A 72,089-nucleotide genomic window follows, 5' to 3' on the forward strand; every position below is an offset into this window, starting at 1 on the left:
GCTACAAGTGTTAAAGACTGCGATGGAGCTCCGTATGCCACGGCAAACTGGCTGACACTGACGGCGGCGGTGCACAAATGCTGCGCAGCTAGCGCCATTCGACGGCCAACACCGCGGTTCCTGGTGTGTCCGCTGTGCCGTGCGTGTGATCATTGCTTGTACAGCCCTCTCGCAGTGTCCGGAGCAAGTATGGTGGGTCTGACACACCGGTGTCAATGTGTTCTTTTTTCCATTTCCAGGAGTGTAGTTTATATCGCCAGGTACAATAAAAGCTGTTCACAATCGTAAGTTGTAAAAATATAGACACCGCTACCACATACCGAATCTGATCTCACTACTAGATTCCTGAGACCTTTTCAAGTCTCAAACTTCTATGGTGTATAAATGCATACTGAAGTGACGAATGAAAATTTGTACGATGGCTGGGATTCAAAACCTGATCTGCTGCACAGTAGCCAGATGTTCTGACCTTTACACCAACCTGGCGTATTGAACAACTGTTCAGACAACCATAAGACGCCTCCCTCCTCAGTCCAAATTCCTATTCACACCTCAACTCAGTTGGAACTCTCCCTAAAGTGGAACAGCATTTCAATGGCTCTCAATCTATAGTGGAATAGCTCCTCAGCGTGGAACGAAATGAGAGATCGTGCCCTTGTCTGGCATAGGCATTTCGTTCGTTGTTGAGGTGTTGTTCCAATACAGTTTGAGAGCCTCTGCAATGCTGTTCAAGTTTGCGGGGAATGCCATGTGAGCTGAGGTGTGGATGAGAATTTGGATTCAGGAGAGGAATGTGCTAGGATAGTCCGTGCAGGTGTGTTAAGTCATTGTGCCAGGGTGGATAGTGGTCAACACATCTGCCAAAAGAGCAGGAGACCCGGGTTCTAACACCAACCCTGGTACATATTCTCATTCGTCCCTTCAGTCTGCATATATACTTTTTCTCTGAATCGAAGACCATACGTGGCCCGGCGATATGCCGTCAGCTAGGTAGTGATGTGAATAGGAAACAGGAGAGCATGTAAGCAATCTACGGAGCCACATGGTTGTGTGATTATATAGTTTGTGTTTGTAACGGCGATCGAAGTGAGTTTAAATAAGCAATATCGGTAGGGATAACAGTGTACTGCAAAGAACAGGAGAAGATGTCACAGAGACGTGCAAAATAAACCGTCGGCGGAATGAGATCTGGTAAAGAAGCAGTTGCTAAGGAACGTCACGTCTACTACTTCTGCCCGCGTATCCAGAAACGGATGAGGCTGAAGCATGTTGACCCAATGCGTGGAATGGTTCATTTTCTCATCGGCCATGGCGCATTCCTTGCACATCTACACCGTTTTACACGCGCGGAAGCGGGCACGCGACCGAGGACTGTGTATGGACAAATAATACGACAATCAGGTAATTGTGTACTGGACTACGTATATATTCGACGAAGTGTCACGAACCTTGTAGGAGGCTTGCAGACAGGAACGACTATACAGAAAAATTAGAGTGGACAACCAAAAAGCACGACAGCACAGCACATGGGATGGCGCAGGCACAAACATAAACACGGACTGAGATGCCAAAGAAGGCACAGACAACAACATAAGAGTACCTACGCTGATATAGACATAAATGACATTAAGAGTCAGAGATTTAGAACAATCGTTATTATATCTGTATAGCAACCGCATGTATAACCGCTGTAATCTAATAACGTTTATGATAAAAGATGCAACCAGTTTCGTTCAACATACAATTGAAACGGCCCATACAAACAACGTATAGACCTAAGTTTCGTTATAGCAACAAGAACATTGTAAAGGCTGCCTCAAAACTTTTAATAAATAGTAATAGTTCATACATAAGAGAAACACATATATGCTTTAGCGAACATTATTTTACGCTGTTGAACATAAAATGTACCTAACGTACATACTGGACTGCAGCACCATATGATGGCGAGAGACTCAGGGTGTTGTTGAGGTCCTCGCCCTCGGATGAGGGCAGTTGTCCTAGGTAGGGCGGAGGCTGCACAGGAGCGACAGGTTCAGTGTCTTTCAGGGGCCCTCCCTCCTGGACAGCATCGGTGGTGGCGTGCTGCCAGAAGAAACTCTTTCCTAGCTTCCTATTTCCTCTCTTCTTGATACGCGGATTGTTCAGTTTAAGTATTTCTGTTTCCTAATTCAGTTTATTTTCTCAAGTTTTTAAAGCAGCGACATTGTAAAAATTTTTTAGAATAATAAGAATTTCGTATTATTTACATGCAAATTTAGCATTCTAAAAACACGGCCAGTTTCAGTGAATAGGTGGTTGCTTATTTGTAAATGGCAGCAAATAAAAAAAATTATTTTGTTAAGTCACATGACAGTGTGAATATTGTGTATGTTCATCTAGCTAAGCACGTTCTTAGATCGGCGTAGGTAACACTTTTATGGAAAGATGTAATGAATTCAGCATTACTTATAAACTGTTTCATTACAATTGCTGTAGCATGTGTAGTAAGGAACTTATGTTGAAGAGAGAAGTCTCAGTTTGAGAGGACACGTATGACATAGGCATACGTTAGGAAAATTTATTATAGTGGTGGAAGCTCTATAGAAACTACACATGTGTGATTCGGGACTTTAATAGGTTCAGTCGTACAACACGATACCCCTTTTGTTCTTTCAGTATTTTGTGACAGTGGTAATGAATATTTTGTTTGTTTGCGAATTCATTTATACATTTCAATGTTTGGGGTCCCATAATTTCTATGTAATTTTTATTTATCTTATTTTACTATAAAATACGGTTATTATTATTATACGTAGAGTATGCAATTATGTATTGCCTCTGTTTAAAAACCGATACGTGTTATGCTCTACAAGTTATCGATGTATAGGTTATTTATCTTTGGATCATTTTTACTCTGACTGATAGCAGTAGTCAAGCTATGGTAGAGAGAAATCGAATTGTAACTCGTTTTTGATGTACCATTGTAGGATATACATATTGTAGGATACACATACTGTTAATGTTTCAGAAAACATGAAACTGTTGATTTGTAGTTACTTAAATGTAAATAATATGTAATAAGTGATTAAAATTGGTGTTTCACTTTACAGAAGTTATATTGGTGTTTCACTTTACAGAAATTATATTTTACGTAGTTTTGAGTACAAGGCAGAAATGCATTACTGAAGGGAGAAATTTCTCCACATTACTGATAGCGGTCAGACGACTAACACGTTGTTTGTAAACACTGTCAAGATTCAGGAAACCTGTCACAGAAATCTTAACCTCTTTAATTTTGATAACAATGAGTATCAGCAACAAGCACAGCTGCCACAACTATTGCGTCACTTAAAAAAATTGAATATTGTTCTTAAGTAATGACTTTCCTGTCTTCCATTGTTAATAGAAACTAGTTCTACGCTTCTTTCCTTGCAATTAACTTTAATCAGTTCTGTGTCTGATATGCACAGACAGGATTGGGACTGTGTTTTATTACGATCGTTAGCTGATAGTATTTCGACTGTAGGCTGGACAGGGTTATATTAGACTGTACCGCAGATGTAAGTCTCTTTTGGTAAATCTTAAGGGGAGGTTTACTATCTTTTGGTTCAAAAAATTGATTTTTTTAAAATTGCATTTTTGGATCCATAAAAGTATTTAGAATCCACCCCTGAAACGGTTTTTCCGAATACGGAACGGAAATGTTTGTTATTCGCGCCTGAACAAAACAATCCACCTACCTGAAATGGGCTTTCTTCAGGCACCATTTTTTTTTCTTTTGGAGGACGAGTTATTGTACTAGTGCTTGGGAGGAAACACACAAAATTCAAATGAAAGTGTGAACGCGTGTGTTTAGAAATAACCCCCCCCTCCCAAGCATTTGCATTCTGGTGCGAAGACTGTGGAGATTGCGACTTTCCTGACAGTGAGCAGCTTCAACGAAGGGTATTCAGCAATTCTGAAGACCATGGCAACGATAGATGTCACCCTATTCGACGCATTTCGCCAAGCATTCGCACGAACACCGGATTCAAGCGGCCGAAAATCGCTTGTCATCGGCCGTACGAACGGCTATCGAACAGCGCAGGATGGCCCAGATCGAGCAGAACGCCCACTATGAGGAAGAGGAAGGACTAGTTTATGGACACGGAATAGCAGACTGAACGTAAGTTGCATTATATTGCATTTATATGTAGTCAAAACTTCAAACGCCTTTTTCTCGAAATGAGTTTTTTTATCGCGCGTTATGGTAACTTCAAATCTACTGATCCGATTGACAAGATTCTTTGTTTCCAACGAACCTAACTAAATTGTCTATCAGTTGTACCACTCCGATCCGTCAACTATAAATATTTTTATTTGTCCGACGAATTCGAAAAATCAATGAAAAAACCTCATTTTTTTTAAAATGGCCGCCATTTTGTTTCCTATGGTCCAAATAACTTAAGCGAGGAACAGCTCCTAAAGAATCTTATATACTTCGCTAACGTCAACTCAATTTTGATTTCAGACGAGCCGGCTGACCTGTGACATACCGCGCGTGGAGGTCTACATCGAAATTTTGTTTTGTTCCGACGGCACTTCCGCCTTTGCTCTTCGACATTTCCAGTCGAAAGAATTCCATTTTGTAGAGAAAATACCAATAAAAATTTTGACTACATTTGACATTGATATCTATAACACATCCCGAGGTTTTTTTTTTTTTTTTTTTTTTTTTTTTTTTCAAAGACAATGATCTTTACGGGCACAAGATAATAAACCTTCCCTTAAGGTAAACGGATGTTGAAACAGAACAAGAGAAAACCATAGGTCAACCCAAATTACAGTAAAACTGAATCGTCAGGAGAACCAGATGTCTTACACAAATGGTTCAAATCGCTCTCAACACTATGGGACTTAACATCTGAGGTTATGAGTCCCCTAGACCTTTGAACTTCTTAAACCTAAGTAACCTAAGGACATCACACACATTCATGGCCGAGGCATGATTCGAACCTGTGACCGTAGCGGTCGCGTGGTACCAGACCGAAGCGCCTAGAACCGCTCGGCCACAACGGCCGGCTACCTTACATAGTACAGTCTGGGAGGATCATGGATTAGAAGGTCCTCGCGTAGGTGCTAGCCAGTGGGACAAACAGTTTTGACGCTGCTGCTACGGTCGCAGGTTCGAATCCTGACTCGGGCATGGATGTGTGTGTTGCCCTTAGGTTAGTTAGGTTTAAGTAGTTCTGAAACGTCCCCTTTGAAAATTTATACAAGACTGTGCTTAAACTGACACACAATATTTTTTAGCGCAACGCAATCTGACTTCCAAAAATCCTTACGAAAGAATGGCCCTGACTAACATTAACCTATACGTTTTACAAATCACTTACCTCACAAAAATCTTCGTTACTCAAGCTACTGCAATACAGCGAGCGCCACTACTGCCAGCTAAATAAAAGATTCAAACTACTGAAGGCACTAACTACTGATAGGCATAGTTAGCAAATGAAAGATTTTAATAGAGAACAAACAGTGTACGTACCTTAATAGTCAAAATATATATGATAGTTCATGACATCCAGTCTTACAAATTACAAAACTCCGCCATCTCTCTCCCCACGTCCACCACCGCTGGCGGCTCACCTCCAACTGCGCAACGCTACGCGCTGTTAGCATCCAGCTGCCGCTGCTCGACACTACAATGGCAGACAACAATGCAAACTAAACACAGACTGCGCACAGCACAGCCAGTGATTTTTCATACCGAGCGCTAAGCGGCGTTACCAATAAGAAAACCTAAACAGCCTACTTACATAGCCCCCAAGCTCCCCACAAAAAAATTTTACAAATTGTTTTGGGCAGTGGCCAATAATGATTTGATAAAATTTTTCATAATTACTATAACAAAGATATCAAATGCACACACTTATTGATACAATGTTGGTCAGAAGCTAAAATTTTCTCACAGTCCATAAAGATAGTCCTGATCGTTCATCACAGTAAAATTGCAGTGTTTTTCTCAAAGTCTGAGTAGTAAAAGAAAATGCACACGGAAGTAGTGGATTTCCATGCAGTCTTGAAGAAGTAGCGTTGTCCTTCCAACGGAAAGACAGTGCTGACTCTTGACATGCAGACAGATAATGGGCCACAACAGGGTCAGTCAATGTTGAAGACTATCGGTAGGTAGGTCATCACAGAGCAGACCCACTGTAGTCCTGGTAGAGATTACTATTGGTGGGCCACCAGAGATGCAGACCCACTGTAGACCTTGTAGAAATAATGGTATTGGTGGGTCATCAAAGGTGCAGACCCACTGTAGTCCTTGTAGAGACGGCCAGCAGCCATCTGTTGCAACTGTGCAGGTGCACAATCACCATTGAAGAGGCTTGCAGAGAATACAGCAAGTCCATAAACCACCACTTGTCCACTCACAAAAAATTGTTTTTGAAATGTCCTTAGAACCAGAAATGCTGTTATCCAGTCCCTTACTGAATTATTAACCACGTGCAAACACTATCAGTCCCTACTTCTCACATAATGTCCATATACTATGACCAACAGAAATGTGTGCGGTGAATTGTAACTTACAAGTTACTTAATTTGATGAACACGTGTCAATTACAATTTCATAACATGAGAATACAATAACAAAGGTACAAAATATATCATTAAAGAACATAATAGTACAGATAACATTTGCAGTAATACAGGCTTTACAAAAGAATAGAAATAGCAAATACATCAGTGTTACAAAAATTATAAGTACATACATAAAAGATCAGAATAACTGTTGAAACATCAACTTCACACATGAGCATTAAAACAAAACACAATAAATAATGTCTGAACATATTTACAAAGAAAATAACATAGTATTTGAAAAATTCTACAACATAAATCTTATTAGCTAAACACATAAAGACAGGAAAAAGACAAATACACAAGGGTACATAAACACATAGAGGGATAATACGAAAGGAAAGGACAGGGTTTGTTTTACTGCAGTATTTTGCATACAGATCTCCATTAGTACATCATTATTCCCAAAACTCCTATCTAAACCTGCTTTCTGTATTCTGTTCACATCCTCTTTCAAAAATAGTTTTTCTCCACTGTACACTACTTTTTTTGGCCAAACCATTTCCTTATAGCTTCTCAATGCTTTTCTTATAATTCATCATAGTTAGTTTCTTATATAGTCTACCCCCTCTTAAGCTAACTTAAATCTACTGAGCTCAGATACTAAACTAAGGGACGAGGCAATGCAGCAGCACAAAACAATTAACACAAACAGCAATGGTAAAAAAAATGGAAATTGACAAAAAAAGGCAGCAATATCACAACTAATATAAGGCAATGTGCAGCAAACAAGAAAAAATAAATCAGTAGTAAAACTGGTTTAACAGCGTAACGCAAAGTGAAATTTAGTAGGACTATGCCTAGCAAACAGCAGCAGAAAATGCAATAACTTATATCTAAACATGACATAGCTCAAGCAGAAAAAATATTATACTAAAGACAACAATGCAGATAAGGGAAATGTATATTCACATCTTAATTTCTATATAATTAAAGTGGCGCACTACAAAAACTAATTGTAAAAAAAACTACCAAGTACTGGAAAAGAAAATTATATATGCAGTTACTGTTACTAGTCCCTTCTTATTGTTCTTTCCTTTCCAAGTGCTCCTTTTTTTGAAGAATGTGGATCATTATTTAACATATCTTAATAGTCAAAATATATATGGTAGTTCATGACATCCAGTCTTACAAATTTCAAAACTCCGCCATCTCTCTCCCCACGTCCACCACCGCTGGCGGCTCACCTCCAACTGCGCAACGCTACGCGCTGTTAGCATCCAGCTGCCGCTGCTCGACACTACAATGGCAGACAACAATGCAAACTAAACACAGACTGCGCACAGCACACCCAGTGATTTTTCATACCGAGCGCTAAGCGTCGTTACCAAGAAGAAAACCTAAACAGCCTACTTAGAGTTCTAAGTCCTAGGGACTGATGACCATAGATGTTAAGTCCCATAGTGCTCAGAGCCATTTGAAACTTTTTTTGAACCATCTTACATCTACATCTACATGAATACTCTGCAATTCACATTTAAGTGCTTGGCAGAGGGTTCATCGAACAACAATTATACTATCTCCCTACCATTCCACTCCCGAACAGCGCACGGGAAAAACGAACACCTAAACCTTTCTGTTCGAGCTCTGATTTCTCTTATTTTATTGGCTCTGAGCTCTATGGAACTTAACAGCTTTGGTCATCAGTCCCCTAGAACTTTCAACTACTTAAACCTAACTAACCTATGGACAACACACAACACCCAGTCATCTCGATGCAGAAAAAAATCCCTAACCGCGCTGGGAATCGAACCCGGGAACCCGTGCGTTGGAGGCGAGAACGCTACCGCATGACCATGAGCTGCGGGTGTCTTATTTTACTTTGATGATCATTCCTACCTTTGTAGGTTGGGCTTAACAAAATATTTTTGCATTCGGAAGAGAAAGTTGGTGACTGAAATTTCGTAAATAGATCTCGCCGCGAAGAAAAATGTCTTTGCTTTAATGATTTCCACCCCAACTCGCGTATCATATCTGCCACACTCTCTCCCCTACTGCATCTTACACAGTACATGAATTGTCATTCCTAGGGGATTGATGCCCTCAGTTAAGTCCCATAGTGGTCGAATCCATTTGAACCATTTTGCGGCTACACTCAGGCGTTGCCGTAGAGATGTTAATAATACTGTGTAACGTGAATGGTCCTGATACACTTGACAAGCACTCGCTCATAATTCACAGTGACTGCCACGGATCAGAAATGGCAGTATTCGCTGAAAAACATGTACCCGGTTATATCATTATTTTGCAGGGCCAGTTTAAACTAAACGAACCACACAATAACCGGTTTCTGAAATAAGTAATTTTCGTTCTTTTTCCGGTTATTTCCTGTCGTAAACGTAGGAGTCGACCAAACTTTGACTCCCTCAGTTTCGAGATGAATAGAATCAAAATATTAAATTAAATAGGCAAATAAAAGAAAACTTAGTTAGTCCACAGTTCGCTGCTTTTCTCTACGAGTGATAAGAGTATGAACGCTACAAATATTCATGAGCATCCTCTTATCGATTCTAATTTATTGAAATTGCTCAAAAATCATGTTGTAATCAAAGATCATACAAGGTATTACAAGCAGTCAGGCTAAAGGGTGAAAACTAAGGTTGAAGAACTCTATTTTTAATGTGAACATGTCCGTTTTCAAGGGATACAAACATATATAGGCATGTTTGTAGAGACTTGCAGGAGATCAAATGGTTCAAATGTCTCTGAGCACTATGGGACTTAAGATATGAGGTCATCAGTCTCCTAGAACTTAGAACTACTTAAACCTAACTAACCTAAGGAGATCACACACATCCATGGCCGAGGCAGGATTCGAACTTGCGACCGTAGCAGAAACTCGGTTCCGGACTGAAGCGCCTATAACCACTCGGCCAACGCGGCCGGCTACAGCAGGTCAGCTTCTTTCTGTTTTTATGATAAACTATGAATGAATGGTTAATTTGAAGTTTTCTCCTTATATAATGTCCCAAGTTGGTTGTGGCGTTTCCCGTTTCTAATCTTTTAATGCAGATGGAGCACTGTGCTCCACTGGCAGCTCACTTCGTAAAATACTTCCAGACTAGGGATGCTGCCATTCTGTAATAGAACTGATGTCCGGCGACGACATGAGAGACTACCAAAGGGCCCAGGTGGAGCAAGTCTTGCACGCTACATGTATACGAGCACATTCTAATAAGCCGCGCCACAAAGCAACAGGTACATTTTTTTCTCAGCAGCGCTGCACCAACTCTTATACCATGTGTCTGTTGCTCGTTTCTGCCGACTTTGTTATTAAAATATCGCTGATTCAATTTCCCATTTTGTAGTATAATGCAGTATTTCGAACCAAAGAGAATTTCACGAATAAAAACTACTCGTTTAGAAAAAATTAGAAACTTAATTTTAGCACTGTTTCTATGTCTAACTCATACTTCGTATTTTTTTCTTTTCGTCCCCAGTTATTAGTAAAATATAAAAAGGGTGTAAGATGTCCATGAGTAAGGAATTTATTGCTAGCGCACTCGAGGAGGTGTAATTTCGATGGACTGCTCACGCGGTGCCTGCGGTATGTAAGCTGTAATAGAATCACAGACCAGAGAGCAGTAGTAGTTGTAGCTCCGGCAGTAGGAGTAAGCAGTAGCTAGTAGTCGGGTGTATGGAGTTGACGGAGCCGGTCGTGGGAAGCGATGGCGGAGCCTGAGCGATGTAGTATAAGGTAAAAGCAGCCGCGGCCTTATGTAGATTGTTACAACAAAATTTGTTCTGTTGTTAGTCCCATTTAAATGTTTTAAAAGGTATTTTAATAAAATCATTTTTATAAAAGTAACCTTTTGACAATCATTCATCTGAATTTAAAGAATTTACTAATTTCTGCAATCCATGATCATCCCGATTATCGTAAAGAAATATCAGTTGCTTGTTTCTAAACATGACAAATCTAGCGGCCCACATTGCACTGGGCTGTGTCAAAAAAATTTCTTATAGGAACAGATATACACGCGTTATCCGGTTATCATTGAGCTAAGAATTTTCAGTTTATTCAGAATGACCTTTCAGGGCTATGACGCAGCAATGCTGACGTTACAATTTAGATTCACAGTCCGTTAATTATTGAAAGCTTATACAGGGTGTTACAAAAAGGTACTGCCAAACTTTCAGGAAACATTCCTCACACACAAATAAAGAAAAGATGTTATGTGGACATGTGTCCGGAAACGCTTCATTTCCATGTTAGAGCTCATTTTATGTTGTTCTTCGACCTACGCTCAATGGAGCACGTTATCATGATTTCATACGGGATACTCTACCTGTACTGCTAGAACATATGCCTTTACAAGTACGACATAACATGTGGTTCATGCGCGATTGGGCTCCCGCACATTTCAGCGAAGTGTTCGTACGGTTCTCAACGACAGATTCGGTGACCGGTGGATTGGTAGAGGAGAACCAATTCCATGGCCTCCACGCTCTCCTGACCTCAACCCTCTTGACTGTAATTTATGGGGGCATCTGAAAGCTCCTGTCTACGTAACCCTGGTACCAAATGTAGAGACTCTTCGTGCTCGTATCGTGGACGGCTGTGATACAATACGCCATTCTCCAGGACTGCATCAGCGCATCAGAGATTCCATGCGACGGTGGGTGGATGCATGTATCCTCGCTAACGGAGGACATTTTGACCATTTCCTGTAACAAAGTGTGTGACGTCATGATGGTACGTTCTGTTGCTGTGTGTTTCCATTCCATGATTAATGTGATTTGAAGAGATGTAATAAAATGAGCTCTAACAGGGAAAGTAAGCGTTTCCGCACACCTGTCCACATAACATATTTTCTTTCTTTGTGTGTGAGGAATGTTTCCTGAAAGTTTGGCCGTACCATTTTGTAACAGCCTGTATATGAGTCACATTTTATTGGGAGGTTTGTCCGATCTTTATTCCGACGTTACGGAAGTAAACTGCTGGAAGGTTACACTACATGTGAATGATATAATTAAATTTTTCTTTTGAAAGGTTACAAGGGCCTGTTGTAACCGATTGTTCACAACTAAAATACCGGTATCGGTTTTAGCTAGTCGGTTTATCCAAACCATATCACGGTCCTTCCCTTGCCTTACGGTCTATAGCCCAGGCGCAAATGCACGTCCACATCTACATCTACATCTACATCCATACTCCGCAAGCCACCTGACGGTGTGTGGCGGAGGGTACCCTGAGTACCTCTATCGGTTCTCCCTTCTACTCCAGTCTCGTATTGTACGTGGAAAGAAGGACTGTCGGTATGCTTCTGTGTGGGCTCTAATCTCTCTGATTTTATCCTCATGGTCTCTTCGCGAGATATACGTAGGAGGGAGCAATATACTGCTTGACTCTTCGGTGAAGGTATGTTCTCGGAGCTTTAACAAAAGCCCGTACCGAGCTACTGAGCGTCTCTCCTGCAGAGTCTTCTACTGGAGTTTATCTATCATCTCCGTAACGCTTTCGCGATTACTAAATGATCCTGTAACGAAGCGCGATGCTCTCCGTTGGATCTTCTCTATCTCTTCTATCAACCCTATCTGGTGCCGATCCCACACTGCTGAGCAGTATTCAAGCAGTGGGCGAACAAGCGTACTGTAACCTACTTCCTTTGTTGTCGGATTGCATTTCCTTAGGATTCTTCCAATGAATCTCAGTCTGGCATCTGCTTTACCGACGATCAACTTTATATGATCATTCCATTTTAAATCACTCCTAATGCCTACTCCCAGATAATTTATGGAATTAACTGCTTCCAGTTGCTGACCTGCTATTTTGTAGCTAAATGATAAGGGACCTATCTTTCTATGTATTCGCATCACATTACACTTGTCTACATTGAGATTCAATTGCCATTTCGTGCACCATGCGTCAATTCGCTGCACATCGTCCTGCATTTCAGTACAATTTTCCATTGTTGCAACCTCTCGATACACCACAGCATCATCTGCAAAAAGCCTCAGTGAACTTCCGATGTCATCCACCAGGTCATTTATGTATATTGTGAATAGCAACGGTCCTATGACACTCCCCTGCGGCACACCTGAAATCACTCTTACTTCGGAAGACTTCTCTCCATTGAGAATGACATGCTGCGTTCTGTTATCTAGGAACTCATCAATCCAATCACACAGTTGGTCTGATAGTCCATATGCTCTTACTTTGTTCATTAAACGACTGTGGGGAACTGTATCGAACGCCTTGCGGAAGTCGAGAAACACGACCTCTACCTGTGAACCCGTGTCTATGGCCCTCTGAGTCTCGTGGACGAATAGCGCGAGCTGGGATTCACACGACCGTCTTTTTCGAAACCCATGCTGACTCCTACAGACTAGATTTCTAGTCTCCAGAAAAGTCATTATACTCGAACATAATACGTGTTCCAAAATTCTAGAACTGATCGACGTTAGAGATATAGGTCTATAGTTCTGCACATCGGTTCGACGTCCCTTCTTGAAAACTGAGATGGCCTGTGCCCTTTTCCAATCCTTTGGAACGCTTCGCTCTTCTAGAGACCTACGATACACCGCTGCAAGAAGGAGGGCAAGTTCCTTCGCGTACTCTGTGTAAAAACCGAACTGGTATCCCATCAGGACCAGCGGCCTTACGTCTTTTGAGCGATTTTATTTGTTTCTCTATCCCTCTGTCGTCATCCCTGACACGCGAGGATGTTCTCGTTTCATCACACTGGGGTGGCAGTTGTTTCGTCTGTTGCAGACACTGCATCTCCTCCGCCACGTGTGCCGGTGAGTTTAGGCTGCAGGAACGGGGTGGGAGACTCGCAGGACGCGTCTCTCATTAAGACGCCGCCTCGGCCGGGCACTCTGCCGCGGCGAGAGCTGAGTGTCGGCGCGATGCGGCGGGCGCCAGCACTTGCTCCGGAGAGCGGCGCCTCATAAATAAAACACGGGCGGCACGCCGTCAGGCGGCGCCAAATTTTCCGGCACATCTCGCACGCGGATCGGCTGGGCGGCGGGGCTACGGCGCCGCTTTGATAAATGACGCCCCGGGGGTTCCGAGTCCTCAGCTAGGGGGTCCAGGGAGCACTGCGCGGCGGACAGCCCGCGGGGCTGTGACACCGCGCTCCAGGGGAAAAGAGTCAAAACGAATTTCGTGAATAATTTGTCCGGTGGAACGCCGCCTGGGGAAAAAAGAGGAGGAGGTAAAAATTTGTCGTCTATCATTCCATATGGAACACTGGATGCCACTGAGATCCTACGACGGCCAGATGGCGGCGAGAGTAACTGTTACTCTTCGCGATAATGTTTTCTGGTCTCAGAGCAGCTGCCAAAAACCTGCTGTGACTTAAACCATGAATGAAGGACGTATAACTATTTTATGTCGTACAAGTGATTTCAGAATGAGATACACTGCAATTTTCTTAAGTTTAATAATTCAATAAAAGTAGAACTGATTAATGTTTTTAATGACTAAAGCCCTAAGACTATTCGGTATTTAGACGATATGTTTAAACTAAATGATATCCCATTATTCGTAGCCTACATTTCTTGAAATGTTACCTGGACCGTAGAGATACGCTTGCTTCTTGTCGTCCATCTTTTAGTTATTTATTCACTCTCTATCGAGTACTCCCGTAATATTATCTCTGTATTTCTGGCTTACGACACCCTACACAGATTTACATCTCTGTTTACAGATAACATGCAATAAATCCTTGCAAACTGCAAATACTTTGTGAAATTCAGTCTACTAAATCGAATATAGGTGACTGATGACCTCAGATGTGACGTCCCATAGTGCTCAGAGCCATTAGCCAAAACGAAACTGCTATAGGCTGCAGAAGATTAGCCAAGATCGCACTTATACGTGAGTCGTAACAACGATATACTTGGTACGCTTCTATCTACAAGCTTGACACAAAATGTTAAGAAGATTTCATCCTATGTTAAATCAATTAACGGATCGAAGCTATCTGTTCAAAACCTCTGCGGCCATAAAAAAAAACTCGATACGGAAGCTGACGGAGAGAATGCGGAGACACTAAATACATTCCTCCGAAAATTTTTGACTGAGGAAGACTGCACAAAACTTCCTCTTTAAAATCACCACACGAACATCAAAATGATAGTTATGGAAATGGGTGACCACAGGATAGAAAAAAACAAGTGAAATTAGACATCAGAGGAAAAACGATTCGATCTGATGGGATACTATTATGATGCCACATGAAGTATGCGAAAGAACTTGCTCCTCTTCGACCAGTTATGAACCGTAGGTCTTTGGAGGAGCGAAGAAAGTGGTAGAAAAATATCGTAGGTCATTCCCGTTTTCAAGAAGGGTCGTCGAACAAAGACTAAACCAAAGACCTCTGTCTCTTACGTCGGTCTTTTGCAGAATTCTTGAACATGTGTTATGCTGCCTAGTATAACATGTCAAGGAGCAGGCGTAAATTGGAACAATCACATAATACTTGTGGCAGGTAAGGCAGATGCCAGAAAGGAGATTAATTTGAAGAATCCTCACGAAGAGCCGCCACAAAACACGTACGTTACGAAACACTCGTTCGACCCGTACTTGACTGATCCGTACCAGATTTCACTGATGGTGAAATCCAGATCCAATGAGAAGCAGCACGTTTCGTTACAGGCCTCATTTGGTAAGCCCGAAAGCATCACAGGGATGCGCACCCACCTCCCGTGGTTGAAGCTACAAGAGAGTCGTTCTGTATTAATGTGCGGATTACCGTGAAAGTTTGGAGAGCGTACGTTCCTAGATGAGTCAGCAACATGAGGATTGCTCTGCCATAAAGACGATGAAGATAAAATGAAATAGGAGTTTACACGGAAGGTTACCAACAATCGTCTCTTCCGTGAACCATTGACGAATGGAAAAGGTATAAGGGGAAGTGTCAGTTGTGCACAAAGTGATGAGGATGATGGTGTTTGGTTTGTGGGGCGCTCAACTCACCAGCCATCCGCGCCCTTACGAAGCACCAATCTTTACACAGTCCAGTTTATCCACTTTCACGAATGATTATGCTGATGAAATGACAACAGAAACACCAAGTCTCCGGGCAGAAAAAAATCCCCAACTTGGCCGGGAATCGAGCTCGGGACCCCGTGATCCAGAGGCACCAACGCTAGCCATTTTTTCTCTCTTTTTTTCGGTACAGTTAGTTGCTTTTGGTCTGGGCTGACGTCACAAGATATTCGTTCAAGTTGATCGTTGACTCCGTGACTCAGTTTTTTTCTTACAGAGAGCACGCAGCCCTCTGACCGAACACGCTGAGTTACCGTGCCGGCTGTGAGCAACAGACTGGTCCGCACAGTACACTCCACATAAACTGTAAGGTGACTTGCGAAGTATAGATGTAGATGTGAATGTAGCCAAAGTCTGCTGGCGGCAAAACAAGTTACGTGACTGAAAAGTAGATGTGAATGTAGCCAAAGGCAGCAGGAGGAAAAACGAATTACGTGGCTGAAAATAAATGTCGGCTATGCAGCTTTGGTAACAACGATTCGATGCCATAGAGTAGTATACAGAACAACGCTACGTGTATACTCGTGTAGACGAGTATGCACTTAGACTTTCAATTATTGGCATCACGGAGCTTATAAGAGCACAATTATTAAAAACTGCTTCGGTAGGAGCTTTATCCAGCCATGAATTTTTTTTAAACTAATAACAATAATGACTTGTACATAGTTCATCTTCTGACTTAAGGACACTGTCGTTTCATCGTAACTACTAGCTTCTGAGGACCCGGTACTTCATCAACTATAGCTAACAGGACGATAATGATTACAATAAAGTCTTTATATATAAATAAGTATATTTTTGAAATATAAAGACTTTCTTATAATCATTATCCTCCTGTTAGCTACAGTTGATGAAGTACTGATTTCTCAGAAGCTAGTAGTTACTATCGAAGCGACAATTTCCTAAAGTATTTTTGCACGTCAGTCCCCATGTCCGCGATTGCTGGACGCTACTCCAAGTACAATGCCGAGAAATCATTTTACAACCTTACGTCGCCACACTTGATTTGTTGAGCATGCAAAATGGAATTCTTGTCTTGACAGTATCCTAATAATAATGGGGCACGTTATGTATCCGAGGAAAGATTAAGCGTTTCTCATTCGTAACTGGCATATTAATTTTAGTTGTTTTGCGGGCTGTAGCTGCGTGTGATGGCCGCGCGGTTAGAGGCGAAGTCACATTGCGCTGCCCGTTCCACCGGAGGTTTGAGTCCTCCTCAGACATGTTTGTGTGTGCTGTTCTTAGCACAAGTTAGTTTAAGTGGTGGTAAGTCTAGGGACCGATGACCCCAGCACTTTGGTCCATTAGGAATTCACCACATATGAACATTTTTTTCGGGTTGGTCGTGTAGCTTGAGTCACTAGAAAGGTTTCTGTTCAGCAAACAAGTATCCACATGGACAGTACAACGACAATGCATCAGCACCAATTGTCAGCAAGGCGACAACTGTTGCCGTCTCCTGAAACGCGGCCGTATAGAGAGACATGATCATAGTGGTGGGGCCAACGATAACACTGATGATTTCGAGATCGATGTACAGCAGCACGATCGGAATATGAGTCTTTAGAGGCTACAAGGAGGACCAATGTTTCCAAAATGCATTCGCCGGCGTCGTACAGGTCTAAAGGTATTTGGTACATATCGCGTTAATCTCTGGTTCCCACAGTAAGTGGAAATATCATGACGTTAGGAATTATTATTCCGAGATCATAAATATATTTTACTATTACGAAAAATTATGTCTGGTGTGGATATTAATATCTTTCTTTCTAGCTCTAAATAAATGAAAATTATCTTAATTATGAAATATTACTTCGTCAGGCTCAAGAGTCCGCAGCTGTGGTCTCGCTTCCCGAGCACGGGGTCCTGGGTTCGATTCCCGGCGTGGTCAGGGATTTTTCACCTGCCTCGAGATGACTTGGTGTTTGTGTTGTCCTCATCACTTCATCATCAGTCACGAGAGTGGCGAGACTGGACTGAGCAAACGTTGGGAATTTATACGGGCACTGATAACTGCGCAGTTGAGCGCCCCACAAACCAAACATCATCAACGTCAGGCTGAAGCCGAAGTTAATGCAAGCTTCTGCTAGTGTGGTTTTACGTAAAGATAAGTTTACAACAATCAGAGATAACCGTGCTGTGTTACCTCAAAATCAGACCTCGTAAATAACATTAACTTGCAGGCCTTGTTGAAAGCAGAGCGCGAGAAATGAAAGAAAACTAATTTTAAGCTACTTTCGGGATTAAGATTTAAATACCACACGAGTTTCCGCCTGTACAAAGCACTGGCCACATTTACGATAACGTCAGGAGAGGAAAAGCTTTCCGTTCCACAACAAGAACAAATTTTCAAATTTCAACACTGATAATTATTATTCTGTAATTCAACTTACATGAAAAGGTAGCAAGTCTCTATTCATCGAATGGCATACAGAGATACGAGCGCTAAACAAGACCTAAGGAACAAGATAAAAGAGACAAGCTATCAGAAAATGATAAGAAGGCGTCTTTCCTTTATATGGAAGATCGTGGACTCTTTATACGTCACCGAGAAATCAGAACTTTCAGTACACTTCTTGTGATAAATACACTCCTGGAAATTTAAATAAGAACACCGTGAATTCATTGTCCCAGGAAGGGGAAACTTTATTGACACATTCCTGGGGTCAGATACATCACATGATCACACTGACAGAACCACAGGCACATAGACACAGGCTACAGAGCATGCACAATGTCGGCACTAGTACAGTGTATATCCACCTTTCGCAGCAATGCAGGCTGCTATTCTCCCATGGAGACGATCGTAGAGATGCTGGATGAAGTCCTGTGGAACGGCTTGCCATGCCATTTCCACCTGGCGCCTCAGTTGGACCAGCGTTCGTGCTGGACGTGCAGACCGTGTGAGACGACGCTTCATCCAGTCCCAAACATGCTCAATGGGGGACAGATCCGGAGATCTTGGTGGCCACGGTAGTTGACTTACACCTTCTAGAGCACGTTGGGTGGCACGGGATACATGCGGACGTGCATTATCCTGTCGGAACAGCAAGTTCCCTTGCCGGTCTAGGAATGGTAGAACGATGGGTTCGATGACGGTTTGGATGTACCGTGCACTATTCAGTGTCCCCTCGACGATCACCAGAGGTGTACGGCCAGTGTAGGAGATCGCTCCCCACACCATGATGCCGGGTGTTGGCCCTGTGTGCCTCGGTCGTATGCAGTCCTGATTGTGGCGCTCACCTGCACGGCGCCAAACACGCATACGACCATCATTGGCACCAAGGCAGAAGCGACTCTCATCGCTGAAGACGACACGTCTCCATTCGTCCCTCCATTCACGCCTGTCGCGACACCACTGGAGGCGGGCTGCACGATGTTGGGGCGTGAGCGGAAGACGGCCTAACGGTGTGCGGGACCGTAGTCCAGCTTCATGGAGACGGTTGCGAATGGTCCTCGCCGATACCCCAGGAGCAACAGTGTCCCTAATTTGCTGGGAAGTGGCGGTGCGGTCCCCTACGGCACTGCGTAGGATCCTACGGTCTTGGCGTGCATCCGTGCGTCGTTGCGGTCCGGTCCCAGGTCGATGGGCACGTACACTTTCCGCCGACCACTGGCGACAACATCGATGTACTGTGGAGACCTCACGCCCCACATGTTGAGCAATTCGGCGGTACGTCCACCCGGCCTCCCGCATGCCCACTATACGCCCTCGCTCAAAGTCCGTCAACTGCACATACGGTTCACGTCCACGCTGTCGCGGCATGCTACCAGTGTTAAAGACTGCGATGGAGCTCCGTATGCCACGGCAAACTGGCTGACACTGACGGCGGCGGTGCACAAATGCTGCACAGCTAGCACCATTCGACGGCCAACACCGCGGTTCGTGGTGTGTCCGCTGTGCCGTGCGTGTGATCATTGCTTGTACAGCCCTCTCGCAGTGTCCGGAGTCTGACACACCGGTGTCAATGTGTTCTTTTTTCCATTTCCAAGAGTGTATTCTTTGTTAAGCGTGTATCACTGTCATTACTTTTAACATTAGTTGTAGGCGTCACACCAAGGACTTTCACTTGGTGGAGGACTCAACCGGGATCCACTCATCCTTGTGATTTCAGTTTGTAGCTACTCAACCTTAAAGTAGCGGCTGCATGTCAAACTGACAACGTCCGGGAGAGTGGTGTGCTGAAACTACACCCCGTCATTACACATCGAATGCTGTCACTCGCAGAGGATGACGTGGCGGTCGATCGGAGCCAATGTGTCCACCAGGACCAGTGGGCGGATTTTTCGTGCATCTACAAATTACTTACATATTTAATGATATTTTCTTCCTGCAATTTTAATGATCGGCAGTGAAGATAATTTCGCATGTCTGAAGTAATCGCAGTTACCCACAAGTATATAAAAGTCCTAAATTTCAGGAATGTGTTGCTAGTCAGCTGTAGGCCGTTGCCCTCAAAGTAGTTTTCAGATGTTCAGATGTGTGTGAAATCCTATGGGATGTAACTGCTAAGCTCATCTGCCCCTAAGCTTACACACTACTTAACCTAAATTATCCTAAGGACAAACACAGACACCCATGCCCGAGGGAGGACTCGAACCTCCGCCGGGACCAGCCGCACAGTCCATGACTGCAGCGCCCTAGACCGCTCGGCTAATCCCGCACGGCTCAAAGTAATGAACCGCATTTTTTTCCGTCGGCTGAAAATTGCTACAAACGCGAAACATTACATACGTATTATTAGATGTCTCCTGAGTGAGCGCACCAAGATCCCGTCAGTTCCAACAAATAGCGTAGCTGCAGGACATTTTCAAAATGGCGTCTGTAGGTGATGTACGTTACAAGCAACGTGCCGTCATTGAACTTCTCACTGTAGAGAAACAAACTGTGGGGAATATTCACAAACGCTAGTGCAAAGTCTATGGAGCATATGCTGTAGACAGAAGAACAGCTAGTCTTGTGAAAGGAGGGTGAGGTCATCAGAAGACGGTTCGGAGGAGCTCCACGATTTGCAGCGGTCGGGGAGACAATCCGCGGCAGTCACACCTCACATGCTGCAGCGATCTGATGATGTTATTCGCGAGGACAGACACATTATGACTCGGCAGTTGACGCTGCATCTGTCAGTCAGCAAAAAGTAGAGTGTGTAGATAAAACACCATTTTTTGTGTGTATTATTCTCATTATGTTTAATAAAGAACTGTTGAGGAAAAAAATGCGGTGCATTTCTTTGTGGGCAACCCTCGCAGTTTTTTGCAACAGAACTATGGGTTCATACATGCTATTGGCTTACATAGCTGTTCACGAACAATACTACTGTATACATAGTAGTACCTCCGTAAACAAGCTAAAAATGGCCTGCACAGTATAGACGTTCGGTGCTGGGACTGGCAGTTGATTCTCAGCATAAACAGATTATGAATTTTACGCATAAATGGCAGGACACCTGATTTATCATTGCAGACTTCCACAGGAACCTTTAAGAACCGTAAAATGTTTAGAACGGAGCTCTTTAAAGGGGGAAGATCATCCACACTAATTTTAGAAAACGCTGCACCAGGCTGAGTCGTCGAAATGATCCTTAGAACATGTAATATATTCTTACAAAATTCTAGCTTGCTTGTGATATGTATACCTCTAACGAGACAGGACATAAGGCGACAGAAGACTGAAAGATGAAGAAAGCATTTCGCCTCGGGTTCGTTCATTTAGTGTGAGAGTATCATGCAACTTACGCTTCAATACGAAGGTTACATGTCAAAATCGCAGCTTTATGAACTGATTTACCTTTCGCGTATTCTAAATCTCCGACACTCTGCAAAGATGTTTCTGCACGGAACAATCAATCTCTGAAAGCATAACTGTCGTTGACAGATCCAGTGGAAGAATACGAGGAAACACTTCCGCGGGTGGTCGCGGCGACCCATCAGAAGCGAGCGTGCCGCGTGGTCCACTGAAGAATGTTTACTTTAAATGCACGAAGGGAATACGAGTTCAGCTCTGACCGTTTTGCAGTTGTCGTTCGCATGTGTTGGTGTGCACAGAAGCTGGATAACGTTTAAGCACAACTGCAATCAGTTTGTGTTGTTCCATCTCAGATCTCGAGCTATGAGTGTTTGCTGAGGTTCTGGCTTGTACTGCAAAGCTTAGTTGTGGTATTTAGAGCATTTTCAGTTGTTCAACCAGAACTCGTCCGTGCTCAAACGACACCCGTCGTTATTGGATGAGGTGGTCAGTTTTCGAATCAAGGTATGGAATCTTGTTTATATTAGTTCATCCAATGCCCAGGTGACTTGAATTTATCAAATCCTCGTTTATAAAACGTTCTGATACACATGAAACGCCATTTGTTTAGCTCTTTTATTTGTGGTGATTCATTGCACAACGTAATACACACAACGATACTTGCCAGATTGTGCCCATAACTATGCATTTAATGCAATTATATTTTTATATATACATTTCTGGAAAAGAGGGTTACCGGTTCTAAACGCTTATTTCAGTGCGAAAACACAAATATCGCCCGAACGTTCACTGGAATCGTAATTTGCGAATAGAGAGCTTATGATCAAGGGATGCTGGGTTGCAGTGTGCGATAAGTTGGGCAAGTGAGTCTATCGAGACGGTGTCCAGATAGCCAAAGCTACAAGGTTATCAGTATAAACTAGAGCTTTGTGAATAACAAAGGTTCCTGTTTCTCCTACGTTCCTACCTGCCCTAAAAATAAAAAAAGGGATGGAGAAAGGGAGAGGAATTGGCAGAGCACTTGCCCGCGAAAGGCATATGTATCTAGTTCGAGAAAATAAATGAAAAGGTTGGTAGAGCACTTGCACAAAAAAGCGGTTAAGGCAGCCGCTCATGAAAGGTGGGAGATCCGGCTTCGAATACCTGTCTGGTTTTTTTTGTTTTTTTTTTCGGCTTTGGCCATTGCGTTACCACAATGTCATGTGCGCTTAGCTGTCACGATTTCCTACCCTACATTTCCCTTTCCTTCTTTTCCCTTTCGTATATTTCACGTTTACAAGCAATTGTAATTTCTTGATCAAGGATTCTTAGGTTTGTTTGTGACGTCACTGATTTAAGGTTTATAACGCACTAAGCAATCGGAATCTTTGTATTTTATGTAATGTACATTTTCTGCCATTTTGGAACGTATATTCACAACATTTTTTCGTTACAATAACAGTTACAATATTTACTTTATATCTATATTGTCCACACTTAAGACTACATTATGTATTTTTTTTAGTAAAAACTTGCACCCAGAGGACACTATACAACACTGACGAAAAGCCTTCGCAGAGCGCAAGGACGGCTTTCAAAATAATAAATGATGATGTGATGGTGTGGTGTGGCCCTCAACTACGTACCTTCAGACTCAGAGTTGAAATACTAAAAGTTTTGGCTGGTTCGTTGTCTAGGGGCTGGGATACGTAGTTGCCTCATTACAAGCCAAATACTGCTGAGTCTACAGTACACAATATGAATATACACATGAATCGAATGGTCGAAGGTTCCTATCACCCGGCAACTGCGAATTTTGAACGTAATAAAGACGCAAGATTGCAATTAAATAAAATCTGCCGGTCCTATCTTAACAACTTTAAATGATGTGTATGATAGTAGAAGTACTTTTGAGAATGCGGTATATTTCTGCAAAACACTTATTGGTGTCGATGGTCCAGCCATTAAATAGAATGTAAGTTGAATAACTGGAAAACAACAGTTTCCTACTGCATGTAATTAGTCATGAACAACATAGCTCGCGAGATATTCACTTCTAATCACACACTACGTCTTCACTGTAGAGGCCACGGAAATCTCACAAGTGCACAAGTCGGCACCCCGAAGTAGTTCTATCTGCCACGACCACACTCAAACCGCTCTACTCTCTCCAAGTCTCTGGCGCGACCGTGCATCGGTCGCGTGGTCACGTCCCGCATTCTCTCCGTGTCCTGTGCAAACGTCCCTCACGTCGTACTGTTCTGAACCCCTCTCCCACTTCTATCCAGTCTCCTCCATTCATGAGCGCTGTGATTGGTTAGAGCGCTTCAAGCCCACGCAACCACACAAATGAAACACATTCGAAATACACTTTCGAAATATTGAATTTGCATTTAAGTAACTTGAAATTAAATAAATATTCCTACAGCTGGACAATAAACACGCTCTAACACACATTATTAGGTTCATAACCAATTAAATCAACATATATTAAAGGAATGGAACAAAAGATAGGCCCGTAGCCTAATGGCTCTGTGCTTTCTAAAACACAGTAAATATTTGACCATGTTCTTCATGAATAGTATATATCGGATATATGCAAAGACATACATGAAAAAAATATATTTCTAAGCATGCTGCTACCGTTTTTTCGTGTAACTGTGGAGTACTTATGGCCTGACGCGATCGATAGTAATCTGACACTTTGGCCTCCAATAACTCATGTACTACTCAACTTACGTGCCTGTATTTATAAAAATTTGGGTTTACACTAATAGCTTTATAATGACATGACGCTCGACATAATCGTATGGACGGTTTGGATTTTGGAAATCTGATTACACCATCAGAATCGTCATGCGAGTAATGGTAATGTGCAAGTTTCTTTTTGAGGTATGATGATTCATCTGGCTACTCTTAATTTCTATACAAACTGTGAAATATCTGCCATTAAGTTTTCACAAAGTCCTCCATCTTTGGCGCTCCTGGCATGTCTCCTTCATCGACACAGCGTCACCATGGAATTCCCAGCCACGCGGTCCCTGGGCCCCGGCTAACGTTCTACACCACATGCCCACCGACGAGCCACAGCCCGCCGAGAGGCCACAGCGTTGCCACACCAACTCCGAACTTAGAATATTTTCAGGGCACCACAATTCGCCCGTTACCTCACACACTTTTGTCAACCTAGAACAAAATTTCAAAAACGGCCTTGAAAATGATGATATTGTTTAACGTACTATGTAGGGATATTTAAGAAAATCATTTTCAGCAAAATGGGGGTATTCTGAAACTAAAGTCAAATTATATACAAGAAATTCATTATAAAAATCGAAACTGAAACACCTTAAATACTGTAGTAGGAAAAACTCTGACTCTCTAGTTACAGAACAAGTATAACGTACTTTCGAGTTTCCCTTTTCATACACAGAACACATTAACTATACTTACAGGAGTGATTTCCTTAATAAGGCATGTTTGAGACATGGGTTTTTTCTTTAACACTTGTGGAGTAACTTTTTCTGTGGGAACCAATCTCAATTCGGCAAAATATATATTCAATGGTGTTATGGAGAACAATGTACTAGACTGAAAATTATGTTGTTCCTCCTTTAATATAACACCTCTGTGCAACTCCTATATAGTTTTTGTGAAGCACAATTAATAATCTTCACAAAGTTTACAGGTAGACAATTAAAACTTTATGCAAGCATAACTTAAAGCTTGTCTTGGTCTTGAGATTCTGGCAGACTTAACAGTACACCAGTAGAAAAGCTACAGAACTTTGTCAAATAGCACACTCAGTTGTTCTGTAAGTAGCTGACACCACTTAGATGTGATTGGCACAGAGTACAGTGGAGCATGTTGTAAAATCTGTTTGTTAAAGTCTAGTACATTTAAACAGTCCAGTCTTGCACAGCGTCGAAAATGCGGTCCATTCTGTAGTTGTATATTCTAGCCTCCATCCTGGTAAGGCCATGCTCCTTAGCCAAAGAAGACATAAGAGTTTCTCGTAGTCTCTTGTCTTCCTCCCTAACAGCTGAGAGATAGCGAGTACTATCGTAGAACCCAGGTAGACACTTTCAGCTGCCACGGAAAACTGATGAGGTTTTGCTATCAGGCCTCCTTTTATATTCTAAAGATCAAAGATGGCGGTACTTATGGTCACGCGATCATCTGGTCATACATTCTAAATTTGGTTGTCCTTGTTATACAATTGTCAACTCTTAGACTAATGGCGCAATTGTGTGTGCCCGGAGTCTGTGGCAGGGAGAGAGACTGTCCCTCGCAAGTCTTCGGTAATATATCCTGCATAAACACACCACAGAACCATGGAATGCTAAATTGTTTCGTAACAGACTCGAGCACATCAGCATTTGCAAGCGATCTGTCCGGTAGGATAGCTAACGTGCTTTTCTTTATTCGTGAAGAGATTTTGACCTTTCTTGTATGGTTTCAGATACAGTGCTTTCACGATGGTCGCTGCTTCCATCGTTATGTCTTCTAGCTTCCTCTAGCTGCTTCTGGAAGTTTTGTGCATTCTTGACTGTTCTAGAAATAGCTGCAGCTCGACCTGCCAATGAACACATCGCTAACAGAGCTGCGAGGGCAAGAATGGTAAATGATATAATTCCGCCCGGTGTCTTGAATATCTGCAGAACCCGAGATGCTTTAACCGATCCTTTATGCTTCGGGGTGCTTTTCAAACATTGCTGTCAAGAGACAGTTTCACATGAATACCGGTCCAAGCTCCTCCTCCTCCTTCTTCTTCAATTCATAAGGTGTGGCGTTAACTGTGTATGTAATGTCATGTTCCAAACATTCATTGTCAATCAGGTCAATCCACATATCACCACGAGACAAACATTTTAGAGCTTTGTACCAGGTCCACAATAGCTACACCCAGGAAAGTGAAATTCTACTCGGAGCTTATCGAGAATAGAACCATCTCCTATAATATGTCTCCCGTCGTGCACCTTATGCTACTGTGCTGTCCGTGGTCTGTGCGTCCCATCATACAGCAAATAGCGTCAATCCAGCTGTTTTGTGCTGCAAAAAACAAAGCCATTTAACAAGAGCTCTATTCCCTCGACGTCTAATGACATTCTCTATGAGAAACACTTGTCGTTCTGAGCTATTCTACATTTCCTTGGTGTAATAATATTCTGAAATTTCAGTCCGTTACTATCCTTCAACATATAAGTTGCCGGCCGCGGTGGTCTCGCGGTTCTAGGCGCGCAGTCCGGAACCGTGCGACTGCTACGGTCGCAGGTTCGAATCCTGCCTCGGGCATGGATGTGTGTGATGTCCTTAGGTTAGTTAGGTTTAAGTAGTTCTAAGTTCTAGGGGACTGATGACCACAGCAGTTGAGTCCCATAGTGCTCAGAGCCATTTGAACATATAAGTTCTGGAATGTCTTCTCTGCACTTCGGAAACTATGAATATCTTACTCTACTAAATTGGGAGGTATGACTTCTCAAATGCTGTCTTGTGTTTTGAGATACACAACAAATCATCAACACTAAATTTCTGGTTACGACTATCCAGCATTTTGATACGATTATATACCGTATCAATGATTCCATTATCACAAACATCGATTGGTCTTATGTTTCCTGTCGTATGTTTGGTTTGAATACACCGTGCAATTATTTCTGGGAGGATATCCGTCCATTTGTATGAGCTGAGAAGATTAAAATATATCCTCATTTCACCTTTTGTCGTTCTGTTCAAACATTTCCACGATACTCGCCTTCAAGTGAGTGGATGTTGACCGGTGTTGTATCCCATACCGTTGCGTCATAGTCTTGGAATAGCTATTATAAAATTCTCTACCATGATTGGTTTGGTGGTTGTCTGGGCATCGATTTTGCCCAGTAGCAACAAACTAACACCTCTGCAACATCTCTGCACATTTTTGATTTAACAGGCAGTGCTCAATCAAATTTAGAGTATGCGTAAATAACCACTGCAACATATTTGAATACATTATTCACATGTGAATGTTCCTGCATATCTTCAAGATCAGCCTGCCATAAGTCATTCAAACCTTTAATCATAACGTACCTACGAGGGTATGTTTAGCGTGCTGAATTGTGCAGTTGCCGAACAACTGCCTCCATATTTATTCAATTATACCTCTCCAAGCTCGGAGATTATTGAAACAACCTCATTCGAACGAGAAGAATCAGTAACAGCAGCAGATGCCATGAGCAGTAGCAGTCGACCTATTAGCCCATTGGGATCGTCGTTGTACATATTCTGTGGGGATCGATTGCTGACTCCTTTAAGCTGGATGTCAATACCATCACCAATGTCATATCGAATATCTAACAAAGTTTTTATAAAGATTCTGTATTTTGCACTGTGTCAGTTTCGCACTTTCCTACGTACACCACTCAACTACTGTGCTTTACCACACCCCCCCATGTCTCTGGGTGAATGATTTACAGTTTATGAGGAATAGGAAAAGGTGGTTCATTATACCAGAAGTTCGTTGAAATTGCGTATCACCTTCTGTGTTATTTTTTTCTTTTAAACTTGTAGGTTGTGTGTCAAAATGTGTGGTTTTTCACTACTGCGACCGAATGTTTTGCCTATCCTAGCACCACTGTGACGGTTAATGAAATCAACGACGTCGTCGTCATTATGTAATTTCATTGATAATCCATCGAGAGATTCAGTAACTAGTTTGAAGGTTTCTCTCGTAGTCTGCTTTCGATCCAAATATCCTACCTTTATCATCCATAACTTCTCTCAAGCAACCTTTCATGCCGTGATGACTTTATGCTAATTCAGTATCTTGTTGTATGCTAATAGGACTACTTTTCTTGGTGCACCTTATATGCATTCAGTCAAATTACGTAAACGTTTATAGTTATTTCATGCTCTGGTAAATGTGTTTCAAATTTAGTTTGTATAGTTTGAAGGTATAATGAGATTTCCATTATCACTCACCAAATGTTTCGGGATTCTACAATATGTTTGACTCACCAAAGTAAATCAGCTGCCTTATGACGGCCAAAAGAGAAACATCGTAGAATTGGATCCTGGTATTCCACGGGAATATCGTCAGAAATGAACAAGGTGTTTGGCTTCAGTTTTTCTGACGGAGAGATTTGGGTGCTTTGACTGAATATTGTGCACATTGCACCACTGATTACCGTTACAGTAAATGGTGCTTGAGCTGAAACAGAGTTTTTGAAAATAGATTTACACACTCAAAGCAGATTCCGTCCGGGTGTGTTAGCAGTGACTTGAGAATATATGTCTTACCGCAGATGGATCGACTTGCAATTATTGCTCGTATATTATCGAGTATGGGTATCCCATTCTTCTCCTTGCGGTCACTGAAGGCCTTTGCGAGGGGGAAGACTTGTCTGATGACAATACAGAAGAAGAAAGAGGAGTGAACAGGAATGAAGACGGAAATTCGGTATTAGAATCAGAATCTGAAAGAACTTTGAAAGACGTAACATTAATTAAGGCAGAAGGGATAGCTAATATCGGTCAGAATTTCTAAAGTCACTGGGGGAATAGGCAACAAAACGACTTTTACGTAGGTGTGTAGAATTTCCAAAGACAAAAGATCCCAGAAGAGCGAGAATTATGGCAAAATCAGCTTCACAGCTTACGCATGTAAACTACTGAGAATAATAATACACACAAGAATGGAAAAGAAAATTGAGGACGTGTTAGATGACGATCAGTTTGGCTCTAGGGAAGGTAGAAGCATTGAAGAGGCTGATAATGGAACCAAGATGGATTAAAAATCAGTTCGCGTTCATTGGATTTGACGACGCTGAAAAACTCTCGACAATGTCAGACGGTGCAAATTCTGAGAAAAATACGGGTAAGCTACAGGAAAAAAGGGATACTACAATATTTAGGAGAACCAAAAGGGAACATTGGAGTGGGAGAATAAGAACGAAGTGCTCGGATTAAAAAGGGTGTAAGGCAGGGGTGTGTTTCTTGCCCCTAAAGTTTATATATTGAAGGAGCAATGAGCGAAATAGAAAAAAAAAGAAGTTCAAGAGTGGGACTGAAATTGGGTATAAAGGATATCAATGATAAGATCATCTGACGAAATTGCTATCTTCAGTGAGAGTGAAAAAGAATTACAAGAAGTGTTGAATGGAATGAATAGTCTAATGAATACGGAACATGAATTAAGCGTAAACTGAAGAAAGATTTAAGTACGAGAAGTAGCATTAATGAGAGCAGCGAGAAAGATCAGAATTGGGGATCACGAAGTAGATGAAAGTTCTGCTACGTTGCCAGCAAAATAACACATGATGGAGGGATCAAGGAGGACATAAATAGTAGACTAGCACTGGCAAATAAGGCATTCCTGGCCATGAGAAGCCTCCTACTATGGAACACATGTCTTAATCTGATCATGGACTATGGGATGAACGGAACGGAAGAGAAGCCTGTGAGATATGGCGACATAGAAGAACACTGGTAATATAAGGACAGAGAAGGTACTCCCCAAACCGACGAGGAAAGAAATATATGAAACGCACTAAAAAGAGAAATTAATAGTACGGTAGGATATGTGTTAAGACATCCGCCAATAACTTCCATGATAAGAGAGGGAGCTGTAGAAAGTAAAAGGTGTAGAAGAGAGCAGAAATTGGAATACAACTAGCAAACAACTGAGGACGTGGGTTGTAATTACTATTCTGACATGAAAAGGTTGGCACAGGAGAGGAATTTCTGGCGGGCCTCATCAGACCAGTCATAAAATGGTTCAAATTGCTCTGAGCACTATCGGACTCAACTTCTGAGGTCATTAGTCCCCAAGAACTTAGAACTAGTTAAACCTAACTAACCTAAAGACATCACACACATCCATGCCCGAGGTAGGATTCGTACGTGCGACCGTAGCGGTCTCGCCGTTCCAGACTGCAGCGCCTAGAACCGCACGGCCACGACGGCCGGCAAAAACCAGTCACAAGAAGGATAACTAAAAAAAAAAAACAGCAGTCATACACGTCAAAACTCTATCCAGTAAATCGTGGTTTTAATATTTTTAACTTCTACAGCTCACTTTATATCAATTAATCTCAAAAATAGACTCTGTAAGGAACATTTAAGCCAAGAAAAAAGTGAGGCTAAATAAACTTCCTACCTTGGTCTACCCCTTCAGCAAATAAAAATTTGTCTGTTATTACAATCACTATGTAATATCTTTGTTAAAACTGCAGTCAGCAGTATGCTTCGCCTCTGCTTTTTTTTTTTTTTTTTTTTTTTTTTTTTTTTTTTCATCAGTCTACTGACTGGTTTGATGCGGCACGTCACGAATTCCTTTCCTGTGCTAACCTCTTCATCTCAGAGTAGCACTTGCAACCTACGTCCTCAATTATTTGCTTCACGTATTCCAATATCTGTCTTCCTCTACAGTTTTTGCCCTCTACAGCTCCCTCTAGTACCATGGAAGTCATTCCCTCATGTCTAAGCAGATGTCCTATCATCCTGTCCCTTCTCCTTATCAGTGTTTTCCACATATTCCTTTCCTCTCCGATCCTGCGAAGAACCTCCTAATTCCTTACCTTATCAGTCTCCATCTAATTTTCAGCATTCGTCTATAGCACCACATCCCAAATGCTTCGGTTCTCTTCTGTTCCGGTTTTCCCACAGTCCATGTTTCACTACCATAGAATACTGTACTCCAGACGTACATTCTCAGAAATTTCTTCCTCAATTAAGGCCGGTATTTGATATTAGTAGATTTCTCTTGGCCACAAATGCCTTTTTTGCCAAAGCGAGTCTGCTTTTGATGTCCTCCTTGCTCCGTCGTTCATTGGTTATTTTACTGCCTAGGTAGCAGAATTCCTTAACTTCATTTACTTCGTGACCATCAATCCTGATGTTAAGTTTCTCGCTGTTCTCATTTCTACTACTTCTCATTGCCTTCGTCTTTCTCCGATTTACTCTCAAACCATACTGTGTACTCATTAGATTGTTCATTCTGTTCAGCAGATCATTTAATTCTTCTTCACTTTTACTCAGGATATCAATGTCATCAGCGAATCGTATCATTGATATCCTTTCACCTTGTATTTTAATTCCACTCCTGAACCTTTCTTTTATTTCCATCATTGCTTCCTCTATGAACAAATTGAAGAGTAGGGGCGAAAGGCTACAGCCTTGTCTTACACCCTTGTTAATACGAGCACGTTCGTTCTTGATCGTCCACTCTTATTATTCCCTCTTGGTTGTTGTACATATTGTATATGACCCGTCTCTCCCTATGGCTAACCCCACTTTCTTCAGAATCTCGAACAGCTTGCACCATTTTATATTGTCGAACGCTTTTTCCAGGTCGACAAATCCTATGAACGTGTCTTAAGTTTTCTTTAGCCTTGCTTCCATTATTAGCCGTAACGTCAGAATTGCCTCTCTCGTGGCTTTACTTTTCTTAAAGCGAAACTGAACGTCACCTAGCGCATTCTCAATTTTCTTTTCCATTCTTCTGTATGCTATTCTTGTAAGCAGCTTCGATGCATGAGCTGTTAAGCTGATTGTGCGATAATTCTCGCACTTGTCAGCTCTTGCCGTCTTTGGAATTGTGCGGACGATGCTTTTCCGAAAGTCAGATGGTATGTCGCCAGACTCATATATTCTACACACCAACGTGAATAGTCGATTTGTTGCCACCTCCCCTAATGATTTTAGAAATTCTGATGGAATGTTATCTATCCCTTCTGCCTTATTTGACCGTAAGTCCTCCAAAGCTCTTTTAAATTCCGATTCTAATACTGGATATCATATCTCTTCTAAATCGACTCCTGTTTCTTCTTCTATCACATCAGACAAATCTTCACCCTCGTAGAGGCTTTCAATGTATTCTTTCCACCTATCTGCTCTCTCCTCGCGTTGCACTCTTAATGTTACCACCGTTGCTTTTAATGTCACCAAAGGTTGTTTTGACTTTCCTGTGTGCTGAGTCTGTCCTTCCGACAATCATATCTTTTTCGATGTCTTCACATTTTTCCTGCAGCCATTTCTTCTTAGCTTCCCTGCACTTCCTATTTATTTCATTCCTCAGCGACTTGTATTTCTGTATTCCTGATTTTCCAGGAACATGTTTGTACCTCTTCCTTTCATCAATCAACTGAAGTATTTCTTCTGTTACACGTGGTTTCTTCGCAGCTACCTTCTTTGTACCTATGATTTACTTCCCAACTTTTGTGAAGGCCCTTTTTAGAGACGTCCTTTTCTCTTCAACTGTGTTGCCTACTGCACTATTCCTTATTGCTGTATCTATAGCGTTAGAGAACTTCAAACGTATCTCGTCATTCCTTAGAACTTCCGTATCCCACTTCTTAGCGTATTGATTCTTCCTGACTAATGTCTCGAAGTTAAGCCTACTCTTCATCACTATTATACTGTATTCTGAGTATATATCTGCTCCTGGGTACGCCTTACAATCCAGTATCTGATTTCGGAATCTCTGTCTGACCATGATGTAATCTAACTGAAATCTTCCCGTGCCTCCCGGCCTTTTCCAAGTATACCTCCTCCTCTTGTGATTCTTGAACAGGGTATTCGCTATTACTAGCTGAAACTTGTTACAGAAGTCAATTAGTCTTTCTCCTCTTTCATTCCTTGTCCCAAGCCTATATTCTCATGTAACCTTTTCTTCTACTCCTTCACCTACAACTGCATTCCAGTCGCCCATGACTATTAGAATTTCGTCCCCCTTTACATACTGCATTACGCTTTCAATATCCTCATACACTTTCTCTATCTGTTCATCTTCAGCTTGCGACCACGGCATGTATACCTGAACTATCGTTGTCGGTGTTGGTCTGCTGTCGATTCTGATTATAACAACGCGGACACTGAACTGTTCACAGTAACACACCCTCTGCCCTACCTTCCTATTCATAACGAATCCTACACCTGTTATACCATTTTCTGCTGCTGTTGATATTACCCGATACTCATCTGACAAGAAATCCTTGTCTTCCTTCCACTTCACTTCACTGACCCCTACTATATCTAGATTGAGCCTTTGCATTTCTCTTTTCAGATTTTCTAGTTTCCCTACCACGTTCAAGCTTCTGACATTCCACGCCCCGACTTGTAGAATATTATCCTTTCGTTGATTATTCAATCTTTTTCTCATGGTAACGTCCCCGTTGGCAGTCCCCTCCCGGAGATCCGAATGGGGGACTATTCCGGAATCTTTTGCCAATGGAGAGATCATCATGACACTTCTTCAACTACAGGCCACATGTCCTGTGGATACACGTTACGTGTCTTTAATGCAGTGGTTTCCATTGCCTTCTGCATCCTCATGTCGTTGATCATTGCTGATTCTTCCGCTTTTAAGGGCAATTTCCCACCCCTAGGACAACAGAGTGCCCTGAACCTCTATCCGCTCCTCCGCCCTCTTTGACAAGGCCGTTGGCAGAATGCGGCTGACTTCTTATGCCGGAAGTCTTCGGCCGCCAATGCTGATTATTTATCAAAATTTAGGCAGTGGCGGGGATGGAACCCGGGACTGACTAAATCAAAGACGCTACCCCGGGACCACGGGTACAATTTTTTTCATATCGTAAGGTAAATGAGAAGTTGAGATGCATAGAGAGCTATCGGTTCATTACTTTATATACGACACGTTTAATTCGTGTTTTTAAATTCCAGATTCGTATGTAGAAAAGCTAGGTGAGCAGAATGAGTCAAGCACGGTCACTGCATGTAACTTATCTATAATAAAATTTAGTCAAATGTTCATTTAATCCATTAATCGGCCGGCCGCTGTGGCCGAGCTGTTCTAGGCGATTCTGCCCGGAACCGCGCTGCTGCTACGGTCGGAGGTTCGAATCCTGCCTCGGGCATGGTTGTGTGTGATGTCCTTAGGTTAGGTTTAAGTAGTTCTAAGTCTAGGGGACTGATGACCTCAGATGTTACGTCCTATAGTGGTTAGAGCCATTTGAACCGTTCCCATTAATATCACTTTGCGCAAGGTTAGCCACTACCCTTCTCTTGTACTACTCATTTTAAAAACAGTGGTCAAATAGCGTTAACACGTTATTTCAGGAGTCTAAACTTTATATAGAAGAGGACGTTTTTGTTCAGGACGTGTTTCAGTATAGATTAGCAAGTAATCCGAATTTAAAGAAGAGAGGGGAAGTTTTAGAAGTATTAGTTTCTACAAGACAGGTATTAGACACCAGACAAGGGACACTGATAAAACTCAGAGATCCAAATAACAATCAGAGAGGAGCAGCACGTTACTTCCTCACAATTCATCGTACAGAATAACAACGTCGGTACTGTTAGAGAAAATTGGAGTTTATCGTGTAATTCAATTCTTCATATCAAAATAATTAAAGACATACGGTACCCTAGGAAAAACAGACATTTGTTTTACTTTTGCTGCAAAACGTCATGACGGTGACGATAAGCTACGACGTGTCTGTCCCCATGCACCTATACCGCACGTTGTGTTGTATACCTGTATCAGTTGCTACGTTAGCGCTTCTCCATCATTCTGAAGTGCAGTGCTGGTGCTGTTCGCAGGACATTCATCGCTACTTGGGGTCGACTGTTCGTGACAAGTGTTCCACTAAAACCAAAGTGGCCATCACTCAGCGTAAGTGTCCGTCCGACACGGGCAGGGCGCGGTTAGCGATCAAAACGGACGCATTCAACGGTTCACTGCCACCAACGGCACAAACGGCATGGGTCATACCCTCAGTATTTCTCGAAGGTGACTTGAGATTGCTACACCAAATTTACGAGAAGTGTCACGCTAAAGGAAACTGGGACATTGCTAGGCAAAAGAGGATGAAAACAAGTGCTGCAACCTATACGGCTGTCGAATTATGGATATCTTTCTACAAGGAGCCATAGAATCTTTGTGTTCGTTTATAAAGCTTACAAACCTAATTGTGCTGTTGAAAACGAAGCGGGTTAATTCCAGTGAATAAAGGAACGTCGTGTGTAAAATATCAGCCCTACTACGGCTGCTCAGCGATGTTCCTGAAAGGGGCTGGAAGAAAAAAAGCTTCTTCGAACTATATTTCCAAGTCCCTACAGACTTTCATAAATGTTAATTGGTTGCAGACAGTAATATTAGCTTGTTCCAAGACGATAAGTAACTGTTTCTTGTTGATCGTAATGTTTCATTAATGAGCTATGCTCAGTAAAGTGAAGATGTAATCGTTCTTCCATTTGGTTACAGCAGTTTGTTTTTAATAAAAGACAGTTTTTAGTACATATCTGATAGAACTTCACTTGAGAATCTTGTTTTAGAAGAAGAATGAGCCTGAAGGTTTGGAATACTTGTTGAAATCTAAATTGTAAAAGTTGACTTTTCTAACATAATCACTGACTTTTGAGGTATTATTAACCCACTGGGCGATAAAAGTTGACGTTTAGATCGAGTAGCACGCAAAGGGACAGGATGGTGGGACATCTGTTAGGACATCAGGGAATGACGTTTATGATACTATAGGGAGCTGTAGAGTGCAAAAGCCGTAGAGGAAGACAGGGACTGGAAAACATGTAGCAAATAATTGAGGACGTAGGCCGCAAGTGCTACACTGACATGAAAAGGGTGGCACAGCAAAGGAATTCTTGGCGGGCCGCATCAAACCAGACAGGAGACTGATGACTAAAAAAATTAAAAAAAACACGAAAACAATCGACTACCGGTACCTCTTTTCCATCTGGAAATGTGATTTCTGCGTTAATGGAAAAACACTTCTTACTGCAAATTCGAAGTATGTTATTGACTTTTTGCACTGTATTCATAACATGCATAAACTTGCTTCTAGTTCAGTGTTACGAAGTTCTAGTCAATTCCCGGTTTAGTGGAAGAGAAGGATTAATGTTATTATTATTATTATTATTATTATTATTATTATTATTATTATTATTATTATTGTTTTCCTGTCTAGGACGGCACCGTACAATTGTATAGAAATACAAATATATACATATAGCTTTGTAAATTTCAAATTGATTTTGAAGCCCAGATTTTGAGAGTTTTTATTGCTAGAACATTTGCTCAAACCGGGCCGTCCAACGTACAGACTTCAGGCAACTTTGGGCAGACCAAGTTATATTGGGCGTCTTGAAGTTCACCACATTGTCAAGTTGAATCTGCTGTAACGTAGGCCCACAGCTTTAAGTTCTGTGTAAGCTGTCAAACAAAATTAATATCCCAACATATATCTGAAAGCTAAGGCACGAATAACTTGTAAAGCTAGCTTCAAAATCAGCCGGGCGAGCGAAGGTTATGTCCACACCACGGCGACGGTTAGGCTGAATGCATCGTTCAGGAAAACCTATCCTTGAAGCGAAAACCTACTGAGAGATTCTTCCTCGAAACAGTTAATGCAGGGAATCATTAAAATAACGTCATTGTAATCAAGAGCTACGGAGAACTAGGAGCTACACATGCACCATGTCAAAAATTTACCGTCTATGATCAACGACCAGGCAGTTTGTGAGAAAACTCGTACAACGTAACTTGACAAACGTAAGGACATGCCATTCAGATACGCAACAGCACAAGCCAAACCTACAGTTAAAACTGCAAGCCTAAAACAGGAAAGTGAGAAGCTCAGGAAGCCAGTGATAATCGTCAACTCGATTGTATGTCAACTGACAGAGACTCAGTCCAGGGTGGTTCTTACAAGAGACACAGAACAGAAAAATTACCTGTGCTGTGTAGACCCTTTTGTACTAAAAGCATAAAATATAAAGGCAGTACAGTACAGCAGGAACAAGTTTTTCATTAAACATATTAAAGTAATTGGAAGAGGTGTCATCAAGAATGTAAATACAATACAAGAAGACATATATTTTATAAACGTAAAAACAATAAGACCTCTATTAGTAATTCATGTAACTAGTTATGAATGTACCAGTAAGATAAAGTTTTAATTCAAAGCTTAATAAGGACTTGCTGTGTATGCCTTCCCAATTTGGGCCTTCTGTACCAAATATTCGTACTGTATTAGCTTTGACGCCAGGAAAGCGGCTGATGAGGTACGACAACAGTACAACTGAATTAATAAAACGGCTGTTAGTCAAAATAAGGCAGCAGCACAGTGGCCTATGGCCTTCAGGAATTTATTTGATGACACACATTGCAATGCAAAAAATCTTGTTTGTGGATAGTACCATTTTGGAGGCAATATTTATGAATGGGAAGATTGGTGGTGGTGGTGGTGGTGGTTAGTGTTTAACGTCCCGTCGACAACGAGGTCACTAGAGACGGAGCGCAAGCTCGGGTTAGGGAAGGATTGGGAAGGAAATCGGCCGTGCCCTTTCAAAGGAATCATCCCGGCATTTGCCTGAAACGATTTAGGGAAATCACGGAAAACCTAAATCGGGATGACCGGAGACGGGATTGAACCGTCGTCCTCCCGAATGAATGGAAAGATTGTTCCAAAAGGAAATTAGCTGCTGTGTATATACCAACCAAGCCAACGGTGTAAAAAAACGCTACTCAGGGCACAGAATGCGAGATATGCAAACTACTGTAACATCGGTGAAGTCAGCTTACAAGCTATCGCTCCTAGATCTTCCAACATCACTGTAGATCTCTGCTGCGTAAATATAAAACATCAACCTCTTGCTAAGAATACGATGGTTCCGACTAAAGCGATACCTTATCTCGGGGTTCTGTTCTTTCCATGAACTTAATACGGTTCAGTAGTGTCAGTGCCGAAGCCGAGAAGTGTTTTCTGGGAGAGATTCAGGAAAAAAATGAACAGTTCTGCACTTACACTAAATGAAGAACGGCAGGCGGAGCCTGTCGAGATCAGCTAATGTCACAACATAAGCAATATGTGAAAATGTCTCGGAGTATTAAATGTCATTTACTCTACAGACATGTATGGCAATTTTCAGGGTGAGAATTAGATGAAACTGAACGCAGAAAAATGAATAAATTTCGAGAATTCTGGACGTGGAAGATATCGAAGCATTAATGTCGGCGCATTGATACATTCCCACTTGTGAGACTGTGCAAAAGATTCAGTTGACGCCGATGTGTCTCCAAAATAGAAACTTGAACGAATACAGCGAGCAGTTTAATTGAAGATATGAGCATTGTACGACTGTCTGGCTCCGTCTTGCGTCAGATGACTTTACATGAAGGTGGTTGGAGCCACGACCAACGATGGCCGCCGCTTCGATCCCGCCAGTATGAACTCCTGCTTCGAAGTCCCCTCTGATCCCCTCCACGCTCACTCGTTCATCCTGCTCCCTCCTCTGTTCCCGTGGCCACCGCTGACTCCGTCACTTTCATCACCGCCGCTTCCACGTTAAGGAATTGATTTATTACTCTGCACACCATCTTCTGCTGATAAATGTAGCTAGTCATCCTGATGTCTTACTGCTTGTAGCACCGTGCGGTGGCGTCTACCAAAACAGCAGTTTACTGAAATCATTTGCCTGGTGGGTAGATGAGGAGCCGCCCAGACTGTGAATCTTGATAATTTTTCTCAGCTATATTGACACTTGGTGGCCGGCTGGTCAGTAGTCTATAAGATGGCGCTACACCACAGCATGTAGACACTGTGTAACTATTCATGACAGAATCGCTTTGTTATAACACGCATAAACCACGTATTAAGTGCACACTTCTCAGGTCACATAAATGATAATTAAGCTCACTGTGGCAAAATTTTGGCAAAGTGCTACTCGTCAATAAGCATAGTTGGCCGATGAGATCATGAAGATTGCAGTCACGGCATGGGGCTGTTACCTAGCAGCTTGTAGTGTACTACATTGCAGGTGCGACTCAAGACACTGAAAGTGGCAAGGCGTATCCAAAGCCATGACAGGTTAACCACACTCCACCGAGATTAGCCGGAGTTTGGTAGAAAACCGCATATATAATTCTGTGACGTTCAAGATGTGCCAATAGGACTGGGGTCCCATGAGAACGTGATGGATCCTACTTGGAACTTATAGAAAAAAGAAAGATAACCAAAAACGCGAATATCAGGAAGATTTCTTCTAATGAAAGCAACGAACTGAGAGAAAACAAACTCAGGGCATTACTAGTAATTATTTAGCAGACAACTACAATCATATAACCCTCCAACATTAATCTTAAGGGTTAAAAGTAATAAGATGGCCCATAGCAGAACAAAATACAGATTTTTTGCAGAAATAGTTTAAAAATTTATAAATTGTGAAATTCCTAGAGAACTACTACAACTAAACACAGATACCGCTGTTAAAACCCCAGTAGAAAGTACAAATCCATCCGAAATTCATGAAGGCTACAAAGCTATGAAAGAGCTCAAAAACAACAAAGCAAAGGGAGGTCAAGCATTTGTGGAACTTTGGCAATACGCAGAACGAGTGAAAATATCATAACACTAATGCGTAGTGAAAATTTACGTAGAACAAAGAAGAATTACCAGCATATTGAACTACAGCCATTAACCAACCACTACACAAAAAAGGAGACAAATCGAATCCAGACAGCTGAGATATTTCCCTTTTGGATATCACATACCAATAAAGTCATATCAAGAATTCTATACAGTGGTTGTAAAGATCAAGTTGAACTGGAACTATGAGAAGAAAGATGTAACCTTTGGAGAAGCTGGCCAGAACAGATTACCACTTCGAAGTTTCTTAACGAATCACTACAAAAGAAAACAGAAACAACAATGATTTTTATAGACTTCAAAAAAGCTTACGATTGTATCTGCAGATCTTCAATGATTAAGACATGAAGGAATTTCAGTCTCCTGCCCAAGTTAATAAAAATGATAAACTTAAGTGTAAGAAGTACAAAATCTGAAGTAAAGTTCAGAGGCGAAATATCTGAGCCATTTACGATTACAACAGCCTTAAGACAGGAAGACTGTCTAACGCCATTAGTTCTCAACAACACAATCAAGAACGTTATGAGGGAATGGTGCAAGGAAAATGCTTAAAACACAAGAACTGGAAACATGAAAGATCAAATAAATCTAAATAGCTAGGGATTCGCATATTACTTAGCATTCAAAAAGCCAAAAATCAAATAAAAAGCCTACAAAAAAGACAGAGAAGATGGTAGCAGAACCACTGATAATAAAAGTTCAAAAATTAACATGATCTACATAGAATAAAGAACGTCTGTCAATCAGAACTTAATTTAAAAATTACAAGACTATAGCTTAACCAGATGTGAAATACGAAGTGAAACTCTTTTCAAAGTCATCCAGAAAAACACAAGCGACAAAATTCTGAAAGTAGAGATAAGAATAACTAGTCCATGCATAAATAAGAAATATGACAACTATGTACAATACCGGACTGTGAAAAAATGAAGTGGTTTTCAGAGTCTTGGAGTTTACTGCAGATACTATACCGAAACATGGATCTCTTCTTTTTTTTCGTCACATAGTGTGGTCACCAGAAAGCAGATAACGATGAAAAACTATTCACAACCTTTGGAGCATGAAGCAGCAAGTAGTATGAATAAAGGAAATAAGGGAGGATGTGAAAGACATAGAATTAATCCTGGGCAATTTACAAGGCAAAATAGAAAAATTTTAAAGATTCAAAACAAAAATAAAATTCATCTCGAAAATAGACAAACAATACAAAACAATATTTACGGGTGTGGAACAACAAAAAAGATCGGAACGAATTGAAAGATATGGGAAATTCGAGAAGAGAATCTGCCGAAGAAGATGACCAGAAATTAATTTACCTGTTCCACTGAGGAAGTAAAAGCAGAAGAAGAAGAAGACAGTGAAGTGACGGTGTACGGTGTAACTGAAGGTGTGGTCCAACTGCAGAGTGCTGTAGGTGAACAAATGTCTTCTTCACAAGGCGTGGGTGAGTTTAATATGGCAATAACGCACTTTCTGAATAGCCCCTATTAAGCTCTACCCTACTGTAACTTTGGCACTTTTCAGACATTCGCCCCTATGTTTCCTTATTCCATTTTCAAATGGTGGTATTCGCTTTTTATGTGCTACAAACTTCCGCTCAAATTACAAAATTACCCTAGAAATTAAGATTTTTTCCAATTGAAATAACATGTTCCAAGGTACAAGATGCTCTTGCACCTAGGAAAGAATATGCGGCTAAAATTTAAGAGCATTCCAGTGGAGAAAATCTTTTCAATACTATATTTAACAGTATATCAGTAACGTTATTATTGCATTTAACAACAATGATCACTAAGTGAAATCAAATTAACCAGAAAAATTAAAGAATTACAAGTTACATACATATTGATATAGAATCAATCATATTAAAACACAACTTTCCATTTACAATACACATAAAATTGTTAAGACATCATAGAATCTCAGTTCATTTATACAGCCGACAAAGTAAGGCTTAACTGTCTGCATGTTACACAAACATTTCTAAAAATATGCTGATTTTTACTCACCATAAAATTCTGTTCCTATGGAATTAACGATATTCCAAGTAGCTTTAACATACAGGGTGTATCAAAATGCATCACCAGATTTTTAAGCAAATCGTAACTATTATGTTATTTGACTTACGTGTATGAACAATATACTGCTGGAAAGAGGAACTCTAAGAGTTTTATATGGTCTCCGCTAGGTAGCAGCCGCGTGCGCCCACTTCAGTTGTACGAGTAGTAGTAAATGGTGTCGGGACAACAGAGGCCATTTTGTGTGCTATGTTTTGTGCTCCGCAGGTCAGTAATAACTGTCTAGTGTGACTTAAGTGCTAGGTATGGTGTGGGTCCTCCTATACTACAGAGCATTACACGATGGTGTGAACAATTCCGAGAAACAAGTTCTGTGTGTAAAGGCAAATCCGTGGACCGTCCAGGAGTGTCTGACACATACGTCAAACGCAACCGCTAGTTACACAAGGAATCCACATAACTCCGTTCGCCATACAGCACAATAGCTCAACATGCCCATATTGTCAGTGTGGCGCGTGTTGCGTCGATGTTTACACATGAAACCATACAAAATTCAGCTACTCCAAGCTCTTCGTGAAGCTGACAAACCACGTGTGGAGTTCTGTAATTTCGTTGTTGGCAAAATAGAGGATAACAGTTTTCTTCCATGCTTAGTGTTTAGTGACGAGACAACATTCCCTTTAAATGGAAAGGTGAACCGTCATAATGTGAGAATACAGGGTATGGAACAACCACATGAAGTTTTACAACAAGAGAGTGAAACTCCAAAATTAAATGTCATTTGTGCAATTTCATGGTAAAAGGCGTATGGTCCATTTTTCTTTGCTGAGAACACCGTTACAGGAAGAACGTATCTCGATATGCTTGAGAACTTTCTTTTCCACAGCAGGAGACTGACTCAAACGACTTCATTTACCAACAGAATGGGCCACTGCAACAATGGCACCAGGAAGTGAAAGAATTTTTAAATCAAAGGATTACTTAACGGCTTATCAGTTACAATGGACCAAATGATTTAGCCTTACATTACTGGCCTCCAAGGTCACCAGACCTGACTGTAAGTGATTATTTCTTTTGCGAGTTTATGAAAGACTTTGTTTATGTGGCGCTGTTACCGACAACAATGAATGAACTAAGAAACCGCATAACAGTAGTCGTCGAAGCTGTAATTCAAGAGATACTCGCTGCAGTGTGGGAACAATGTGAATACTGCATTGGCATATGACATGCATCCCAAGAGGGGCATATTGAACAGCTATGAAAAGGTATGAAAACAAACTTTTTGAGATTCCAATTCATCAGAAAACAAAATTCATTCTATACGTTTATTAGTTTCGGAAATATAGGCGTCAAAATCGGATGATTATTTTTGATATATCCTGTATTATAAAACGCTCAAAAGTGTAGAACTTGCAAGAATTACAAAGGGTCTATAGAACACAGTGGAAACATCTCTTGGTAGTTTGTAGCGTGCATTCCTTCATGTGATTGTAAAATTGTGGTTCCTAAGTACACTATTTTCTAGGTACAAAATTCTAATGTGTATACTGATAATCTCCTGTTTCTAGCCAAAGGGAATAAAACTTCTGCTGGACACAGTTCAGGAATGATATCTTCCAAACACATACATATCTCAAAAATCAGTAGTAGGGTAAAGTTCGTACTAAGCCATTTTGTTTTTGCAGGTTGCATGAATTCAGGGACAAGCAAATATTCAGGGGCAAGCATACATTCAGAGGAAAACCTACCGTTCTGTTAATTGATTTATGACCACCTGGGGACTGATTTATGACTCCTTGGTGACAATTAGTCCTTTTGAAAGAAACCTCCCTTTCTCCCTCCCACCACTTTGGGAAATTCCCAACCCTCCCCCTCACCAATGTAAGTACACTTATGGTATTAAATTAACTGACTAATTAATTAAAGTGACCCATTAATTACCCCATCACTTGTGGTAAATCCCCCAGCCCTTCATCCCCAACTCCCCCATCTCCTCTCCCACCATCTGCAAAGTGGAGGGAAATAGCCTCAATCTGTGCTATAGAGGAAGGATCTCTCTATACAAAATTGAAAGCGGGCATAGTGTTTACTTATAAAATTCATTTTTAAAATTCAGTCCTCTTATTTGGTAGAAAAATCTCATAACCAGCAACTACATCTCCTAATTACATAATTACAGTACTTCTGATTTGAGGTGTTGCTTATTGGAAAACAATAATTTTTGTGCACAGTTTGACCAGCAGGGATCGACTGAGTTAGGGTACAATGCCACCACCAGTGGATGTCTCACACTCTACCGCATCCTTCAACCCCTCACACCCCACCCCTCTTAGAAAATATTGATGGTAAAAATCTCTCAGGCTGTGATGAGCTGGTGGACTCATAGGATCCAATGGCAGAAAATACAACTACAAAGAGGGCAAATTTCAATTTCTATACCATAACACAGGGTTTGACCTCTTTACATGACAGGAAAATCTCATCATTCTCTGCTGTTTATTTAATTTTGGAACATGCAGTATAAAATGAGAGTTGTCATTCCAAATTTTGGTAAGAATTTGTTGTGTAATTCCCAATTCTGCTATGTGTAGTTTTTAAAGAGCTATAGAATTCCCAAGGTGGTTCTCCCTGCTACATCAGGGAGAAGAAGAATGGAGAGGCTTGACTGCATGATAAAAGGGTAACAACAACAAATGCATCTCCATTTCAACAAATGCCATCTTTCTGCTGAAAGACAGAGCCCACTGGGATGTATTGAGAAACACAGTACCACGTATCACAGCTGTAGCCTCATGAACACAGCACTATGTAAACACATACACTTAAACCACAGTGCATTCCATAGTAGTTGCTATGGTTAAGTGCCAGAGACTGCAGGTAGTTCTGTAGGACAGTTGTCTTCACATCCAACACCTCCCAGCATACAGAAGCAGTCCTAACTGAATGCTCAGAGCCCAGAGATACTGCCATTCAGACCACCATGCAGCCAACTGGTCAATTTGCATGGAGGTGGGGGTGAGGGGTGGTGGTAGGGAATAACTGTCCAGCGCAAATGCTCACCATAAATCTTCTCACACAGCATGCCATCGCAAAGGCTGCCCAACACAACTGATCACTCGTTCACCCTTCATCTACCGTGAGGGAAATTTTGTGCCCCAGTTGAACAGTTTGAGAACCTCAACAGTGTCTCACGCCCAGACACAAAGTGGAGTCGTCCTACGAAAGCAGCTGCATTTTTATATGTATAATTACAATTAAATACTTGAATCGCAGCGTCAATCTGGATACATTCGATAATGACTAAAGTATCGGTTATACCTTCTCATGTCGACTGTAGCTTTGGAACTATCAATCTCCCACATAAATCCATATCGTCCTAATGAGTAGACGTAATTTTCCGTGAAAAATTCTTCATACCCCCTATGGCTACCGACATGCTGAAATCGCAATTATCCAAGTCAGATCTGTGTCGCCCTTACAATCAGACATAGTTCCACACAGATTTTTTTTTGCATATGTTGGAACACTGACCATAGTAACGTTACACTCCAACATACGCACATTTCAGACAAGCAAGGCAATCGTCGTTTATTTGAGCATATCGTCCGAAAAAATTAAGTTATGTCCACACTCACTGCATGTCATTATTTGGCATTTAGGTCTTCCAGCCAGTCAGATTCGAGAACAGGTTAGGAATTTTCAGTCACATCATACGGGCAGAGCTGCATCCCACTAAGGCTCTGTCAGATAACTGTTGGGAAACACAAACGACAGGTAGCATGCGATGATCAACAGCACTCTTTCGGATGAAAGATTTTGAAGGACATCACCGAAGAGGACTGGTTTACTGTAGTAAACATTGCTGGCGATAGTGAGACAACGAACAGGTGAGGATCTGCTTAGGGAAGCTGACGAGAGGTGGTTCTGAGTATCCATGATGTTAAAGCGTTGTTGACTGCTCTTTTTTGTGCAGTATAGCAGATCCAGTTGAACTGTTACATTGATACATTCTGCAGGTATTTGCGAAATGACTCTATCACCTCCTATGGTCTGTTATAGTCGTCAACGAATTGAAATCACAATTCCTTCCCCCCCCCCCCTATCAGATTTATCCTCACGTTATGGATAGATATACGTAAATTTTTACAGGAATATTATCATTTCCCACACATGTTCGTGATATGTCAGAACTATCCACAGTAAGTTTGCGTTCCAATTGCATAACATTCCCGACAAATAGCATGATTATCATTTACAGGCATATAGCGTTCGAAAAATTATGTTATGTCCATACTCACATCAGCAGGGTGTCATTTTGCACGGTCTACTATTGCTTCCTAGTAGCAAAACCCTCCAACCCCATCGTCACTATCCAATATTTGTCGAGGAATAAAGGCCGTAATTACAATGAGGAAGCTCTAGCATATTTTATTTATGTTACATACGTTCTTGCATGATAGTTGGCTTATGACTGAGTAGCTACTTGTAGCAGTGTAATTATGTGTGGTGAGAGGTTTTTGTTGACATCGATTTCAAAACGGTATTCCTTGCGTGACTGAAAAAGAGCAACCTATGTATTTTACAAGGCCTGCGGCTTCCAAAATTAACTAAGCAGAAGAATATGGTGAGCTTTTTATGCAAAATAGAGGAATCCTACCCCTGTGAACTGGTATGCCAACTGAAATTTCCAAACAAACTATATATTATTATGCTTTGAATTTCCTGCTATCAGATTCTTCCAGTCAACCAATTTTTTCTTTGCGACTTGGGGAGAGAGGGGGCAAGGTTTGGAGGGGCAGGTTGGGATGTCGACAATGTGGTGGCATTGTGCACTAGCTCAGTCAATTCCTGTGTGTCAAAGTGAGCTAACCCATGAAAGTGTTTCAAGAAAACAACAACTCCAATTTGCAGTAGTGTAATTATGTAATTAGGACATTTAGTTGCTGGATGTGAACTTTTTCTCCCAAAGAAAGATATCCAGCCTCTGAAAACTGAGTTTTATAAATGTACAGTGTATCCTCTGCTATCTAATTGACATTGAATTCACTTTCGCATCAAGAGATCCTTTCTCTACAGCACAGACTGAATCTTTTCGCTCCCAGTTTCCAAAAGGTGCGGTGGGAAGAGGGGAGTGGGGATTTCTCACAGCAAGAGGGATTAATTAATTGAACAATTTAATTAATTAGTCAATTAACTTGATATAAAAATGTGCTCCTATCGACGAGTAGCAGGGGTGAGGCTTGGGGATTTCCTGAGTGTTGGGGAGGAGAAAGAGAAAGGGGAGTGTTTGGGTTTTTCAGAAGAACAGATTGTCCCTAGGGGGCCATAAATCAATCCCCAAGAGGGTCATAGATCAGTTAACAGATCAATAAATTTGCCTATGAATGTATGCTTACCTCTGAGTATATGCAACCCACACAAACAAAATGGTTCAGAACGAACATTACCCTACTACTCAAGTCTACCGATCTACTGTTGACAGTCAGTTTATATTCCAACTGACAGAATTAGTAATGTACTTGCACGCAAAATACGCAATAATAAATACTTCAGGATGCACGTCGACAGGAGATAATTTCTCTATCACTGCCCGCTGCGCAAAAGATATTAGTGCCACAAGATGGCCGTCACACAAAAATTATAAGCATTTGTGTTACGAATTAGTGCTGTTAGAGTGTATTGCGAAGGGAGAATATGGCCATACAAATTAAGGCTAGTGAAAGTGTGGCCTCCACTGCTGGTCCAATGTTAATTTCTGTGACGTTGCCTAGGTACAGCGATTACATCAGGCATTATAATGCAGGTTATACTTGAGGTGCTGCCTATTGATGTCGATCTTAGAGAGGAACCAACTATTTATATGAGTCAGCAAGCCCAGCACAAACGTCAATAAAACGTTTGAGACTCGCCACGCAATGCATATGAATGATGCATTTTATGGGTTCACTTAGGGAGAGTTTGGACTTCTTTACCACTCAAATAAAAACTTATTGCTTGTCTACAAAAAGAGTGAAGCCATTTCAAATGGTTCATTCACAAATAAGATCTGGTCACGTCCGCTGTTTGGCTACGCCTGGACTCTTGCATTAAGGAAACGACCCAAATGGCACATTGTGGGTCCATCAGTCTGCTCATAAAATGTAGTTTTTACTTATGGAAGATAGTCAAAACGTTAGTAGCTTTAGCAAATAGGGAATTCTACATCCCAGGAGAACATTACGCAAACAGACTGTAGGCGGAACAGTCTTCGAATGTATAGTGTATTCATTTATTGAAATACACAATCAATTCACACAATCAGTTCAAAGAATAACTTATATCTGCATACGGGCTTACGATTTCACTATTGCGAAATATGTTTTTTCAGTACCTTAACTGTAACGACAAGAAGCTTAGCTTAGTTTAACATGGTGATTTAAATAATTTTGGGGGGAATCTCCACTGTTTCGTCGGTCAATGTGTTAGTAGAACGAATTGTTGTGTATAACTTCTGTAATATTATCTGATATGAATAATATAATTTCCTTCCCTTCCACAATATTAAGTGCAATATGATGTTAATTATAAGCAATCATTGTAAATTATTTCCTCTGAAAGCCTTTGGCCCAATAATGTAGCATATATTCAGTGAAGTTTATAATGTTCTCGTATACGTGTAATATTTCAGACAATTACAAAACTTGTTTTTAGATAAAAAGATATTTCAATTTTTCCAATTGTTCCTCATACATCGACTAATTTCCACTGAATCTGTGGAACGAGCTAAATCCAAGACTATTAATTTACGAATAAATATGCTAATACTTTTGGCTTTTCTAACATGTTTTATTCACATGAGGGTCACCTTACTATGGGGTCAAAGGCAGGAACTACGAATCTAAATGGAATTCGTAAAGCAGCTTAGCTAATATATTTGAAATGACAAACTTTCTTGGTAGAATTTACGCTCTTCCCAAATATTTTCCTTCTTTTATTGCCCTAAAATAACATTTTCCATTTGATTTCATTTACACAGTAGACTACGTATATTCTAAAATCCAGGTAGACAACACTATAGAAAATACATGCTGCAGAGCAACCGACATTTAGGGGAAAATATCATATAACTAAGTTAATGTTAGCCAGTGTTTATAACTAAAGATAAAGCTTTACTTGATATTAACATTCCAATAAACATTTATGAAGAACAGAATAAGCCATCACAACCAGAGGGCAATTACCTCGACTATTTTCACATTTCTCTTTAGTAAATAGCATTTACTCTGAGACAAAGGGTACGAGTAAAACGTCAACTTTTCCTTCATCTCCGCTGCTTATTACCAACAAATTAGCTTTTGCTTCTGCGAGCGGCTTTAAATAACCGAGATGGAAGGGAGGAAGTTAAATTCCAGTCCCTCGTACAATATGTGAAGTATTTATGCAAATCCTTTTAACTAGTATCAGAACAAGTAGAATGCCCAGCGTGCAGAAGTGAATACCCCATGCATGAAACGTGATTTATTCAGTACGTACACTATTGTTCGTTCCACACAAAGAGCTTACGAAGTTTGCGAAGGAGCTAAATGGGGCCAGTGTAGAGAGATTTTATAATGAAAATGCCTCTTAAAGTTCACCTTAAACCAACAGACTATAGTACCTGGAGCTGCATGTTTAAATATCTAGGAAGTTCGGCTTTTGTAAATTTTAAACGACGGTATGCATAGTAAGTTATCTAGCTGCACTCACTAACGGCGTGCTTCTAGTGCCAAAATAAAAATGGCCTTAAAAGCTAATGGTACTACTGAATCCCACTACAGACGTGGCAATTGTAATTGCTCGTTCCCATAAAAATAAAGCGTCTCTGAGAGATAAAATAGGAGCTCTCACACAGGGATTTACCTTGAACTCTTAATCTGTTCTGTTTTCTAGCAACAGAACATTGAAATACTGAAGTACATTGTATGAAATCCCAACCTGTTGTACACAAGCGAAGCCACCTCATTACTGACCTCTTAGTATCGTTGTTTGTCTGGTTTTGTGTAGCCTTAAATCTCGAAAAATTATTTCTTCTAAAAACATGAGACTATGGTAGAAAATCCGAAGAAATTCTGGTCGTATGTAAAGTACACAAGCGGCAAGACGCAGTCAATACCTTCGCTGCGCAGTGCCGATGGTACTGTTATCGACGACTGTGCCGCTAAAGCGGAGTTATTGAACGCAGTTTTCCGAAATTCCTTCACCAGGGAAGACGAATGGAATATTCCAGAATTTGAAACACGAACATCTGCTAGCATGAGTTTCTTAGGGGGTTGCGAAGCAACTCAAATCGCTTGATACGGGCAAGTCTTCAGGTCCAGATTGTATACCGATTAGGTTCCTATCAGATTACGCTGATACTATAGCTCCCTACTTAGCACTCATATACAACCGCTCGCTCACCGATAGATCTGTACCTACAGATTGGAAAATTGCGCAGGTCGCACCAGTGTTCAAGAAGGGTAGTAGGAGTAATCCATTTAACTACAGACCTATATCATTGACGTCGGTTTGCAGTAGGGTTTTGGAGCATATACTGTATTCAAACATTATGAATCAGCTCGAAGGGAACGATCTATTGACACGTAATCAGCATGGCTCTTGTGCAACACAGCTAGATTTTTATTCGCACGAAGTAATGGCCGCTATCGACAGGGGATCTCAAGTTGATTCCGTATTTCTAGATTTCCGGAAAGCTTTTGACACCGCTCCTCATAAGCGACTTCTAATCAAGCTGCGGAGCTATGGGGTATCATCTCAGTTGTGCGACTGGACTTGTGATTTCCTGCCAGGAAGGTCGCAGTTCGTAGTAATAGACGGCAAATCATCGAGTAAAACTGAAGTGATATCAGGTGTTCCCCAGGGAAGCGTCCTGGGACCTCTACTGTTCCTGATCTATATAAATGACCTGGGTGACAATCTGAGCAGTTCTCTTAGACTGTTCGCAGATGATGCTGTAATTTACCGTCTAGTAAGGTCATCCGAAGACCAGTATCATTTGCAAAGCGATTTAGAAAAGATTGCTGTATGGTGTGTCAGGTGGCAGTTGACGCTAAATAACGAAAAGTGTGAGATGATCCGCATAAGTTCCAAAAGAAATCCGTCGGAATTCGATTACTCGATAAATAGTACAATTCTCAAGGCTGTCAATTCAACTAAGTACCTGGGTGTTAAAATTACGAACAACTTCAGTTGGAAGGACCACATAGATAATATTGTCGGGAAGGCGAGCCAAAGGTTGCGTTTCATTGGCAGGACACTTAGAAGATGCAACAAGTCCACTAAACAGACAGCTTACACTACACTCGTTCGTCCTCTGTTAGAATATTGCTGCGCGGTGTGGGGTCCTTACCAGGTGGGATTGACGGAGGACATCGAAAGGGTGCAAAAAAGGGCAGCTCGTTTTGTATTATCACGTAATAGGGGAGAGAGTGCGGCAGATATGATACATGAGTTGGGATGGAAGTCATTACAGCATAGACGTTTTTCGTCGCGGCGAGACCTTTTTACGAAATTTCAGTCACCAACTTTCTCTTCCGAATGCGAAAATATTTTGTTGAGCCCAACCTACATAGGTAGGAATGATCATCAAAATAAAATAAGAGAAATCAGAGCTCAAACAGAAAGGTTTAGGTGTTCGTTTTTCCCGCTCGCTGTTCGGGAGTGGAATAGTAGAGAGATAGTATGATTGTGGTTCGATGAACCCTCTGCCAAGCACTTAAATGTGAATTGCAGAGTAGTCATGTAGATGTAGATGTAGATACTCAGTAACCTAGTCTTTATATTCACTACTTAAAAATAGTCACCTACCATTTATTCCTCTATTTAAAGTACAATTATAGTTACAGCATATGCAGCTAAGTTGCCAATGAATCTTACTAATAGAAAAATTCATAACATGCAAGTAATCATGTCAGGCTATTCTTAGAAGGGAGATCTGACTGCTCGAACAGGTATTCAGTATCCCAGTTGTATTTAGAAGCTCTACATATCACTGTGACTTTGGATGGTAAAGGAATTCGAGTCTGTTACACTTGGTTTGCCCACTATCGGAGGTTTAAAGTGTACATGATGTTTCTCAACAAAATTTGTGAAACAATATTCAGAATCACAACAGACACATATAGCCGAAGCAATATCTGAAGAATCCTAAGAATCATATTCTCTAGCTGTAAAATCGAATTCCATTTGAATCACATCATTGAATTCAGCAACATTTGCGGGAGAATTGTACCCAGTCGCTTGCCACGAATATGAAGCACTGTAGCACAGATCTGGTTATGTATGATAAAATTCATTTTCAATATGAAAATTCTATTTTCTAATTCAGTGTTGCTGCCACTGCAGAGAGTCTTTATACAGTTCGTTATACTTCTTGCATATATTTTACAGTTCGGGAAGAAATATGCATACAAAGGCTGTATTTATTTTATTGTTTTCGGCGGGATGATTATGCAGTCAGTGTCTCAACCCTTAAATTAATCACATACTATTGTCCGTGTGAGCGCTCTAAGAATTACAGAGTATTATACACGTATATTTATTTGCGTCATTGTCATAGACAAAATTCACAAAAAAAGATTTTAAGTGCTCTTTTGACCCCCCACTTCTTTTAGCCCCCAATTACATGCTACGTGAAATTGGGATAAAAATGTAAATGTCATGTGACTAGGGACTCCCGTCGGGTGTGAGTCGGACGATTTGACGTCACTAAGGTGACTTGCGCGTCAATGGGGATAAAATTATAATGATTAGGACAACTGAACACCAGTCACTGAGTGGCGAAAATCTCCGACCCAGCCGGTAATCGAACCCGGTCCCTCAGGATTGACATTCTGTCGCGCAGAACACTTTTTTTTTGGTTGACCGTTGTGTTTGGTTGTTGCAGATGTCACTTCACATCCGTTAAACTTCGTTTGTTGATCCTTCCACTCAGTTTTTTTTATTACACAGGCAACCAGCTCTCTGACCGAACACGCTGAGCTACCATGCCGGCAGAATTACTCAGCTGCCGGGGGTTGGCAATTAAGATATAGCGTGTTGTTTTATCTGCATTTCTATGATTGCCTTGTTTCCTCAATATGAATGTCCATTACGTTTTTTTTCATATAATCAAGTATTACTTTATTGTTCTGCATGTTGTTTATAGAGGGATTTGTCTTCAGCAACGAGCTGTAGGTCGCAGTTTTACGTAGTGGTGTACGATAATCTTCATAAATACTTTCAAAATGTTCTTACGAAAATTCTGTTAAAGTATTAACAGTGTTGAGTTTCTTTTCTGATGAAGGTTCTTAGTCACCAGAACTGTTAGATTCTTTTTGAGGAGTATTGTTTCCACCACTGCCACTAGCATTACAATAATGAACATTATTAATCGAGTTGTTGTCCATAAGGTCGTTTTCTTCATGCACTATCCTATCAATTGTAACTTCAGTTGATCATTCAAATGGATATTCATGTATCAAAATAATCAGATCCAGTAAAAACTATTACGAAATTGTCATCATCCAGCTCAACAGCGTCTTCGGTTGGATAACGCCTTCTTAACTTGGGTAACACAACATTGCGCACAATAATGGTTTCGTTAATTTTTAAAGTTTATATATGACAATTCTAACACACGTATGCTAAATACATCAATTATTTGTTGAGTTAATCAAATGATTGGCATATTAAACATCCCCTCCCCCCCCCCTCCTCCCCTCGTCAAAGACTGAAACCGTTGTATTGTACAAATCAAGAGTAATAAAATCACTCGCTGTCGCAGGCGTGGTTATAAATGTGAGATGGATATGTGTACACATGTTTAAACACAAATTTCCGTTCGAACCCTTGTTAGCAGACTTTACTGCTGGAATAGCAGAACGTTTAGCTACAAAGATGAAGTCAAAGGACCTGTATTGAAACTGTGCCATATTGACTGATATCCATACGGGTACGTAGATTAATTTCGTTTTCATTGAATAGTCGGGCAATGTGAAGTACCCTGATATCTCATCCGTCGAGTGGTGCTCCCAAGCGAGAGACGCATGATCTACCTCAGAATGTTCCCTTGATCGTCTATGGCGAATCCAGTTCGTCTCCAGAGATGTTTATAAGTTACGATGCAGAAAAATTATTTTCTTAACTGACAAGCGTTCAAATGATAATTTTTAAAAAAGGGAATAATTATTATAAATATACACCAACGATTAAAAATTTCCCGTTTACAAAGTAAAAGTCATAGATTGTTACATATTGCCCGATTTTTGGCTACAGATAAAGTTGGTTCTTTTGTTGCGTTCTGACGTCCAAGTGGGCATATCGAGCAGTATGGGATATTTGCTAAAATGTGAGGCACCTTGCCGGTGCATGTGCTGACAACGATGATTACCTGTGTGATTTATCCAAAACGAATCGCCTCTGCTACATAGACCAACAACTATTTCAGAATTTTGTTTTGAATCAGTAAACTTGATAGTTTTTCTATTATTGTTGAGTAATTTTTTATGAGTTTAAAATGTGTGCAATCTCAGAACTGTATTTTGCGTACATCAAGTATTTTATTTCCCAAATTTACGTATCATCATTTTACAACCCTTTTCCAGATTCCCCGACGATTAGTCTACATATTGGACTCCAAGTGCAACACCTTTTTAAAACTCGTTTTTTCGTGCTCAGATCTTTAAATTTTACCAAGAGAAACACAAGTACTTATTGTCAAATTGTTGACATTTATGTTAAAGAGTGTTTGAGAGCTGATAATAATTGCAATTAGGAGATGCAGTTACAAAAGTCAATTGTATTGGTTCGCATGCAACGGTATGCTTACGAACTTTTTCCAAAGCGCAGAATATAAAAACGGGACTTTTTCGGAGCTTATTCGGTTTTTCTTGGTGGCATAAAGAGAGGGCCAAGTAGTTTAGATTGAACTAAGACTAGGGACCGTTTGTATACACAGCAGAAGGATCGCCTTAGGGTCACTATCCTACAGTCCCATGTCAGAGTAAGAATATTACACACGCCCTCTAACTTAGGAAAATGGAAGAAATCCGTTTGTTCTTATTGCATTTGATGTGGCGTACGGTGGGGCTGAGGGGGTTTGTGGGAGCCCCATTACTTGACGGGTCAAACCGCTGGTTCCAAGACGCCTACGCACAGCAAACATCTGGAATTTTTACGGTACATCCCAAAGATCACTATCCAGAACAGTCTTGAAAATGACCATGCTATCTTTATCCATTTCCTTGATGAGAGGTTCAGAGCTACCCTACTTCTACACGTGCAATACGCACATAAAAACCGGTGTTAGTCAAAAACGTAGTTTATAAGGTGATTTAAAGTTGCAAAGTACCTCCTTTATCATCAGAAGAGTTCTGGGAACCAGTATGAGTGAAGTATATGCAAAATTTTTTTTGACCATAACAGCTGGTCTGATTTACAAATATTGTTTTGCGTTATTTCAGCTTCACATAAATAAATTTCCTAAACTTTACTGGCCAATAAATTTCTGTAAAATATGAGTGACATTTCCTGCTGCAGCAGAGAAGGGGGAAAATATTCCAATCAGAGCACAAAAAATGCAAATACTTTCCTATTTATTTAAAAGACTCTAACTGGGAATTGAGTTACCAGTTTCCTCATTTTACCTTCCTAGGCATCTTATAAATGTTTCCAAAAATTTTGGAGTGCGAACATAGTCGTGCTTTTTTATGCTGAGAGAGAGCGGGGACATTGACAATAGGAAAGATACGAAAAATAAATAAATACTGGAAGGTATTAGATAGTAGTGGTGATATAGGAAGAGCGAAGTAGACAGTGGTAGTGTTGGAGAAAGAGAAGGATACAGTTTTCGATGTTACTTGTTTTTAACGCGTTGCTCATATTTCTTGCTACTGCAATAGGTCACATATCTTCTGCATCCATCTTCGACTGGAGTGAACTATCGGTTGTAGCAACTTTTGATTAGACAAGGCACTATATTTATTTTTCTAATGATATGGACGTCCACGTGAAGCGTTACTTGCAACTGTGAGACAATTACCCAAGCACAAATGAGGAACAACAGATAATTTTGGTATTTAATGATCTTTTTCTCCATATCTTTTTTTTGTACATCATTGCCATTGAGTTACGTCCAGAAAGACTTTATTTTTCTTATTCCCTCTTATATCCAAATTAAACAACTTTTACAACACTCTTCACAGTACAGGTACCTTCTTTATTTTATTTATCTCACATTGTCATGATTCAAAAGCTTTTTCCTCCTGTTTGTTAGTCATTTTCACTTTTGTTTCACTTCTATACAAAGCGAACTAATGCCGTTGTACTACTAGAGGTAGTAAAGGTTTATGGTATTCCAAATAATCAATATTTCAATATTCTGTGAGTCCCAAAATCATCCGATGTCAAGACAAAACAGTTTTCTAATATTTTGTGGCACTTTTAACTTTGCTGAGTTAATATTTTGACTGCACTTTTGTTTCCTGGGAATAATGGAGGATTCTGATATTGCCACACACATACAAAGATGCTGTAAGTTGGAAGTTGCGTTTCACAAACACCACTTTCAGCACTGATTTTTCTTCCGCAAGTGACGGCTCGCCTACTCCTACCGAGAATATTCGTGTTTAATTCTCAAAAACATTGTAACTATGGACGTTTACTGTCCATCATCACTACTGAGTGGACAAGTTTACTACAAGTGGTGGGAATTTATTTGTGCTAGTGGTAGGAATAAAACTGTTGGTAAACTTCTGCATCTGACGGAGCCATGCACATTTTGATGATGCTGGTGGAGAGAAATAGCTGGCTACTAACACCACGAGCCACGACAACCGCCTCCGCTGAAGAAAATAAAATATGCTGAATGGATTAGTTGACGTTCGTGGAGTCACGACATCTGCTCGGGTTAGTGCCACCGCTTACCATCACGGAATAAACGGTCTAAAATTGGTCACACGCTGGTGTTGCGTGTCTGCTTGTTTCGAGTTGCAGAGGCACTGCTATTGTTGAGTACTCAATAAAAACGAAATGAAGTCACTAAGTGTGGATCATTGCCGGCCGCGGTGGTCTCGTGGTTCTAGTCGCGCCGTCCGGAACCGGGCGACTGCTACGGTCGCAGGTTCGAATCCTGCCTCGGGCATGGATGTGTGTGATGTCCTTAGATTAGTTAGGGTTAAGTTCTTCTAAGTTCTAGGGGACTGATGACCACAGCTGTTAAGTCTCATAGTGCTCAGAGCCGTTTGAACAATTTTGTGAATCATTCTCAGATTTTGCGTGGCAAATGTTTGGCGAGAGTCTGCTTTGCATAACGCAGATCGATGTAATAGTTTTAGTGCCATTCTCAGATATATACTATCCACCTTAACATCCATTGTTCGGTACCACGGACAGTCTTCGATGCATGGTACAGGACCGGGTTCATATAAGTCCATCCTATCACTACGACTGTTTAGTTCGTCACACCATCGTGAGGTAGAGTGTTTCAACATCTTCTGATGCATACGAAATTCTTGCTTGTTCAGTTCTTCCTTTTATGACGATATATTATATATCACCTTTTCATTCACGAACAGTTGTTTGCTCTATTGTCGCCACGTACGTGGTTTACCTAAAGCAATAACACTTTGTACGAAAGTTTATGTGGCCCATCCGTAATCCCTCGTCATTGATTTAAAAAAAAATTGTAATCATATAGCGCTGTAATATAATTTCTCGGGTTGAAACTTAATGTTGAAGGAAGCAATAACTCAACGAATGTTTCAAGCTACATATTTTCTTGTAGTGCAAGAGTTCCGGAAGAATGTAGGCACCTTACAAAGTCCTTTGACTTATGTTTTGCCTCTTTCATTCACCATTTGTATGTCGACTCGTAGGAGTTTGTAGTCTCGAATCAACGACACACCACTCATCGCACAGTAATTTCTTCAGATGTAGAGTCTATACCAGGATATTAATTATTCGCCAATGCAACATGCCATACATGTCAAACGTTTAACGAATAATAATGCGACGGTTTTTAACTAGGATATTGTAAGGTTTATAGAGTACTTCTTCATAGGAATCATTATCCGGGGTCTACAACGTGCCAAAACAAGAGTAGGACGGAGCTTCAGTCTGCTTATCTGGTGAAAAGATTCGTTTAGTGATGCTGTACAGTCCCATTTTACTTTTTTCTGATGAGTTTGTATCACTGCCACAGTTCACGTATCTTAAGAAAAATGTTTCTCTATTGCAAGACAATTGCACCTAAGGAAAGTTGTGAGAAGCAGCTGGAACAATAGATAGCTAATAACAGAGGTTATTATAACGCAAAGTCATATCGTGTGGGTAAGTGGCTCCATATGTTATTCGTGCCACGAAACTAGCTAATTACATCGTCGTCTAAGTAGCTGGACATCTGTCGCAATAGCCATTAGTGATTCTGAGACACTCTGCTTTGGGCTCGATATCGATTGTGATACCTTAACTTCATTTTAAGTAGGCTACCATTCGCTTGATGTTTGCAGAGGCCGCTGTGGTGGCGCCGTCGTGGGTTTAGACGAGGCTTCTTCTAGTGGGGAGATATGGCGTTTGCGAGGAGTCGGAGCGTGAAGCCTAACCGCGAAGCTCTATCCAAAGGTTGTAAATTGTTGTTGGATTCAGTCAGTGTTTATCTGTGGAGCTGCGAGCAGAGTGTGTGAAGAGCGTGCGCGTAGCCATGGTAACGCTGACGTCCGAGTCTGCTAGGTGCAAGGGACAATGCTTATTCTCACTCACTACGAGCAGTTTGTGTATCCTCGTGCCCTGCATCGCTTGTGCTTCATTTGACGCGATGGTGTCCTGGGCGAGTTGAGTTATTTTTTGGACGTCATACGTACTTGGACATTTTGGGACGAGGTGTGACCGGGTATACTCTGCAGTATGGTGGCCGCAGATGAGGGGGTTGTTTGTGGAAACACTTGACCCAAACTGCTGGGCACATCGTTTGGCGGACTCGAGTTTGCAAAATGTGAGAATCGCATGTGTTCGATGCCTGAGTTGTTGGCTTGAGAAGGAACTGTACGATTGGGCCTCCTTCTCCACGTGTTATTGTTGTAAGTACACACCTTGAATATCATTTGTATATTTTATTGTGGTTTTATTTATCAATCTCTGATAGCCATTTTGCTATCTGCTTAACTTCTAAGTTGTTGATCAGTAGTCGTACGGTGAACTGCAGTTTGTAGAACTCAAATTTCATGACAGTTGATTAATAGTACGTAAACTGTTCGCTATAAATCATTCATCATCTGTGGTAAGTTCAGGTTATCGGAAGCGCACCACTGTAAAATTAAATCTGAAGTGTTCTTCCTGTTACGAAATGCTAAATTTTGTGATGAAATGTTGCCCTGTATGCTCGTTTATTCACTTGTGATGCATGTATCAAATATTCCTAAGAATCAATAAAGTTTTGTTAAATAATTTCATAATTTGTTAAAAAATTTCATAATTTCGTAACTTATACGCTTACCGCTCAACCTAAAGTCTATCTCCACACTTCCGTATTATCATGGAAACGTAAATTTCATCTTTATGAAGCAACCCTACTTTGTAATCCATCGTACTCATTTTCATGGTCAGCCACCTCGTTTTTATCATTGTCGCATCCTAAAGTAGATGCCTGCCAGTGAACCATTTATCCAGTCGTTGTCTCGACCTCGTTAATCTCTCTGGTGTGACGGTCGGTGTCTGCTGGAGCTGAATATCACGCACATCACTCTTTCAGACCAACTTCATTTGTTTTCTTTCTGATAATAAAGTGCTAGCTCACACGCAGAACCCATTAGTAAATCCAATTCGTATATATTCATAGCTCAAGCAATAAGTGTGAAAAGGACTCCGCACTGCAGCTTCACCCATATGAAAACTTGCTTTCCTTGCGGTTGGTCTGTTTCGAAAAACATATATTCTTTTATACCCAGTATATTTAACAATGATTCGTGAAGAATATGACCAATAGCGATGCTCAAGATGAGTGTTTATCTTTTACAGAAAGTAATTTATGTAGTGAATGAATCATTCGCTATGTAACGGGATGTATCCCATGATGAACGAGGTACACCGTTTTAATCCCTCACGAAATAACAAGGTTGAATTTGTTACCATTTATGTTATGAAGTTGTAACATTGGATTAGCAGCGCAATAGTATAATGACTGGGAGTCTGTGAGGGCGCATACATATTTTAATTACTGCTAAATTTACTACTGAAACCTTTTCTTGTTGTTCACAGGCATATATAAAGTGAAACAATACCAAAAGATTGATGTAAAAATGAGCTCATATTATAAATCACTGTAATAAATCATGAAATAATCACGTAAACCTTAATTGACTCCATTTAACTAAATTCGTAGATTAATTGGTTCAAATGGCTCTGAGCACTATGGGACTTAACTTCTGAGGTCGTCAGTCCTCTAGAACTTAGAACTACTTAAACCTAAGGACATCACTAACATGCATGCCGGAGGCAGGCTTCGAACATGCGACCGTAGCGGTCTCACGGTTCCAGACTGTAGCGCCTAGTACCGCTCGGCCACTCCGCCCGGCCGTAGATTAATTGTGCACAATCTTAATCGACTGCACGACAAATACTTATAACTGAGTTAAGAGCAGAATATAATCAGACTTCAGATATACGTTACAATAATTGCATAAAATAACTGTGCTCCAACTTAAACTTCTCGAGTTGCTCAAAAGAAAATAAAGAAAACGAAACTAAAATGAAATCAATGTGCTTAGTAACTTGGTTAAACAGAAACACACTGCACTCGTTAATAATGACACGTAATGTTACTGGGTGCCACATTAAACAATTGTCTAACCAGCGGAGCAGAGGGCTATCACTTTGAGGTATCACTTGAGGAGTCCGGCATAGGTGGCGTACAGCACACGGCGCTGTCATCATGGCCGGTCGGTCAGTCTCCCGTATAATCAGCGCCGCTATTTGTCTGCTGCCCTCCCGCTCAGCTGCCAGTCACAGTCACCTTCTCTGACAGTTGCTCCAGATGTCTGTGAGTTCAGCTCCTCCCAGCTTGACAGATCATGGACGCCCTGGTTTTACCCGTCGCCACTGGTGTCGCTTAAAGGGGCTCCTCAATCGCTGCGTCCACTCGCCGTAGTGCGAACTCTCCAGCTTTGACGGCGCCTGCTGTTCTGGGAAGAAATGATAACACAATCTCTTATACCGAAATTTGTTGCCAACTTCTCCTTTCTTCCCTAGGGGCACGATCGTCTCACTGTAAGGCAAATACATCAGATTTCAGTTTCATACATCTAGAAACCTTTATCGTACACACATCAAAAAAGTTTTGCATCACGGCGGTTCCCAGAACTCCTGAAGATACACGTTGACTGTGGCTATTGTATCACAGACACAATCCTTTTGACTGCTAAACCCGACCAAGGATGTAAACAACCATACACGAGCAGCGCGTATTAGACGGAAGGGGTCCGACTGCCCATCAGTACCAGTCATTCCACCAGAAAGGAGGTGCACGGCTCGTGGCCAGACGGTCAGTACCGCGGTTTGCTCGCGTCCGCATTGTTACTTTGTGCCAGTAAGGGCTCTCAACAAGAGAAACGTCCAGGCGTCTCGGAGTGAACCAAAGCGATGTTGTTCGGATATGGAGGAGATACAGAGAGAGAGGAACTGTCGATGACATACCTCGCTCAGGCCGCCGCCTACCACTGCAGTGGATGACCGCTAATTACGGATTATGGCTTGGAGGTAAACTGACAGCAAACCACCATGTTAAATAATGCTTTTCGTGCAGCCACAGGGCGTCGTGTTACGACTCAAACTATGCGCAATAGGCTGCATGATGCGCAGCTTCATGCACGACGTCCATGGGGAGGTCCATCTTTGCAACCACGACACGATGCAGCGCGGTACAGGCCGAATGGATCGCTCAGGATTGGCATCACGTTCGCTTCACCCATTAGTGTCTGCAACTAAACAATCGTCGGAGACGTGTTTGGAGGCAACCGGGTCAGGCTGAAGACCTTAGACACACTGTCCGTCGCGTGCAGCAAGGTGGAGGTGCCCTGCTGTTTTGGGGTGGCCTTATGTGAGGCCGACGTGCGCCGCTGGTGGTCGTGGAAGGCGCCATAACGGCTGTACGAATGCCATCCTGCGGGTGATAGTCCAACAATATCGGCAGCATATTGGCAAGGCAATCGTCTTCATGGACGACAGTTCGCGCCCCCATCGTGCGCATATTGTGAATGACTTCCTTCAGGATATCGCTCGACTAGAGTGGCCATCATGATCTCCAGACATGAACCTTGTCGAACATACCTAGGATAGATTGAAAAGTGCTGTTTACGGACGACGTAGCTCACCAACCACTCTGAGGGTTCTACGCCGAATCGCCGTTGAGGAGTCGGACAATCTGGACCAACAGTGCCCTGATGAACTTGTGGATAGTATGCAACGACGAATACAGGCATGCTTCAGTGCCAGAGGACGTGCTACTGGGTGTTAGATGTATCGATGTACAGCAATATGGACCACCACTCCTGAAGGTCTCTCTGTATGACGGTGTAACATGCAGTGTGTGGTTTTCATGAGCAATAAAAAGAGTGGAAATGATGTTTATGTTGATCTCCATTCCAATTTTCCGTAATTCTCGGAATCGAGTAGATGCAAAACTTTTTTTGATCTGTGTATATGTGCCGAACAGGGATAAGTTTACAAAAATGCTAACAAGGAGTGCACACAAATTTTTAATATTAACCTTACTCGCACAATGAAGTGGGATTATCTGTGAATAATTGAACAGGATCCGGCTTCATTTGATGCTACTCACCCACAGTTTTGTGTGAAGCGAACCGACCCTCTGCAGAGGCGCACTGCCAACGACTAAAGGGCTCAACACCTCTAGTTATTAGTCCAGTTCCGCTATTGAGCCAGAAATCCTCTACTCCAGCCTAGGGCTACGGTAGATCCATTAATTCGAACTGCGTCCTAGCAGTACCGTCACATAGATTCTCCATTATCCCATTTCTTTTGCGGACAATCGTGACTAAATTGTCTTTGGCTTCCAGAAGCAAAACAGCTGTCCTTTCTCATGCCACAAATCCAATCAAACTCCTGGATGTTTGGTTTAACATGATACCCGACCTTCCCTCTGTAATGATCGTCAATACACCACGTCAAATATACGAAGGACTCAAGGCCGTTGCTAGAGTTTTTATTCTAGTCATATACTCGCCGAAAAGTTCACCGCCTTGTCCACGACTATATGTCGCTCAAACGTCACATTGTCCTAATACTGATTACGTGCTAGCAAAAATGTCTATGAAAATACTCAACTGTTTTCCGACATACTATAGCGCCAGGCAACTCGCTGACCTATCCACTACACACGGGTTCTACATCTGTAGGATAGAATTTCTCTACCCAGAGCCAAAACACATAATTCTGCGCCACATACAGAACTTATGAATGGTGGGCTCTATGTGGTTCCCAAGTCTTGCAGCGACCGTAAACCATAAAATTACGAAATATGCAGCAACCAGTCGCAAAATATGTGCCCTGATTAGTAATACTGAGCTAAGCAATATTACTACTCAGGGCTCATATTGGTTGAAAGCATCGATGATGGTTGAAACATAATTTTGCGACTGGTTGCTGCATATTTGGTAATTTTATAACATACAGAACTGTATCGACAGCATAGTTGTTCCTTCTTGCATCAATCCGAACAGAAGATTGGGCAACCTTGAAAACTGTTTGTCCCACTGGCTAGCACCTACGCGAGAACCTTCTAATCCCTGATCTTTCCAGCCTGTACCATTCTGCCCCATGTTTGCCATAATCCTTGAGCCGTTCCGCTATCGATATACAAATATACCGAGACTGTGTCTCTACGTAACGCTTATGTCGGCGTTTAGCTTGGCGGCTGCAGAGTCGAACTTTATGAGGCTATAAAGCGCTTTACGTGGACCGGTTCATCGTCTTGTCGCATCCACCGAATGAAAGTGTTAGTGAGCCTTGTGGGACAGCGGGACAGCCTTTTGCATGTGGATTTGATGCCACGTGCACGGCACAGTGTTACCTTGGAAGGAATCTCGCTGACATCAATTACAGTATATGTGTCACCTGAAAGTAAAGTGGAATTTTAAATTATGTTTTGAGTCTGGACCGACCACTGGTGTGGAAGTGGTACGCTTGGTGTGAAAGCTACTGTTTCATCGAGTTTGCGAGCTGTTTTTGTACTGCTGAATGTGCTGTCTCGCTTATGTAAAGGTCAACAGGCTCAACAAGCTCAGCATGAGTCATTTGCTAATTTGCCATGATTTCGCCGTATTACTTGTACATTTTCATAACATGAAAATAAGGAAGAGCGCATATCAATAAACGGTGAGCTTTACAGTTTAGTATGCAAACATTTGTCAGCTTCAGGTGTTAACGTATTCCAGTGATTAGCTTTAATACTTTGATGGTATTTGTAAACGTTTGCACTGACGTTTTGTACTGTGACTGGTACGCTGTATTGTCAGACTATTCACAGACTTCTTCAGTATTTAATTTTGATTTTGTGCCGCCAAGCGTTTTTATTACTCAATATAGTGGTAATTATTGCATTGTTTTAAAACTACACATAATCAGCAGCTTTTTTGTTAAATGTTCATTAATAATTTAAATTGTTTTATTTTAAAAAGGAAATATATTTTCATAGCTTTGCTCTTCCTTAAGAGTAATAATATGTTATATTTTTGGAGACAGATTTTGATTAGCATGTAACTCATTTCACTCTACATGACTTCGAAAAGTTTCTTAGTTTTGATCTCTAGCATTTTGGTCAAGTATTGGTAAAACCTTGTTTGCTTAAGTCATGGCCAAGGGTTCATTTATTTTCGAATGAGGTCCTTCCCACACATAATTTGTTCTAGATCTGTTTCAAATTACATTACCTAAAATATTTCCCTGTGTTTTCCCAAGCGGATTTTCTGTAATGTGCTCCATCATTGTAAAAGTGTTTGACTGTTTCTGTTTCAGGACATTTATTGTAATTGCTTTTTATGTGTGTTTCAGATCAGTGAAGAGTGAGAACACCACTTTACAATAACTGATTGATCTTTTGACAGGGATCCTACGGTTCTCCACCCGATAACGGAGGTTGAGAAATCTGCATTCTACATAGTCACTGAGCGTATGGACTAAGCCCTCCATCCGCCTCCAAACCAGAGGACCGCCATCATTTCTGAGAACGATGTTCCAATCCACGCGCGAGGGTAGCTTTTTTTAACACAACAACCAGCTGCCTGATGTGAGTGGTCTCTGCAATATTTTCACATAATTGTACATGTTCCCGAATGCGTAATATATCTGTTTCTAAATCATCAACTAATTTCCAGATTTCTGTCATCAAAGTGGAGCATCTCACAGCATTCTATGGTCTTGTCTTAATAGCTGTCGTTCCATGATCCGCTATCGGCATCTAACTTTAATATGATCTTCCCCTAACGACTACCTCTTTCCGCCTTTTACCCGTAAGAATGAACTTACCGGATTACGAAGTGTTTGGGTATTTTCCCTCTCGGTGTCATTCCTTTTGAATGTCAATACAATAACAGATACGACTGTATAGCAGATTCCAGCAGTTTACAAAGCCGTACCGTTGCAGCTGCGTCCGAAATACAGTTCACAGCAAAGTTAAGTAAACAACAAGTAGTAAAGAGAGTGTTGTATCTTAGAACGCTCTTCAGACGTTCGCCTCTAGCCAGCCATGTGATACAAGTTTAATATGTTTTACTCTTCCAGTTTTAAATCATGGCATTAGCTTCTAATGTTTTGCAGTCTGTTCCTGAAATTACATAAATTACTCCAGAATATTAAAGTTTTTCGAAACTTGAAAACATGTTCGTAGGTACAACGTAGTCACGTACCTAGGAAAAAATATTCAACTGAAATTTAATGGCCCTGCAAACGACAAAATCTTGTCACTGCTATATTTCATAGTCAATGTATTACGCAGCTACTCTACTGCACATTAGTAATCAGTAAGCGAAATGAAATTCAACAGAAGTATTATGAGAAATCAGTTACTAGATAAATAAATTTTGAAAAGAAATTATTGGAAACCAACACAGACTTCCACTTTCAAAATTGTTAACGGGTTAAAGAAACTCAGTTAATTTGCAAGATCTTATGTTTCAAGATGTAAGGTGGTATATGACCGACTAAGTATGGGTTAATTGCTCATGCGTTGTATAAATACTTCTAAAAAATATGTAGTTTTACTCACCGTAGAACTGTGTATCCGAAGAATTAACAACATATTTGAAACAGTTTTAATGCACTATACAGCGCTTAAATGCATAGAAAGAAAAGTATTCACAAATGCTGCACAAAACACGAGCCTTATGTCTAAGACTGCAGGAAATGGCAGAAACAGCTTATGGCGGTCTCTAATGCTCATTCCTTCACGTGATTCTAAAATCAGTCACTAGACTGAAGTACAGACCAAAACACATCACGTGTTCCTTTGTAGACTACCCTCTATCTACAGCAATGTCCCCTATACAAATTAATCCGAAGAGATTCCTGTTACAGGACCTAGGCAGCTCTGTGGTCGCCAAAAGATCACCCATCGATTGGACATTCGAAAGACAGCAGGTAGATGTGGAAGTCGAACAAGTGAAATGGTGGTTGGAGTACCCTCTATTTATCCGCACTGGGTTGGCAGTTGAGACGCTCGGAAGAAAGAGCAAGGCCTCTACCGCGCTGGCCTCTGGTGTGTTGCCGCCCCTAGTTGTATCGCTGAGTCTAGAGGATCCTCTCCACGATGCCTAAACTCCGTTGTCCTTCCATTTACAGAATTTTGTGACACGCAAAAGGCCATTATTAGCAAGGTATTTCCGAGATTAACTAAAAATTGTGTACACGCGCTCCATCTTAAATTAAAGCTTCGTCATCCGACATGTCACCTCTACGACAAAGTGAAAATACTTTTCTTTTCCTTTTCCACGCTGTCCTAAACATGTGGTTAACCTCGTTAATTATCTCTTGTTTACCTATAGTTTGTGATACTTTTCCTCAATCTGAGAATGCTCTGTCTAACAGTCTTTGCCCTCTGACAGTGAATAATAGAGACTAAAGTGTAGATGCGTTTTCATCGATGCGTCACAGTGAAGTTTTTTTTACTGCGTTATTTGCTTCATTTTTTGTTGAGTTTACTAGTTCTAAGATTTATACTTTGATTGCATTTATGATGTTTCTGCGTATTAAGGAGCTTTAAATGCTTGCTAATGTAGTGATTCGTATTGAGATTCACTAATCGTAATCAACTTTTCAGCAGACTATCGCATTTCGCAAATTTTCCACTAAGCCACACAACAAAGAAAGTTGCCAGACTGTGGCCACCCCGTATGTCCCGTCACTTATGCAGTGATTAATGTAGCACAGGTTGAAACGAGACCCTTCCGAGAACGCTACCTTTTGGTATTCAGGAGCAAGCGTTAACGTTCACGTACCCATCGCAAAATGAGCGTTTCGTGGTTTTTGACTAATCGAAGGGGACCCAATTATAAGTATACCAGCTTCCGATTGAGAGACAAATGCATCGGTCCGTCAATATTAACATGTCCAGGCATCATATAACTGTACAGTTCATTATCCCATGCGTGATTGATGGCCAACCTTATTACAATTGCCTGCCACTGTCAGATTTTGTTGCTAAAGAAAAAGCTCCATAAAGAATGGTAACAGACAAGTGAGATCTCACAACAGTCCAAAGGAAGACATTATGCCAAAATACAGCCGAGTATTCCGTGGAAAACGTGGTTCTCCCAAATCAGGCTATCTAGGCGTCATACCACTACTAGCTACAATGCGCATTCGACTGGGTCATTTCTGTTTCCCTCACATCTTTGTAGGAAGAAAATTTAGCCATCTCCGTGCTGCGAAGGCCACCCAACTGAGATTTCAGACGTCAGCCTAGGTTGTTCACGCTATGACAGATAACGGGCCGGCCGCTGTGACCGAGCCGTTCTAGGCACTTCAGTCTGGAACCGCGCGACCGCTACGGTCGCAGGTTCCATGCCTCGGGAATGGAGGTGTGTGATGTCCTTAGGTTAGTTAGGTTTAAGTAGTTGTAAGTTCTAGGGGACTGACGACCTCAGATATTAAGTACCATAGTGCTCAGAGCCATTTGAACCTTTTAAACAGATAACGCCGCAAGTTTCTTGAGGCCTTGATCAGAGCAGACATTCCCCACCCTACATATGTGGCGGACCTGTTTTGACAGCTATTGACAATGGACTATGTTATTATTGTCCGATTTATGCAAGAAGTGGATATCTAGTTATAAATTGTAGGCGTATTGGTTGCGGAGAATTTTTGCGAGCGGCTGCGTGTTTGCAGAGTCTAGCACGGTACACGTAGCTGCTCTGTTGTGCTGTGGGTAGCTCTACATGTGAAAGGCATTATTATGGAAGTTCAAGTGTTTGCTACAAGTGCTATTACAGTGAAATAATGAGATCTCGAAGTGGTTTCAGAGAAGACTGCGTAAAGAAGTAATTAAATATGAGCATCGCCGCCAACAACGTCCTTGAGTATCCGCCCGATGTGTGTCGTACTGTACAGCATCAATCATCCGCGTCGTATTCGGCCTCACAGGGTGAACTAATCTGAAGTATAGTTTACCACAACAGAGAGCATTCAAGGGCCAGTGTCCTGTAGCGAGCATGAGAACGTGCGTTCGGTCATCGCTTTTCCGCATCAACAATCGTCCCGAGCAGCATCGATTATGTGCACTGTAGTACAACTGAGAACTGTGAACTATATATTTAATTTTGTGAACAGTGTTACATTATTACAAGTGTCAAGAAAGACTGTTACCAGATATCCGTGTGTAAGTGACGAGCGTTTATAACTTTCGTTCGGTCATTCGGCTTCCGCATCATCAACAATCAGCCGCGTCGTGTCGGTTACGCGTACGCCCGTCCAAGTCATATGGTGGACAGATAATCATCAAGAAAGTTAACTGGCATCAACACTTAGGACTTAGAGTGTAAATCTGCGATTTACTTATCGTCTCAGAATATAATTGTTCGTACCATACGTAGGACAGTGTTGCATAATTAGGTACAGAATTTCAAGTAAGCCAGCAGCAGTGTGGAGCAGAACAATATGACAGCCATGTGAGTATCAGGTACATGGTGTGGACAAGGCGCACGTTCACGGCTTTACCAGTTTAAGGGTCTCCTACCATTTGTATCCCCGGGCGTGTTACAAAGTCAGACACAAATGATCCGGCGTGTGAAGCTGGTGAAGTGGACTGTGTCGAGTGTGTGATTATAAAAAGTACAGAATGAAGTTTACCTGGACTTAATGTAATTTATAATGTCTATGCTTTATATGTGAAATTGTATACCATAACCCACTCCTCTGGCATTTGAGTCCAATAAATTTTTTAAAAAATTGCCCCATGTGATCAAGACGGTTACCTCGCGATGTGGTCACATTGAATTCTAGCAACCGGTTTTTCAAACACATAGTCGTGGCCGCGTACCAAGTGGGTGCCAAACTGTCACGATTTGAGAAACCAGTTTCCCAGCGTGGATAACTGGATTGGGTTTGAACTCACATGCTGATACTGAACGGTTGAACATCAAGCCTTAACATCACGAATTTTACGTTTCTTCTTCGTTTAACAACTCTTTCTTCCTTGAGCTTTGCGATGTATGGTTTTTTGCTCTGGACAAGGATTTTATAGAGGCAGTATCTACAAATGTCCTGTGCATTCTGTAAATTAGAATTTATTCTGGTCGTTCTTTCTGGATGCAACAGTTGCACATACCGCATTCAATGTGTAATTTTATCCGATATCTATATGCTACCTGCAGTCTATTAACAGTGCTGTAACCTCCTATTTGCATGTTTGTCAGGTTACTTGTAACTGATTAACAAATTTGTATCCCATTACTTAACAGTTCTTACGCAGTAGTGAAAAGGCTGAAGGAAAGACGCCCATTTATAGTAGTCACTAGAAATTACGAAGTTTCTCCCGAAGTTGGAGGTGCTGTGCAGGTAAGTAGGGCGACCGCAGCTGTCGCCGCAACATCAGTGGCTAGCGTGTCGCCGGCTAATGAGCGCCGCCGGTGTGCCGCGGCGCCTGCGCAGTGCCGTACTGCGCAGGTGACAAATGCGAACCGCCGCTATTGTGCGCGCGCGGCAATTTACGTTGTCCCGGCAACGGACAAATGGCGAGGTGCAGCAAGTTGCCTTTTTGCCAGCTCGATTTAATGCAGAGTACAGGAAGCTCTCCGTTCTCGCCCACTCCCTAGGAAAAAATAAATCCGACAAATAGACTCCACGAGACATGCCTCGGAGGAAAGCAAAATAAAAGCATTTGTTTTTCGCCAAAACAGCGCCGCGTTCGTCCGATATACGTGCTCAGGGAGGATAAAAAGCGCGGCGATTATTCTGTCATCTGTGACAAAGATTGTCTCCAAAACGCTGTACATATGGAATGTTACTAAGGGATTTGTACGATAACAGCCTTTACAAAGATGTATAAACTGCTGAGAAATTTTTTTCTGTGCTGAAGCTTTTAGTAAAGTTTAGCTGCGTATAGAGTAAAACAGTAAAAACTTTACGGAAATCTAATTGTGATTGATAGTGACTGAAGCATCATAGCATCTGGAAGGAATTTATCGAAACATTCATTCCTCTTAAAAAATTTAAAGTAGCTCATTGTTTTCGCAAACAAATACAAACAAAAACTGCTGATGACTTAACTACACTCCTGGAAATTGAAATAAGAACACCGTGAATTCATTGTCCCAGGAAGGGGAAACTTTATTGACACATTCCTGGGGTCAGATACATCACATGATCACACTGACAGAACCACAGGCACATAGACACAGGCAACAGAGCATGCACAATGTCGGCACTAGTACAGTGTATATCCACCTTTCGCAGCAATGCAGGCTGCTATTCTCCCATGGAGACGATCGTAGAGATGCTGGATGTAGTCCTGTGGAACGGCTTGCCATGCCATTTCCACCTGGCGCCTCAGTTGGACCAGCGTTCGTGCTGGACGTGCAGACCCCGTGAGACGACGCTTCATCCAGTCCCAAACATGCTCAATGGGGGACAGATCCGGAGATCTTTCTGGCCAGGGTAGTTGACTTACACCTTCTAGAGCACGTTGGGTGGCACGGGATACATGCGGACGTGCATTATCCTGTCGGAACAGCAAGTTCCCTTGCCGGTCTAGGAATGGTAGAACGATGGGTTCGATGACGGTTTGGATGTACCGTGCACTATTCAGTGTCCCCTCGACGATCACCAGAGGTGTACGGCCAGTGTAGGAGATCGCTCCCCACACCATGATGCCGGGTGTTGGCCCCGTGTGTCTCGGTCGTGTGCAGTCCTGATTGTGGCGCTCACCTGCACGACGCCAAACACGCATACGACCATCATTGGCACCAAGGCAGAAGCGACTCTCATCGCTGAAGACGACACGTCTCCATTTGTCCCTCCATTCACGCCTGTCGTGACACCACTGGAGGCGGGCTGCACGATGTTGGGGCGTGAGCGGAAGACGGCCTAACGGTGCGCGGGACCGTAGCCCAGCTTCATGGAGACGGTTGCGAATGGTCCTCGCCGATACCCCAGGAGCAACAGTGTCCCTAATTTGCTGGGAAGTGGCTGTGCGGTCCCCTACGGCACTGCGTATGATCCTACGGTCTTGGCGTGCATCCGTGCGTCGCTGCGGTCCGGTCCCAGGTCGACGGGCACGTGCACCTTCCGCCGACCACTGGCGACAACATCGATGTACTGTGGAGACCTCACGCCCCACGTGTTGAGCAATTCGGCGGTACGTCCACCCGGCCTCCCGCATACCCACTATACGCCCTCGCTCAAAGTCCGTCAACTGCACATACGGTTCACGTCCACGCTGTCGCGGCATGCTACCTGTATGCAGCCGATTGCAGCACCACCGCTTGAATGCAAAGACTATGATTATATATACCAGCGACAATGAATGCACTTCCATAATAAACAGTCTGATAATCAAGTTGATATATTTAATACGTATACTACAAAAATACATATAATTCCCGAATATGGCGATGGACGAAGTTTTCGAAAGTTTGAGACTACAAGTAGGTACGACGCTGCGAGAAATCCGTGAAACAATTATCCAAGAACGTCGCTGCGGAAAACTACGATCACATAGTCAGTGATTTCAGTAAGGCTAAGTAGTTCTTGCAGATCACCTGGCAAGTGGTGGAAATAAATCGGGATATACTGATCAAATCATCAGGAACAAGTGGAGGAAAAAAATGTTCAAAGATTTTGGAGGTAGAGAATTTTTTAGTATCAGA

This window comes from Schistocerca gregaria, chromosome 2 (assembly GCF_023897955.1).
Source record: "Schistocerca gregaria isolate iqSchGreg1 chromosome 2, iqSchGreg1.2, whole genome shotgun sequence".
In the NCBI taxonomy this organism is placed as follows: domain Eukaryota; kingdom Metazoa; phylum Arthropoda; class Insecta; order Orthoptera; family Acrididae; genus Schistocerca; species Schistocerca gregaria.